The 72,089-nt window shown below is 41.7% G+C and overlaps 1 protein-coding gene and 8 non-coding genes across 9 annotated transcripts; all 9 read right to left on the bottom strand.

Moving 5' to 3' along the window:
* Positions 1 to 15,376: 15,376 nt before the first annotated feature.
* Positions 15,377 to 22,345, bottom strand: LOC130924391 (fibroblast growth factor 4-like). Its single transcript, XM_057850937.1, has 3 exons — positions 22,066 to 22,345; positions 17,295 to 17,398; positions 15,377 to 15,553 (listed from the first exon to the last, which is right to left on the bottom strand). The coding sequence occupies exons 1-3, from the start codon at positions 22,343 to 22,345 to the stop codon at positions 15,377 to 15,379; spliced, it is 561 nt and encodes a 186-aa protein (XP_057706920.1).
* Positions 22,346 to 26,330: 3,985 nt separating this feature from the next.
* On the bottom strand, positions 26,331 to 26,404 carry trnat-ugu (transfer RNA threonine (anticodon UGU)). The gene has a single exon. It is a non-coding gene; the product is annotated as a tRNA-Thr (tRNA).
* An 856-nt stretch (positions 26,405 to 27,260) lies between these two features.
* Positions 27,261 to 27,334, bottom strand: trnat-ugu (transfer RNA threonine (anticodon UGU)). Its single transcript has one exon. It is a non-coding gene; the product is annotated as a tRNA-Thr (tRNA).
* A 459-nt stretch (positions 27,335 to 27,793) lies between these two features.
* trnan-guu (transfer RNA asparagine (anticodon GUU)) lies at positions 27,794 to 27,867 on the bottom strand. Its single transcript has one exon. It is a non-coding gene; the product is annotated as a tRNA-Asn (tRNA).
* Positions 27,868 to 28,221: 354 nt separating this feature from the next.
* On the bottom strand, positions 28,222 to 28,295 carry trnat-ugu (transfer RNA threonine (anticodon UGU)). The gene has a single exon. It is a non-coding gene; the product is annotated as a tRNA-Thr (tRNA).
* An 857-nt stretch (positions 28,296 to 29,152) lies between these two features.
* On the bottom strand, positions 29,153 to 29,226 carry trnat-ugu (transfer RNA threonine (anticodon UGU)). Its single transcript has one exon. It is a non-coding gene; the product is annotated as a tRNA-Thr (tRNA).
* A 458-nt stretch (positions 29,227 to 29,684) lies between these two features.
* Positions 29,685 to 29,758, bottom strand: trnan-guu (transfer RNA asparagine (anticodon GUU)). Its single transcript has one exon. It is a non-coding gene; the product is annotated as a tRNA-Asn (tRNA).
* A 354-nt stretch (positions 29,759 to 30,112) lies between these two features.
* Positions 30,113 to 30,186, bottom strand: trnat-ugu (transfer RNA threonine (anticodon UGU)). The gene has a single exon. It is a non-coding gene; the product is annotated as a tRNA-Thr (tRNA).
* Positions 30,187 to 31,969: 1,783 nt separating this feature from the next.
* On the bottom strand, positions 31,970 to 32,043 carry trnat-ugu (transfer RNA threonine (anticodon UGU)). The gene has a single exon. It is a non-coding gene; the product is annotated as a tRNA-Thr (tRNA).
* Between the last annotated feature and the right edge of the window lie 40,046 nt (positions 32,044 to 72,089).

Consider the following 72,089-nt stretch of genomic DNA (forward strand, 5'->3'; position numbering starts at 1 on the left):
AGGAGGACGGAACGCGCACCTAGGGCATGCAGTGTTGCGAGGTCGGGACAGGGGCAAACCTGCCGGCGAACTCTAGCAGGTCAGCCCTCTGACCCACAGCAGACCACGGAACAGTTGCCTCGGAAACAAACTCAGCAGGGACGCACAACACCTGGCCGTAAACCAACTCAGCGGAAGATGCCTGCAGATCCTCTTTGGGAGCGCACCGGAGACCCAGCAGCACCCATGGAAGTTTATCTACCCAGTCCCCGTCGCTCAAACACGCGCGAAGGGAGGCTTTCATGGAGCGGTGAAAACGTTCGCACAGCCCATTTGCCTGCGGGTGATACGCAGTGGTGCGGTGCAGTTTGACACCCAAGCTGTCGGCGACGGCGCCCCACAACTCGGATGTAAACTGCACCTCCCGGTCTGACGAAAGATCAGAAGGCGTCCCGAAACGTGCGACCCACGTCCCAATAAACGCACGCGCTACATCCGCCGTGGACGTGGACAACAACGGAACAGCCTCGGGCCAACGTGTGGTCCTATCGTCCATGGTGAGCAGGTGTGTGAACCCATGCGACACGGGCAGCGGGCCCACTAAGTCCACATTGACATGGTCGAAACACCTCTCGGGAACGCAAAAGGTCTCAGGGGGCATTTTAATGTGACACTGGACCTTGGCGCGCTGACAAGCGACGCAAGAATCAGTCCACGCAAGCACGTCCTTCTTGAGCCCACGCCACACGAACTTTTGAGACTCCAGTCTCGCGGACGGTTTCCGACCAGGGTGGGAAAGGCTATGGACCGCGTCGAACACTTTCCGACGCCAGCGCGCGGGGACCAAAGGGCGAGCAACGCCGGAAGAAACGTCACACCACAGCGCAACGCCCAAGTCGCCCACCGGAACGCGCTGCACGGCAGGCCCGAATCCCCAGAACAGAGAGCGCGCACGCTGTCGTCCTGCTCCTGATCCCGCGCCATGGTGGCATAGTCCAAACCAAGCTGAACCGCGCCGGCGAGCGCCCTGGACAAACAGTCAGCAACCAAATTGGATTTACCCGAGATATGCCTGATGTCGGTGGTAAATTCTGAAATATATGAAAGTTAGCGCTGTTGCCGCTTGGACCACGGTTCCGCCGAGCGTGACATCGCAAACGTGAGAGGTTTGTGATCGGTGTACGCAGTGAAGTCGCGACCCTCCAACAGGAAGCGAAAATGACGCACGGCTACTCGGAGGGCCAGCAGCTCTCTGTCGAAGGCGCTATACTTGCGCTTACAAGGCACCAATTGGCGACTGAAAAAGGCGAGCGGTTGCCAGGCACTGTCAACCCACTGTTCAAAAACAGCCCCCACGGCGTAATCGGACGCATCGGCAGTGAGGGCAACCGGCGCGTCGGGCCGAGGATGCGCCAGCAACGTCGCCTGTCCGAGAGCAGCTTTGGAGACCTCGAACGCCGCCAACCTCTCAGCAGACCAAACAATGTCTTGCGTAGGAGTCGTGCCCTTGAGCACTTTGTATAGCGGGCGCATGACGTGCGCCGCGTGCCTAATGAAACGGTGGTAGTACGCCACCATTCCCAAAAATTCCCTAAACCCCCGCGCCGACCGAGGACGCGCAAAAGCGGTGACGGCCTCCACTTTGGAGGGCAGCGGAAACACGCCATCCTTGTCAACGAGACGGCCGAGAAACTGTACGGACGGGACACCAAAAACGCACTTTGCGGGATTCACAACAAGACCGTGAGCTTCTAGCCTACTGAACAAATCCCTCAGGTGTTGCATGTGTTCCCGAACGCCTTTGCTCGCAACAAGAATGTCGTCCAGGTAGACGAACACGGACGGCATATCGCGTAAAACGGAGTCCATTAACCGCTGGAAAGATTGCGCGGCGTTTTTTAACCCGAACGGCATCTGCAAAAACTCAAAAAGTCCGAACGGAGTGATCACAGCAGTTTTGGGTACATCCGCGGGGTGGACAGGCACCTGGTGATAGCCGCGCACCAGGTCCACCTTGGAAAACACCACACAACCGGCAAGGTGTGCCGAAAAATCTTGCACGTGCGGCACAGGGTACCGGTCGGGCGTGGTGATGTCATTAAGGCGACGATAATCCCCGCAAGGTCTCCACCCACCGTCACGCTTGGGAACAATGTGTAGCGGAGACGACCACGGGCTGCTAGAGCGCCTAACAATCCCCAGCCGCTCCATGTTCTCAAATTCAGTTCGGGCAACAGCCAATTCAGCTGGGTCGAGGCTGCGGGCACGGGCATGCACAGGAGCCCCGGAAGTCACAATGCAATGTTCAACACCATGTTTAGTGGAGACGGCGGAGAAGGTGGGACGAGTGAGGTTGGGATACTCACACAACAACCGACAAAACTCATAGTCCTCAGCGAGCGAGTTGGAAAAGCAGACACGTTCGCCCGCAACCTTGACCCAAGGAATAGAAAAGAATGTCCGAGCGTCCACCAGTCGACCATTCACGACGTCCACCAATTGGTTGTGTGCGCAGAGGAAGTCCGCTCCCAAAAGGGGAAAGGCGACGTCCGCAACGACGAACTCCCAGACGAACCGCTGAGTGCCAAAGCTTAAATCCAATGTCTTAAATCCGTACGTCTGTATAGGCGTGTCGTCAGCTGACCGCAGTGCAGGACCGGGCGAAGCGCCAGTCACTTCTCCGGGTAAAGCAGGCACTACGCTCCTTTGCGCGCCAGTGTCGCACAGAAATTTGCGACCGGAGAGAGAATCCACGACAAAAAGTAGCTGGGTGGAAGTGCCCGCCACCCCGGCCACTACAGGGGGCGGACTCCGCCGTTTTCCGTTGCCGTGTACGTGCACGGAGGTCGGCAAACCCTCGCTTTGGCTCCGAAACGGGCATGATAGAAGCACCAGCCCTCCCGCAGGTTGCGCTCCTGACGGCTCCTCCGCTGGTCGGCTGGCGTGCGCGTGACATGCGCAGGGGCGAGGTACTCGGAAGCGCCCTGCACCGGCGCCACGTGGTCGTGTACCGCATGAGGGGTCATGGTAAAATATGCCTCGGCTTCTTCCGCTAGAGCGCGCGGGTCCGAGACGTCGGAGTTGCCGAGGGCGGTGCGCACGTGTACGGGAAGTTGCCGCAGGAACAACTCTCTGAACAGCGAACCCGGCTCCTCGTCGCTGAGGAGGTTTAGCATGTGGTCCATGAGCTGAGTCGGCGAGCGCCCGCCGAGCCCGCTAATGTCCAACAGTCGGCGTGCACGCTCACGCTGGGACAGACCATGCACCCGCAGGAGGTGTTCCTTCAGCGCGCCGTACTTATTCCGAGCTGGCGGGGAGGTGATGAAGCGAACAACTTGGGACGCTGTCCTGCTGTTCAGCGCCGTAACGACATGCCAAAATTGTCGTTCATCGTCGTCGATGCCGTGCAGGCCAAACTGTGCCTCGGCCTGTGCAAACCATGCCTCGGGTGCCGACTCCCAGTATTCCGGCAGTTTAAGTGTGGCATTATCGGCCATTGAGTTCGCTGTGGTCCCGGAGACTGCAGGTCCACTGTCGGGGTCACCAGTGTGGCGCCAGGAAAAAGGAGTCGCAGGCGGAGTGATGGGATCACCAACTGGAAACATTTATTTCCCTGCTCAGCTCGAGCTTACAAGCTATAGTTCGCAGACACGTGCGTAGTGTAACCAAAAAGAAGAAGAGGTCCGCCAGGGGGGAAAGTCCGGGCGGAACGCTCAACACACTTAGAAAGTTCCTTTAGGTGAATTATGTCAGAACAAACACCATAGTTTTTTTTTTTTTTTTTTAGTTTCTGACATTTTACTTGATGGAATGAATGAGTCTAAACTTACATTCTGTAACTTCTAGGAATTGACACTATGGTGTATTTCTTAGGATATTCATATAATTTATCATAATGAGCTTTGAACGAACTTTTTTTAATCTTAAGGATATGGTCACGCATATATACAGTTCTGTTCCACCCAGTTGACCAATCGCTGGGATGGGATGTGTCACTTGGTCGTGTAATCGGTGTTTCCGCTTCCACCTCGGACCAGGCCGGGACGCGAACCCGCACGCCACGACGCTTCCACTCGGCAGGCAAGGACAGTAACCACTGCACCAATAAAGCTTGAGCCAATGTCACAGCCGTTAGCGTCAGTACATGAAGGAATCGGCAGGGAGGTTTCCACACTCCACAACGGACCTGCGTGTACCCGTTACACTCACTCCACGAAACCTTTGCTGCCGATCCGGGTCACGGCAACGTTGTAACCGGTGTGTCAGCGCCGCCCCGCGTTCCGCTTACAACTCTGACCAGGCCAGGACCCGAACCCGCACGCCACGTCGCTTCCACTTGGCCGGCAAGGACGGTAAACACTGCGCCAATAAAGCTCGAGCCAACAGCTGTGCCGTTGGCTCGAGCTTTATTGTACATGAAGGAATCGGCAGGGAGGTTTCCACACTCCACAACGGAGTGTGGAGTGTACCCGTTACACTGGTCGCACACACTGAGCTGGACAGCACCCATTGGCCAACAGCAGGTTTGCTCAAATCAAGATTACAACTGTGGAATAAAGTGAGGAAATTCTTGCTACTTGTGAGAGAATTTTATTCATGCTTAAAACACAACCATTATACATCATATTTTGTATGCTTTTGTTATGCTTGCATGAGAACATTGGAGCATTAATCTGTCGAGTGTACCTCCCCATAGCCTTCGCAATATGCCCAAAAATGGACTGTTATGTTCCTGTTTTCCAATATGCCCTGAATGAATACAATGAGCGAGTGTGGTTTATCAGACTAAGCTTATCTTCGTTCTAGCCGGGACTGGTGGTCAAGGTCTCAGCTCAAAGATGTTTTTGTATGGAAAAATACCCAGGTTTGTGAGATGATGAGTTTCGTTTCTTAGTAACTTTCGTTTCACGGTGGGCTTCGGCACTGCCCTTTCAACAGTATAAATGTCCAGCCTCTATTCTACTTCTTCGTACTTTCTGGGTGATCACAGCTCCTGGCCGGGTCACATCGGTTTGTACCCGAGAGCTCTTGTTCATAAAGCCTTCGAAGAAAAGCAACCCATGGTTGGGGTCGTATTAATTTCTCTAATCGAGCTAACACTTGTCTTGGAGTTCAAAGTTGAATTTCCCTGACAACACCCATCATTAGTTTTAGCCAGGACAAAGGAAGATTGGTAAAGGACCACACTTGTATAGGGGCACTGTGGCTTAGCTGGTCAAAGTGCCTGTCTTGTAAACAGGAGATCCTGGGTTCAACTCCTTTCCCCACACGCTGAATATTACATTAAAAGTAATTTTTTGATGGTTTTATGTTTTTACATCAAAGAGAAAGCATAAGGAAAAAAACACTACGAATCTTGAATATTTCCTAGGTTCCTAAAACAGGCAGATGTTCAAAATGGAACTGTGCAGTAATTTCTAAACCGTTGCATTAAGTAGCCAAAGAACTTGAATGCACGTGACCCGAAAGTACTAAATTCAGATTCAGATTCAGATTCAGAATATTTATTGTCATTGTTACAAAAAAGCACAACGAAACTTTGTTTGGAGCATCCATCCAGCTCATACAGCAAAGTTGGTAAAGTGCAAACCCATAAAATAAATACCCATCAGTACCAAGTGTAAACATTGACACAGTTTTGGACATATGTACAGCAAAGATTCAACAGCAGCATGAGGTCGTGGCAGTGCTAAAGTGCAGAGCAAAAATATACCAGTTGAAAACAGGCAAAAATCAGTGCAAAACCCAGATAAGTTAATCAAGTATAATCAAGTACAGCCTACTGGTTGTCAACCAACGGGTAAGTGTCAGGGAGGAGGAAATAGTGGATAGTGACATACTGCAACAATGCAAACCAGCTCAGAGTTACTGTTGTTGGTGGATGTGGATTATTGTCCGTAAGAGGGGGGCAGAGAGGGGAGAGGGGCAGAGTTCAGTAGCCTCACAGCCTGTGGGTACAGACTGTTGGACAGTCGTGATGTTCTGGCCTGTATGGACCTGTACCTTCTCCCTGAGGGCAGCAGGTGGAAAAGGTTGTGAGCAGGATGGTGCTGGTCTCGCAGGATGTTGTGCACTCTTCTCAAACAGCGAGTGGAGTAGATGGTGCTGATCTCAGGGAGAGTCATACCTATGATTCTCCCGGCAGCTTTCACCACGCGCTGGAGCGCCTGCTGGTCTGCCTTAGTGCAGCTGGAAAACCACACTAAAAATCCGTATGTCAGAACACTTCTGATGGCACAGTTGTAAAAGTTCACCATCAGTGGTCTGGGGATGTTAGTGCTCTTCAGCTTCCTCAGGTAATAGAGGCGTTGTTGTGCCTTGCCCACCGCTGTGGAGATGTGGTCCCCCCAGGACAGGTCCTCAGTCACTGTTACCCCCAGGAATTTGAAGCTCCTCACCTTCTCCACCACATCGTTGCCGATAGTAAGAGGCTGATGGATGATGTGACTCCCCTTACGGAAATCCACCACGATCTCCTTGGTTTTCTTTATGTTTAGAGCCAAGTTGTTTTTGTGACACCATGACTCCAGATGTTGCACCTCTCTTCTGTAGTCCGTTTCATCGTCGTTGGAGATGAGTCCGAGCACTGTGGTGTCGTCGGCAAACTTGACGATGAGGTTGGATGCAGAGGAGGCGGAGCAGTCATGAGTGTACAGGGTGTAAAGCAGAGGGCTCAGAACACACCCTTGAGGGGCCCTGGTGTTGATGGTGAGAGTGGAGGAGGTGTTTTTGCCCACTGTGACACTCTGTGTGCGATTAGTCAAAAAGTCCACAGTCCAATTGCACAGGGCGGTGTTGAGGCCCAGTTGGTGAAGTTTGGACCGGAGTGTGGTGGTGTGGTGTTAAAAGCAGAACTGTAGTCCACAAAGAGGAGCCGTGCATAGGTGTTTTTATGCTCCAGGTGCACTAGAAGTGTGTGCAGCACTGTGGCGATGGCGTCCTCAGTTGAACGGTTCCCTCTGTATGCAAATTGGTGTGGGTCAAGTGAAGGCGGTATTGCAGCTTTAATGTGCTTGATGACCAGTCTCTCCAGGCATTTGGCGGGGATGGGGGTGAGAGCCACAGGTCTGTAGTCATTGAGACATGTGACGTTGGACTGTTTTGGGAGAGGGACGATTGTGGCTGCTTTAAAGCAGGCAGGGACCAGAGAGCAGGACAGTGAGGTGTTGAAAATGTAGGTGAAGACATCTGTCAGCTCCGTGGCACAGTCCTTTAGCACCCGGCCCAGTACTCTATCTGGACCGGCCGCCTTCCTGGTGTTAATGTGGCGGACACATCTCACCTCATGCGCGCTCAGGACAGGAGTGGGGTCGGACGAGGGGAGGGGGGGCAGGACAGCGTCTTTATTGTCCCTGTCAAAACGGGCATAAAAAAGGTTTAAGTCCTCAGCGAGAGTGGGACTGTCAGCTGAGGGTGGTGGTGGTTTCCTATTGTAGTCCGTGATGGCCCTGATGCCCTCCCAGATCTGCCTCGGGTTTGTGGTGTTTTCAAACCTGGCCTCAATACGCCTCCGGTGGTGGTGCTTGGCAGTATTGATGCCCCTCCTGAGATTAGCTCGAGCAGCCCTGTATGCCTCCTGATCACCAGTGTAGAATGCAATGTCCCTTTCCCGTATAAGTTGTTTTACCTCATGTGTCATCCATGGTGGTGTATTAGGAAACACACGGAACTCTTTCCAGCCTGTGACATTGTCCACACAGAAGCAGATGTAGTCCAAAACAGTGGAGGTGTAATTGTCCAGTGATGTGCGATTATCTGTGTAGTGCTCTTTAAATACATCCCAGTCAGTGTGGTGGAAACAGTCCTGGAGCATATGAACAGCATCCTCCGGCCAGGTTCTCACTGTTTTTACTGTAATCCCAGCGCTCTTGATCTTTGGTGTATACAGTGGATGTAGCAGAAGAGAGAGGTGGTCTGACAGACCCAGGTGAGGATAGACCTGGGCTCTGTATGCATCCGCTACGTTAGTGTACACCTGGTCCAAAGTTCTATCCCCTCTGGTGGCACACTTCACATTTCAGTGGAATTTGTGAAGCACTGATTTTAAATCCGTGTGATTAAAGTCCCCAGCTGCAATGAAAACGCAGTCTGGATGTGCTGCCAGGCTGTTGTGGCAGCTGCTGCTCACTTGTGCTAGCGCTAGTAACCATTGACTACTATTATAATTCATAATTTTGGATTTATTGCACACCTGTCGTATTTTATTGCAATTTCCGTGATTTTCGTATCAAACCTTTCAACGACGGTCAAATCACATGCGAGATGGACATTGAGTGTATTTACACCCCTAACCCACCAGGTGGTGCAAGAGACCACAAAATGATTTTGCCTGCAAACTACATAATGTTTTCAAGGTGCAAACTCTCCTGACTTTAGGGATTGCAGCCACATGCATGCTCATGGGTGCTCACACATGCTCTCGTGCATGCACGCGAGCGCACCTGTATTGCTTTGCAGGAAAATTGAATTCCATAAGTTGTTACTGAAGTTTAGTGTCATTTGAAATCATGCAGTTGTGTGCGTGTCCACACATGCAAGTTGCTGGTGTTATTGTTTGAAATCTTGCTCTTTCATTGGTCGAGGCACCAGCCGCCGTGCTTCAAATAACTAGGATCGAAGGGTAACACCGTGGGAAAGGCAGCTCACCGCCCCCCAAACAAAGAAGGGGGGGGGGCACTTGTTTGAAAATTTCAAATGTTATTGGTCAGTTTTTGATTTTTAATTTAAAATCCTATTGGCTCCTGAACTTCTCAGTAAAGTATATAAAAGGGTCGACTGCCATGGGGATTTTTTTCCAACTGACTTCGCAAAGCAGGATGGAACGTACACTGACGGAGAACGAGGCGGGGAAACTGATTTTGGAGGATGTGGACGAATCTTTTTCTGAATTGTCGGATTTCTCCGACTCGGATGGGGATTTTGTTCCAACCGGCCAGCCTGGTAAGGACAGCGACGAAGGTGGGAATTCGGAGGAGGATGTGGATGACGACGAAAGTCAAAATGAGGAGCAGGAAGAAGCGCATGCTCAAGGGGACGACGACGGAGGATTATGGGGCTCCAAAAACAAAAACAAAAATTTGGTCTCCCACCCACGAGATGTCCCGGCATTTTGTCCCGTCGACACTTCCCTCTCCCGGGCCGATGAGGTATATGATCACTAGAATTAGCAGCCTAATCACAGCATTTGATTTAGTTTTTCCCGACGATATCATGGATCACATTTTGAAAAAAAATGACTAACCTGCAAGGGTGCAGGGCTATCACAGGCTGGGCCGAGCTAACCGCGCAGGAGCTGCGTGGTATTTAGGACTGCTCATTCGTGCGGGGATGTACCGGTCCAGAAACGAATCAACGCTCAGCCTGTGGGACAAAGACCTCGGCAGACCGATGTTTGTCCAAACCATGGCGCAGGCAGATTTGGCCAGATAAACCGTGCGCTAAGGTTTGATGACAAGCTGCTCCGGCAATGACGTCACCACAGTGACAAGCTCTCGCCCATTAGTGATGTCTGGATCAAGTGGAATGACATCCTCCCCAAGCTCTACAGCCCTGGAAGAGACATTTGCGTGGACGAGCAGCTGGTGTCATTCAGAGGCCGCTGCTCGTTCAAGCAGTTTATGCCGTCCAAGCCGGTGAAATATGGAATCAAGGTGTGGGCACTTTGTGACGTATGTGCCGAAAATAGCGAAAAATGTTCTTGTCCTGAGTACGAGGCACCGCACGCTACAGGTTCCAGAGGGAGTACTCAAGAAGCCACAAATTATCCTGGACTACAATAAATGCAAAGAAGCGGTTGATTAATTAGACTAGGTAAGAATAAGTACTTTTTTATGGTCAAAGTTTTCTATCAAAGCTAACGTCGTCTGATGTCATCTGATGTTTTTTTTGTCTTCTTTGCAGGTCTGTGGAGCTTACTCCTGTCGCCGGCGGGCGCTGAGGTGGCCCATGTGTCTGTTACGCCACATGGTGGACATTTCTGCCTACAACACTTTTGTGTTATTCAGAAATGTGGAGCCGGATTGGAGCCGCACAAAGCTGTTTCGGCGATGGCTGTTTTTACTGGAGGTGGCCAAGGCCCTGGTCACACCAGAAATCACACGCAGACAAAGGAGGAGATCGGACCAACGAGAAGAAAGCCTGGCTGAGCAGCCAGCTGTGGCCCCATTGCCAGGTCCAGCAACACCTGTGGCTCCAGCAAGGCCCCATCTGAAGCGGAAGCAGTGTGGGCTGTGCACTGAGAAATTGCAGGCTTCACACTTATGTGTGAAGTGTGGTGTTGCTAAATGCAACAAACATAAAAAGAGGGCATGTTTGAATTGTTAGTTGTTAGTAGTTTGTTATTATAGTAGTTAGTGGTTTGTTGTTCCTGTTGTTGTTGTTATTGTTAATAAATTGTTTTATTTGCATTAAAAAATGACTGAGTTATCACCCTTCAAAGTAGCAGTTACATATTATGTAAATTCAACACACAAAGGCTATTTTCAGTTATATAGTTATTGTAAAAAAAAAAAAAAAGTTCTATGCAGAAATTTTGTTGTTGTTATGACATATTGCCTTATTCAAAGTTCTAATTATATCATATGACATATTTGAAATTATTTTATTTTATATATGTACAGTGGGGCAAAGAAGTATTTTAGTCAACCACCAATTGTGCAAGTTCTCCTACTTGAAAAGATTAGAGAGGCCTGTAATTGTCAACATGGGGAAACCTCAACCATGAGAGACAGAATGTGGAAAAAAAACAAAATCACATTGCTTGATTTTTAAAGAATATTTCCAAATTAGAGTGGAAAATAAGTATTTGGTCTCCTACAAACAAGCAAGATTTCTGGCTGTCAAAGAGGTCTAACTTCCTCTAACGAGGCGCCACTCGTTACCTGTATTAATGGCACCTGTTTTAACTCATTGGTATAAAAGACCTGTCCACAAGCTCAGTCAGTGACACTCCAAACTCCACTATGGCCAAGACCAAAGAGCTGTCAAAGGACACCAAAGACAAAATTGTAGACCTGCACCAGGCTGGGAAGACTGTATCTGCAATAGGTAAAACGCTTGGTGTAAAGAAATCAACTGTGGGAGCAATTATTAGAAAATGGAAGACATACAAGACCACTGATAATCTCCCTCGATCTGGGGCTCCATGCAAGATCTCACCCCGTGGCGTCAAAATGATAACAAGAACGGTGAGCAAAAATCCCAGAACCACACGGGGGGACCTAGTGAATGACCTACAGAGAGCTGGGACCACAGTAACAAAGGCTACGATCAGTAACACAATGTGTCGCCAGGGACTCAAATCCTGCACTGCCAGACGTGTCCCCCTGCTGAAGAAAGTACACGTCCAGGCCCGTCTGCGGTTCGCTAGAGAGCATTTGGATGATCCAAAAGAGGACTGGGAGAATGTGTTATGGTCAGATGAAACCAAAATAGAACTTTTTGGTAGAAACACAGGTTCTCGTGTTTGGAGGAGAAAGAATACTGAATTGCATCCGAAGAACACCATACCCACTGTGAAGCATGGGGGTGGAAACATGCTTTGGGGCTGTTTTTCAGCAAAGGGACCAGGACGACTGATCAGTATAAAGGAAAGAATGAATGGGGCAATGTATCGATAGATTTTGAGTGAAAATCTCCTTCCATCAGCAAGGGCATTGAAGATGAGACGTGGCTGGGTCTTTCAGCATGACAATGATCCCAAACACACAGCCAGGGCCACAAAGGAGTGGCTTTGTAAGAAGTATTTCAAGGTCCTGGAGTGGCCTAGCCAGTCTTCAGATCTCAACCCCATAGAAAATCTGTGGAGGGAGTTGAAAGTCCGTGTTGCCCAACGACAGCCCCAAAACATCACTGCTCTAGAGGAGATCTGCATGGAGGAATGGGCAAAAAATACCAGCAAGAGTGTGTGAAAAACTTGTGAAGAGTTACAGAAAATGTTTGGCCTCCGTTATTGCCAACAAAGGGTACATAACAAAGTATTGAGATGAACTTTTGGTATTGACCAAATACTTATTTTCCACCATGATTTGCTAACAAATTCTTTTAAAAAATCAAACAATGTGATTTTCTGGGTTTTGTTCCACATTCTGTCTCTCATGGTTGAGGTTTACCCATGTTGACAATTACAGGCCTCTCTAATATTTTCAAGTGGGAGAACTTGCACAATTAGTGGTTGACTAAATACTTATTTGCCCCACTGTATATACAGTGCTGTACCACCCAGTTGACCAATCGCTGGGATGGGATGTGTCACTCAGTCACACACACTGAGCTGAAGAGCACCCATTGGCCAACAGCGGGTTTGCTCAAATTGAGATTACAACTGTGGAATAAAGTGAGAAAATTCTTGTAACCCAGCTTTACATTTAGCCAGGTCAAAGGAAGATCATTAAAGGACTAGGATGCTAGGACTAGGACACTGTGGCTTAGCTGGTCAAAGTGCCTGTCCAGTTGCTTTTTGGGGTCTTTCAGAACATTGCACCAAATTTGAGTGGAAAATCTTGGTTCTCTGAAGTAATTGTTTGTTCGACTTGAGGCAACTACAGTATCTGCCATTGACTGAAGACCGATGCACAGGTACACTCAACTTCCCTCTAAAATTAGGGGCAACTTGCTAGCTCCCGTGCCCTTACCCCCAACTGCTCTATGGGGTTTGTCTAGTTTCCGACATTTTACGTGATGTGAGTCTCACCTCACATTTTGTAACTTGTAGGAGTTTATAATGATCTTATATTATATTGAATGAAACCATTATACTTAATTTTTACTTTTGAAGTGTGATGGCGATGTTTCTTCATGCAACTCTGATTCAAATTTTAAATTTTAGCAAAACCAAGCGATCAGCTATTTATGGAACTATGGTGAACTAACCACGCTTACTAAATGCCTCCCTCACTTTGTGATTATAAAAATAGTAAGGTAAAACAAAACATTTTTGGCTTGACTTTGAATACACTGGTGTTTATTTAACAGTAAAACATTACAAGCATGAGTCAACAGATGATCATCACCGTGCGGGAATTAGATGAATACAGTCACAAAAATGAAATCAGCTACTAGCAAAACTTCATTTTCTTGTGGAGCGAAGTGCTCTTGAAACAAATAACACATTATCTACAGAATAATACATATAAATAGTAAAATAAGAATTAATGCATTTTAACAAAAGCTTATGACACAACAAATGCCATACTTATCCATTTTTATTTCAGAAGATTTGTATTTTATTTGATTATGCAAATGTACCAACTAACAAACCAAGATTGTCAGAGGCAGCATTAATCATATGAAGTATTTACTCAACTAATAAAGTATTAGGTAAATGAATACTTAAGTAATGAGTAACTGCTTACAGTGGCAGATATTGTAGTTTTTTATCAATGCAACTATTGTTATAATTTTATAATTATTATACAATACTCCAACCAAATAAATGACTATATGAGGCCAAAGAAAATACACAAAAATCATCGAATTCCGACTTAAAGAATCTACAGAAATGAAACATCAGCCATCCAAAGAGCGTGAATGCCCTCTAGTGGAGAAAGTATTTCCTGGCATGAAATTAAAACGATCATTCCTCCAGTTTTCAGTGGTGTATCGGTGACAGACAAAACCTGTGAGGGAGGTTGAAATCTGTACTTTTGATTAATGTTGACAGCAGCGCTCTATATATTATTGTGTATTTTTATTTTCTTTACAGTGCTTTAAAGACGCCATGTGATCATAGGACTTCTGACTGTAAGCTTGCGTGTGGTCATGTGACTGATTTGTTACGTCGGATTGGTATCATGGAGTCATGTGATTACTGTTGTGACATCTCATTGGTGAAACTGGTCCAGCCACTTTGAACGTCTTTGGAAAAATCAGTCAATAACTGTTCTTAATAACGGCATTGGAGTTTAACAGCGTTTCTAATGGTGTTTTTTTGTTCTTTTTTTTAATATTGAGTAATCTAATTAATTAGTTCTTTTCCCATCTTTACAAAACCATTACTGAAATTGTGAAGGGGCGCGTTACTACAATTTGGTTGAATGATGTGCGAGTTGTCTGATTTTGTCACACATCAGCTGGAAGCCTGGGGAGAGCAGAGAGGGAGGAGGGAAGGGGATGGTGACGCCATTGCAAATGCGATGATGAATGGCTCGATGGGCCGATCATGCCCTGCTTCACTGCACGCTCTGGCAAACGCAACAAGACAGCGATAATGGCGACAAGCTAGGGAATTTCAAAAGTTGCGTTTTCAAACTTGTATTATATTTAATATCGTTACTTTACGGAATATTTAAGAAAAGTGTTCTGCTTATTGTGCAATAGGCCTAACATACAGTTTTCAGGGATTTGGACTGGTTAATGGTCAGTTTACATTTGTGTTTTCTTAACAGACTGTAATATATTTGATCCAAATAAATACCAAATGTTTTAAAATACTTTATATTGTATTTTTATTCTTCAATCAGTTAATATAAACATCTTTGATGTAAAAGACGTTATAAAATGTATAATGCAATAAAATGTTGAAGATGAAAACAAACGTTTGATATTTTGCTGGATAAATAATTAGTCTTACGATGAGGTAAATGAGTTACTAACTCAATTACTTTTTGCGAGAAGTACCGTATTGGCCCGAATATAAGACGGTGTTTTTTGCATTAAAGTAAGAATGAAAACCTGGGGGACGTCTTATAACTGCGGCCTAAAAAAAAACTGCGGCCTAGGCATATACCCATTCACGACGCTGGATGGCGCCAGTCATCAATGAATCGAATGCTGAACTTCAGTTGCAGTTAGACTTCACTTTGATAATTAATGCAGTTATTGCAATTTTGTTTTATCACAATATTTTTTTCTTATTTATATTTCAAAAACCAGAAGCCATTCATTTATGAATTTGATTGCACTTTAGTTTACACATTTAAATGTTAAATGTTTAAATGTTCAGATATTAAGTTTTGAATGCGAAATTAAATGCCTTTTCTCTCAAATATATTGTTATAATCATTTGTTTCAGATGTATTGTAATTATTTTCTGTATAAAAATTAATTTGGTGTTCAAAAAGTCTTTTTTCAAACTTGAGTCTTGAAAAAGAGGGGGTCGTCTTATAATCGGGGTCGTCTTATATTCGGGCCAATACGGTAATTCGTAACTGTAACTAATTACCTTTTAAAGTAAGATGACCAACACTGATGTAGATTAAAATGGAAAAATGTAAGGACTCTGGAGTAGCCCAAAGTGGTGGAGTAAGAGTAGCGTTTCTTCTTCACAAATCTACTGAAGCATAAGTAAAAGGTCGTGGTATGGCGAGGTAAAACAAGTACATTTTTTCCCCAAAAAATAAATATATCAGCTTAAATGTAACATGTTACTACTCTCCTCAGAAGGTTGTCTTATTGTAATTCAAATCCTGGGAAGAAAGTGTGTCATGGTCATAGTCGGTGAGATCCGGTTACCTCTTTTGGCTTTGCCAGTCTTACTTAGGCCAATGTACATGCCAGGGTGGGCTGATGATTCATAGGCATTATAGTTGTTGTCCAGGAGGCTCTCCTTAAACTTGCATTCATCACTGTAGTGATCCTATATAGAAGAGAAAGTGTAAGTAACATGGGTGTCACCAGACATACAGTGGTATGAAAAAGTATCTGAACCTTTTGGAAATTCTCACATTTCTGCATCAATTCACCATCAAATGGGATCTGATCTTTGTCAAAATCGCACAGATGAAAATACAGTGTCTGCTTTAACTAAAACCACCCACCCAAACATTTATATGTTTTCATATTTTAATGAGGATAGCATGCAAACAATGACAAGGTAAAAATAAGTAAGTGAACCCTCTGCCTAGCTAACAGACCAGAGAAAACTGGAGATAAGATTGTTTTAGTTTAATAAGAAAATGTCTTTATTTGTGCTTGTGTGCGCAATTAGACACTCGAGGGCACCCATGCTCTTGGGACAGGACGTCTGACCACTTTACCAAATAAATACGTATTTTCGTGCAGCGGGAGGGTGTAAAAAAAATAAAATAAATGTACATTGTTAATTTTGTTGTGTGAGCTAAATATGAAGTTACGTTGTGAGAGCATTAAATATGTACACTTTGAAAATATATTTATATATATTTATATTTTTTGATGCTGAAAGCTACCCACACTAGCGCTGCGATCAGCTGGTCGACGTAATGGACACCCGTTTTAGTGTAATGGAAACAATTCATGCTGTGCTGAGAAAAACTACACCAAACAAGTTACCAGAGGCATGTTTTTACGTGCTATAAAGATACAAAATAAAAATTTTTATATATTCAGGTAGTCCCCAGGTTACGAATGAGTTCCGTTCTTATGCTGGTGACATAACCCGAATTTCCACGTAAATCGGAATTACTCTTTGAAGTACCCCCAAATACTCCTTAAATCTCAAAATAACTATTCAAAACATGTATTATACGTCATTGTACTGTCCTCGCCAAGACGTTGGAGCTAAATCCTAGCTAGACATGTTGTAACTTTCTCTCACTCAGCTACACGACTTCTTCGTGGGAGCAAAAGCACTCTTCCTTGTGTGTGCGCCTGTCCTCTTGTTCAAATACTTCGTGTGTACATGCGCTCTTACTCTCGTGCAGTTGTAGGACCTGCTCTACGCTTCCTCCGCCAAAATAAGAGCGTGGATCACAAAACAAAAATCGAAATTATAATCAAATATACATTTTGCCAAATGGCAGAACAATCATATCAATAAAATCAAGTACAAAATAAAATACGGTGAGGTACAATAAGGTAATGTTTACACGATTAAAATAAACAAACAAACGACTGGAGATAAAACGGCGGCCGAGACTCCAGCGTCGTACAGTTGAAATCAGGTAAACAGGATAGATACTTACTTTATTCAGTTAAAAAAAAAAGTGTTAAAATACATTGCTGGTAATTATTGTTTTCCCTTTGCTTATACTGTATCACTTAAATATGCACCCAATTAATTCAGGTTTCAGTCAAATAATGAAACAAAACGAAACATTTTTCACATACAAAAAAAGAACTAAAGGGTGACGGTTATGAGACTAGTTGGCCGCCTCTACCAATTAGGATTCCTTCATTTTATTTCTTTCTGGGAGTTGGCAACCTAGATTTACTCAGGAATAGCATGGATTAGCATAGTTTAGCAGTCTTCTCTTTTGACTACATACGCTCCATTTGTGATTATTAGAGTGAAGTGTGCAGTTTCACTTGTGCAAGTGATGGATTCTGTGAAGCAATGTAAAGTCAACAAATTATCCGCAATACATAGACAAAAAAAAAGATGGAGAGTAAATTCTTACTGATCCATGCAGTTGCCCTCTCTCAGTCATGCCAATGAAGAGATGGCTCATCACTCCAAACAAAGTCACCACTCCTCTCTCCACAGGAGAAATTTCCAGAACGCCTGCAGTAAATATGGAAAATTATTAAAAAAAAAATTCCCGTGCTACAATCATAATAGGTATCCGAATGTATGCGTGTAATATTCATGGAAGAGATTGCAGAAAAGCATAATTTGTAGATGGATTGGTTGTGAGAATAGTTTTATGCATTTACTGCTTGGATAATGACATTTTCAGTACATTAAAGAAAATCATTATACAATACAGCATGTGATGCTAATCTCATTAAACATCAATAATGAAATGTCAAATAGACAAATACTACTGAAATAACAGAAATATTTTTGGGAATATTCCAATGCCGTACTGCAAGCAAAACGTCACTTTTGCTCATTAATATTTATGACGTTAGCAATTGTGGCTAGGCGGGTCAACCTCCCATTAGTCCCCTAATTGTAAATGAATGGAAATAGTGTATGAAGGAGATGTTTACTGAGCTAAACCTTCCAATCCTGTTCAAAAATGATGTTCCTGGAGCCAAATTCACAGGTAAAGATGTGGCAGAACATAGAAATGTTCAGTTAAAGAGATAGCTTGAGTGTCGAGGGCTGAAAAAGACGGGAAAAAGAGCTGACCTGATCCAGAGTAAGCTTTTTTATAGACACCTTTTGCTTGTGTGCATTTCCTTACGCCACTGACATTGACATCCTCTTGTTTCAACAATCTATCCTCATTCATTCATTCATTTTCCATGCTGCTTTTCCTCACGAGGGTCGCGGAGGTGCTGGAGCCTATCCCAGCTAACTACGGGCAGTAGGCAGGGGACACCCTGAACTGGTTGCCAGCCAATCGCAGGGCACAAGGAGACATACAACTATAGACCCTACTCACGTGACGTCACAGCCACGCCCCCACACCATGTTGTCTGTATACTTGTCATGTTAATGCATTAGCGCTTCGTAAATTCCTCCTATTATGGCGTGTTTTTCTGCTAGTTAACATTAATAATCAAAATGGTGAAGTCGTGTGCGGCGGTCGGTTGCAAAAACAGAGAAGATAGACGGAGAGACTTGAAGTTTTACCGTATTCCGAGAGACCCGGAGAGGAGACTGAGAATGACTGCTGCAATTCGACGAGAAAACTGGGCTCCAAACGACTACCACGGATTATGTAGTAGTCATTTTATATCTGGTAAGATGCATTTAATATATATTTAGAGGGTTTTGGGCTGACAACCACAATTAAGATCATTGCTAGGCTAATCGCCGACAACATACACTCAGACGTTGTGAATGAACTACCTGAAAATATATAATTATAAGGGGATAATCAGACAGTTGTCATACAATTAATTTACAATTTCACTATTGAGGTCAAAAGCCAAAAAATAAATTCAACTAGGGACAATCTGGAGTAGTGCTATCGCACTTCATATTTATTACATATTATATATGTATGTAGTGAGAGTGCTATCGCGAAACCATATAAACATTAAAAGCCCTAGCTCCATTGACAAATGACATGAAATACATTAGACTTGACAGTGGATGTTAGCAAGAAGAAAAGATTTTGAATTGAAAATTTCGTAACTCACCTTCCCGAGCACACGATAGATTCCTGCCGAATTTTCGTGGACGAGGACCTGTTTCACCCAACCAGCAACGAAGTATTTATAAGCCTCCAAGCTCTTAGTTTTTCAAACTTTCGTGAGAATAGGCTGATTTTGTGTGGACAAGATAGTTGTAAATATCAGGGTAGCTAGCAGATGTCAGGCAAAGACGGCGAAGACAGCGGGTCGAAAAACATCGATTTAGGCATCAAATATGGATCTGGCGAACGGATAAACTGAAGCTTTTCCACATAACGCCTTTTATGCAACGCATCCAATGAGTTTACAGCGTCAGATAACACCGGGGCTTCCATGAATTGCTCTATAACTTGCACGACTAATTGAAAACAATGAGAATAAGTCTAAAAAATACAGACAATATGGCGGCCGGATACAGCGACACGTCATTTTGTGACGTAGGTGAGTAGGGTCTATACCACCAAATGCCCTGTCTTTCTTATAGGCCTATATTATATTCTCTGGTTGTCTTACGTGTCTGACCGTTCTTGGGGGCAATTTACATTTCTATTTTTGTGTAGTTATCGCAAATGCTACTCGTTGACAGCTAACGAACACATTTAATTTTTTCATTAATAACAATCTTTATTGTATAATTTATTTACTCTTCCCCTTTACTAAGATTGTTTTTTTTTCCCAACAGAAAAGGTAACAGTGGCAGTCAGATACCATTTTAATTTTTTTCAGGTCATTCATTATCAGACAGAAGCAGCACGGCAAGACGCCACACATAAGTAAAAATATCAAAATGGCTTACCTTTTCGTCCTCTGTGGGACAATGTCCCCCAACTAAATTTTTACTGCATATGAAATGTGAATGGCTTCACCTTGCTGGCGGTAAACTGGTCTTTTGGACGTCCGTGTGAGTTGATCCATTCTTCACATTTTTTCCTCTGACTTTGTGGTTTCGGGAAACATATGAAGAAAACATCCTTCATATGTCGTAATATCTAGAGTCGTTTCTACAACTTTCATAGCAGCAGTGTTTGATCGGCATATTATTTTTTGAAAGATTACAGGAGAAAACAAGCAGAAATAACATGGTTTTTATGCGAGGGCGTGTCGATAATGTCCCACTTCATTGTTGCGATGGCGATGTCACGGTCTAAAAATAGCATTCGTGCGGTACACTATTAATGGCCTTTCTGTGATTACCTCATTGACAAAATTATTCAACACCCCCAAGTCCACCACTCTTCAGAACAGAGGTGTTGTCAAACAGTTGATGAAAACATCTGTAGATGTGAACGGAACCCTAATGAGCAGCAAATAAGCAGATTTAAAAGGACTGTGACACATGGCTCTTCTTGGCAGTTAATGGCATCTTGAAGTCCAAGGAATGGTCAAAAAAGTTTAGAGAGGAGGTCTTTCACTTCATAAGCAAGGATATGGATATAAAAAGATTTAAAAAAGGACTAAAAATGTCAAGAGATGCAATTGAATAGTCCGCAAGTTTAAAGGTAAAGGCACAGTGAAACCTCTACCTGGGTGTGGTAGAAAGAGGTTACTGTCTGCAACTGCTGTGCGACACCTAAAGTGAAAGGTCGAGAAAAATTCCCAGGTGACAGCTGAGGAACTACGGCAGGACATGTCACAGGAAGGTATTCAGGTTTCATTCCTGAACATAAGACGTACACTGCGAAATGATGGCTTCCATGCAAGAACTCCCAGGCGCACCCCCTGCTGACTCCAAGGACATGAAGTATGCCAAAAACCATGTGCACAAACAGCAAAGGTTTTGAGATACTGTTCTCTGGAGTGATGAGACCAAACCGGAACTTTTTGGGCCAATGGATCAACGGTATGTGTGGAGGAGAAAGAATGATAGCTATAAAGAAAATAACACCCTATCTACTGTGAAGTATGGTGGGGGGTCAGTCATGCTCTGGGGTTGTTCTGCTTCTTCAGGTAAAAGGAATTTTCAGCATGTGCAAAGTATTATGAATTCAGTTCAATACCAGGAGATCTTGGATGCAAATGTCATGTAGTCATTGACAAAGCTGAGGCTTGGGTGATATTGGACGTTCCAACAGGACAATGATCCCAAGCATACCTAAACATTGACTCCATCTTGGTTGCAAAAGAAGTGCATGAATAATCTAGAGTGGCCATCGCAATCACCAGACTTAAATCCCACTGAAAATCTCTGCTGGTACTTGAAGAAGGCAGTTGTTAGTCCTGTTGAGAAACTAATTACTGTCTGTGTACTGTAAGTCTCACCTGTGGCATTGTGGGCAATTGCCCGTGCTGTGCAGAGTATAGCCTAAACAATTGTAAATTGTTGTCATAACATTTATACCATGGATATTATCTGAAATTGAGGCTTGTAAGTCCGACAGCATGGCAAGTGGGCATTTGCGTGTTGTTTTCAGCACCATTTTCTGCAAATGTTCCGGGACCTGTGCCCCTCTCGGCATTCCTGCGCTGTCATATGTACTTGTGTCAGCACCTTATGATTTAAAAAATTAAGCACTGCTAAGGAGTTAAAAAAAATGTGTCAATGAAGTAATCACTGAAAAGCCATAAGATTGAATATTCCAAGAAATATTTTTGTTATTTCAGTTGTATTTGTCTATTTGACATCTCATTATTTAATGTGATTATAAACACGAAAAATAAATGTCAAACTTCCAAAAACACTTATAACACTTACGTATATAACATAAGATACAACTATTATAAATGGCTTCACTAGTGACAGTGCCGAATAGATTGACTTGAAACATAAGGATTGTACTACAGTACATATATTAAAAATAAAAAGATCAGCACAAAAAAATCATGATGCATTGAAAGTACTTACTGTAACTGTTCTCATCATGTACACCTGTGATTTTCTGCTTTCTGCTTTTCTTGGTACTAGTGTGTATATATGTAAAGTATATAACATAAAATACAAGTATTATAGATGGCATGAAATTCCAGGGCTGAAAATGAGTCCCACTCCGGTCTAGCTGTATGATGCACTGTATTTACTATCTTAGGCTTCACTAGTGACAGTGCTAAATAGATTGACTTGAAACATAAGGATTGTACAGCAGTACATATATTAAAAATAAAAAGATCAGCACAAAACAATCATGATGCATTGTAAGTACTTACTGTAACTGTTCTCATCATGTACACCTGTGATCTTCCCATTTGGTAAAACCTGTAGGTGAAAGCCGATGCCCACATTGCAGTACAGCCTTCTAATTCTCTTGATACCCTTCAGATATTCTCCATCTCCAGCAGTGACCTCCCTCTTGTCCCAGGATTTGCATCTAGTCCCGATCAATACACTGTTTTTGTTTTGCGTCTTTCTGCTGATGACTGGAAGGGGAGCAATGGCACTGCATAGAAGCAGGCCATATAGTAGCAGAGAGACCTTGTAACTTAACATTGGTAACCTACACTTGTCAGTCCTGAAAACGGTAACACAACTGTTTTTCCTCATTGTCCAACTAGATTTTTTTAAATCATAGAATATATTCCAACTTAAGTCTAGCAGAGATCTACTTTGGAGTAACTTTCATTTACTACTTCTAAAGATATCATACAAAGAGGCGTGAATTTGCCCACATGCATCTTCTCCATGAATCAAACTGGTTAGTTTACCTTCCATCGACTTTTATATACCGTATGCTCTAATATGTGCTACATACAATATTACATCACATGCCACCTGCAGTCTACTCTGTCAGTGAGTCACAGTGCTGTAGATGGACTCTAACTGGGAAATGCGTAAACAAATACTGACAGAAAACAAAGCTGTACTATAGTACAATACATTAAACGGCCCTGAAGTCACAAAACAATCCAGGTTTGAACTGTCATCCTGCATAAGATTACAGGTGACGTCAGCGGATTCTTGAGTAGTTTATAAATAATCAGGAAATGACCCGATATCCACATGAAGTGACCTCGAAATGCCCCCAAATCAACAGGAAATTACCTGAAATCAACTGGAAATTACCCCGAAATGCACCCATATCGACAGAAAGTAACACCGAGATGCGCCTGAATCGACAGAAAGTGTTTTCAGTGTTTTAGGTTTAATGTGTTAGTAATACTGCATTTGATAGTTCCCATTCCGTACATTCTCCATAACTTAAATTTCTAATATTGATTGTCACTTCCTGATCGTGACAAGCTACCGGATAGCTACTTGCATGCATGCGCGAACAAATGCCACTCCCTCTTGAGCGTTGACAGCAGATATAGATATGTTTTCATCGTTTAATCTATCACATATATATATTTTTTTCCTTTTTTTTGGGGGGGTGATATTGGTCACTGAAGGTCACTGAAGGGTTTATTTGGGGTGAAGGAAAAGGAATACAGTGGTACCTCTACATACGATCGCTTCGACACACGAACTTTTCGACATCCGACGTAAAATTTGACTCGCCATTTGTTTCTACATCCGACGACATGCTCGAAATACGACGACAATGGCAGCACCGCAGACGAATGCACGGCGGATTTTCTTGTGTGACAAATCAACACAGGTTTCAGAAAAGGTTGGTACAGGTGGTGAAACAAGGAAAAAGTTGACGCTTACCTTCTAAATGAAGATGCAAATGACAGAAAAATATGAGCGTAGGGTGGGCATCCGTGAAATGGCTCAACAATACATCTCCACGGTCCTCCTCCGACCATCGTTCGCCAGTCTTTATAAGTTAAGCTGACAATTCTTATTGTGGTAACATCTCCAGAGAAATCGCCAGCTTCGCCACGTTTTCATCATTTCTTTCACAACTTATTCAACACAAAACGCCTGCTGTCTGCCGCAATTGACGATGTTCTCAAGAAAGCATTGAAAGCGAAAGTAAACTTTCACCCGCTCCCCTCCCTCTTTGTCACGTCAGCGCCGCGGTGCCTTCAGGTACAGAAAAAAACGTCCGCCTTATTAGAACCCATTTCGTTACACTATTACAGGAATTATTATTATTATTACATTATTAATCCGATTTTTATTTATTATTTATTTGTTTTGCTATATGTAATTGCCATTTGTAATAGTACCAGCAGTATTTTTTAAGGATTTAGTGCAGGTTTTTGGGCTGTGGAACGAATTAATGGAATTATAATGTATTCCTATGGGAAAATCCTGCTCGACATACGACCATTTCGACTTACAAACAAGCTCCTGGAACGGATTAACTTCGTATGTAGAGGTACCACTGTACAGTTAGGTATGTAAGGAAAGCACATAAGGAGGCATGGATGCTGCTCTTGTGCATTAGGTGGCGGTATGCACCTAAAAGTTGCCTGCAATCCGCCATTAATCAAAACAAGAAGAAATTTAATTTTTTTTTAAAAATGTGCCGCTATGCTCCTAATGTGATTTATGTGGTAAATTCAGACAAATAAAACATTATTATTTAACCCACATGCCAGACCACTCAAAAAATAATGAATTTATATCTCCGAATCTCTCGCGTTTATTGGCATCAAGCCAATGGCTGTAGTGACGTAGTGCAGTCATGTGAACAGCCGGTCGCAACTGGCTAGCCGTATTGTGCATGCGTGTTAAAATTTGCTGCCTGTGCAGCCCTTGATGGGTACTATGATATTTTTCGGACTATAAGTCGCAGTTTTTTTCATCGTTTGGCTGGTGGTGCGACTTATACTCAGGAGCGACTTACAGTATGTGTGAAATTATTAACACATTATGATATCATTTCACATGTTATTTTTGTGTTTTGGAGTGACACTGATGGTTTGGTAAACTTGTTAGCATGTTCTTTATGCTATAGTTATCTGAATAACTCTTAATAGCTATGGCCACTTTCGCGTTCTGCTTTTGGCAATGTGTGTTCAATTGTATTGTTGACTTTTTTATATTGAAATGCATTCTTTTAGTATGTGGTGCTTTCACGCCCAAGTGGGGGCGCACTCGCACTTGTTTACGCGAAGAAGAGCGCTCACACGCCAGAAGAAGACGGACAGCTACGCAGCGTCTCTGAGCGAGTGGGCGAGAGAGAGAGAAACTCGGCTGCGAACCTACGTTCATTGTTTATGCTTGTAAAATATCTCTACAGAGGCAACGCCTGTGTGTATCACCTTTTCTGTTGTTGTTGTGTGTTTTCCACCCGTAATCGGACACTTAGAGTCGAACGCATGCTAACCGTTTGTGTCAATGCTGTAATAGCACCTAATTATCATTTATTTACGTTGATGCGAACCTGTTTGGTATCGAGGACGAAATTGATTCAGCAAATTATGGAGTTTAGCTTGCTGTATAGCCAGGACCGAGCTGTAGCGTCCTGGTGAGGACAGTATATTCGTATTTCGTTGTTCATGCATCATGTAACATCATACTGTACGCTTATTCAGCATGTTGTTCTCTCTTGTATTTTTATATTAAATTGGCTTTCAAGATGACATGTCTGTTCTATGTGTTGGATTTTATCTAGTAAATTTCCCCCCAAGACTTATACTCCGGTGCAACTAATATATGTTTTTTTCCTCTTTGTTGGGCATTTTATGGCTGTTGCGACTAAAACTCAGGTGCAACTTATAGTCCGAAAAATACGGTAATTCACAGTGGTGGAATTACTTAAGTACATTTTTTTGTGTATCTGTACCCTACTTGAGAGCAAATATGGAGTGGTACTTTGCACTTTTACTTCACAACATTTTACAGCACATATCTATACTTTTTACTCCACTACTTTTCAAACTGTCGCTTGCGCTAAATGTTACTTTTGTTTGTTTTTTCCTCATTGTGAATTGATAGTTTCGTTTTCATGCTTCCGGTGCAATCAATAAGCCCTGTTAAACTATACCGTAACTTGGACCGGATCAGTACATAAGGCGAGCAAGCCCATCGTGAGCCTCCCATCGTCAAGATCCACCAACTTTAATATTACGTGGAATGTATATAGTTTAAATGCTGAATGTGATTGCAAAGCACAAGACCTTGAAGCCCTCATCAAGCTGAGAACACTGTTCTGAAAGTCTCTCGTCTTTGGGTAGATTCAAGGCATCAACCTCCTAGTTGGTCACAGCCGAGCGCACTGACCGATTGAGCCACAGAGACAGTGTTCTGTGAGAAATGTAATAATTAAAAGTAATTATAACAATATGTTAAGAACTAAAACATCTGGTAAAATGTCAAAAACTGAGAAAAACAGACAAATACCATAGAGCAGTTGGGTGTCAGGGCTGGACAACTTGCAAGTTGCCCCTAATTTCAGAGGAAAATTCGGTGTACCTGTGTATCAGTCTCCAGTCAATAGCAAATTGTTCCCTCAAGTCTCAGAGGAACTGCCTTAACACAAAGAGCTTTCTTAACAATGCTAAAAACAGTTGCTTCAAAGAACCAAGTGTTTCCTCTCAAATTTGATGCAATGTTCTGGAAGACCCCATAAAGTAACTACAGGCACTGCTGGGAGTTGAACCCAGGATCTCCTGTTTACAAGACAGGCACTTTGACCAGCTAAGCCACAGCGCCCTTACTTCATAGTCATTTACGGATCTTCCTTTGACCTGACTAAAAGTAATGCTAGGTAACAAGAATTCCCTCACTTTATTACATAGTTGTAATATCGATTTGAACAAATCCGCTGTTGGCCTATGAGTGTTCTCCAGCTCAGTGTGTGTGACTGAGTGACCCATCCCATCCCAGCGATTGGTCAACTTGGTGGAACAGCATTGTATTTTAAGGAAATCTGACCATTTCCTTAAAACGAAAAAAATTATGTTGCTCCGTTGGTCCCATGTATGAGCGTGTGTGATTACCCCTGTAATTGTCGCCCTTATGGTGTTTTAACCCATGCAGAGCCTCCCATCATAAAGATCCACCAACTTTGATATTAAATGGTATATACACAGTATATATACTGTAAACACTGAATGTTTCATCAGAACAAGAACAAGACCTTGAAACCAACATCAAGCTCAGAGTGCATTTCTAGAGACAATGTTCACGTTGAAATCCAATCATCAAAAGAAATGATAACAATATGCTAAGAGATAAAACATTGTCATCTTCAAATTCCTAAAAGTTACAAAATGCGAGGTGAGACTTCCATCTAGTAAAATGTCAGATACCAAAATAAAAAAACAGACAAATACCTAAGAGCTGTTGGGGGTCAGGGCTGGAGAACTTGCAGGTTGCCACTAATTTTAGAGGGAAATTGTTTGTACCTGTGTCTCCAGTCAATGGCAAATTGTTGCCCATAATGTTAGAGCAAGTTCCTTGACACAAAGAGGTTTTCTTGACGATGCTGAAAAGAGTTGCTTCAAAGAACCATGTGCTGCCACTCAAATTAGGTGCAATGTTCTGGAAGACCCCATAAAGCAACTGCAGGCACTACTGGGAGTTGAACCCAGGATCTCCTGTTTACAAGACAGGCACTTTGACCAGCTAAGCCACAGTGCCCTTTGCAACAGAGTTCTTAACTGATCTTCCTTTGACCTGGCTAAAAGGGTAACAAGAATTTCCTTACTTTATTCCAACGTTTGTAATCTCGATTTCAGCAAATCTGCTGTTGGGCTATGGGTACTCTCCAGCTCAGTGTGTGTGACTGAGTGACACATCCCATCCCAGCGATTGGTCAACTGGGTGGAACAGCATTGTATCTATGTGTGACCATTTCCTTAAAATTAAAAAAAAAAAACAAGCAATGTCGCTCTGTTGGCACAAGTATGAGCGTGCGTGCGTGATTTCTCCTGTCATTGTCCCACATAAGGTCTTTTAGCCCATTCATAGCCCCCTATCGTCAAGATCCACCAACTTTAAAATGAAGAGATATCTATACAGTTCAAACAAAGAATGTGATTACAAGGCACTAGACCTTGAAACCAACATCAAGCTCAGACCACAGCTCTTAAAGACACACGTCCCTGGGTGGATTTGAACCACCAGCCTCTCGGTTAACAGCCGAGCGCGCTGACCAATTGCGCCACAGAGACACTGTTACATGAGAAATGTAATCATTAAAAGAAATTCTAACAATATGCTAAGAGAAGTTACAAAATGCGAGGTGAGACTCCCATTCAGTAAAATGTTGGATACCAAAAAACAGACAAATACCTAAGAGCCGTTGGGGGTCGGAGCTGGAGAACTTGCAGGTTGCCACTAATTTTAGAGGGAAATTGTGTGTACCTGTGTCTCCCGTCAATGGCAAATTGTTGCCCATTATGTTAGAGCAAGTTCCTTGACACAAAGAGGTTTTCTTGACGATGCTGAAAAGAGTTGCTTCAAAGAACCATGTGTTGCCACTCAAATTTGGTGCAATGTTCTGGAAGACCCCATAAAGCAACTGCAGGCACTGCTGGGAGTTGAACCCAGGATCTCCTGTTTACAAGACAGGCACTTTGACCAGCTAAGCCACAGTGCCCTTTGCATCAGATTTCTTAACTGATCTTCCTTTGACCTGGCTAAAAGTAATGCTAGGTAACAAGAATTCCCTCACTTTATTACATAGTTGTAATATCGATTTGAACAAATCCGCTGTTGGCCTATGAGTGTTCTCCAGCTCAGTGTGTGTGACTGAGTGACCCATCCCATCCCAGCGACTGGTCAACTTGGTGGAACAGCATTGTATTTTAAGGAAATCTGACCATTTCCTTAAAACGAAAAAAATTATGTTGCTCCGTTGGTCCCATGTATGAGCGTGTGTGATTACCCCTGTAATTGTCACCCTTATGGTGTTTTAACCCATGCAGAGCCTCCCATCATAAAGATCCACCAACTTTGATATTAAATGGTATATACACAGTATATATACTGTAAACACTGAATGTTTCATCAGAACAAGAACAAGACCTTGAAACCAACATCAAGCTCAGAGTGCATTTCTAGAGACAATGTTCACGTTGAAATCCAATCATCAAAAGAAATGATAACAATATGCTAAGAGATAAAACATTGTCATCTTCAAATTCTTAAAAGTTACAAAATGCGAGGTGAGACTTCCATCTAGTAAAATGTCAGATACCAAAATAAAAAAACAGACAAATACCTAAGAACTGTTGGGGGTCAGGGCTGGAGAACTTGCAGGTTGCCACTAATTTTAGAGGGAAATTGTGTGTACCTGTGTCTCCAGTCAATGGCAAATTGTTGCCCATAATGTTAGAGCAAGTTCCTTGACACAAAGAGGTTTTCTTGACGATGCTGAAAAGAGATGCTTCAAAGAACCATGTGTTGCCACTCAAATTAGGTGCAATGTTCTGGAAGACCCCATAAAGCAACTGCAGGCACTGCTGGGAGTTGAACCCAGGATCTCCTGTTTACAAGACAGGCACTTTGACCAGCTAAGCCACAGTGCCCTTTGCATCAGAGTTCTTAACTGATCTTCCTTTGACCTGGCTAAAAGGGTAACAAGAATTTCCTTACTTTATTCCAACGTTTGTAATCTCGATTTCAGCAAATCCGCTGTTGGACTATGGGTACTCTCCAGCTCAGTGTGTGTGACTGAGTGACACATCCCATCCCAGCGATTGGTCAACTGGGTGGAACAGCATTGTATCTATGTGTGACCATTTCCTTAAAATTAAAAAAAAAAACAAGCAATGTCGCTCTGTTGGCACAAGTATGAGCGTGCGTGCGTGAGTTCTCCTGTCATTGTCCCACATAAGGTCTTTTAGCCCATTCATAGCCCCCTATCGTCAAGATCCACCAACTTTAAAATGAAGAGATATCTATACAGTTCAAACAAAGAATGTGATTGCAAGGCACTAGACCTTGAAACCAACATCAAGCTCAGACCGCAGCTCTTAAAGACACACGTCCCTGGGTGGATTTGAACCACCAGCCTCTCGGTTAACAGCCGAGCGCGCTGACCAATTGCGCCACAGAGACACTGTTACATGAGAAATGTAATCATTAAAAGAAATTCTAACAATATGCTAAGAGAAGTTACAAAATGCGAGGTGAGACTCCCATTCAGTAAAATGTTGGATACCAAAAAACAGACAAATACCTAAGAGCCGTTGGGGGTCGGAGCTTGAGAACTTGCAGGTTGCCACTAATTTTAGAGGGAAATTGTGTGTACCAGTGTCTCCAGTCAATGGCAAATTGTTGCCCAAAATGTTAGAGCAAGTTCCTTGACACAAAGAGGTTTTCTTGACGATGCTGAAAAGAGTTGCTTCAAAGAACCATGTGTTTCCACTCAAATTTGGTGCAATGTTCTGGAAGACCCCATAAAGCAACTGCAGGCACTGCTGGGAGTTGAACCCAGGATCTCCTGTTTACAAGACAGGCACTTTGACCAGCTAAGCCACAGTGCCCTTTGCATCAGATTTCTTAACTGATCTTCCTTTGACCTGGCTAAAAGTAATGCTAGGTAACAAGAATTCCCTCACTTTATTACATAGTTGTAATATCGATTTGAACAAATCCGCTGTTGGCCTATGAGTGTTCTCCAGCTCAGTGTGTGTGACTGAGTGACCCATCCCATCCCAGCGATTGGTCAACTTGGTGGAACAGCATTGTATTTTAAGGAAATCTGACCATTTCCTTAAAACGAAAAAAACGATGTTGCTCCGTTGGTCCCATGTATGAGCGTGTGTGATTACCCCTGTAATTGTCGCCCTTATGGTGTTTTAACCCATGCAGAGCCTCCCATCATAAAGATCCACCAACTTTGATATTAAATGGTATATACACAGTATATATACTGTAAACACTGAATGTTTCATCAGAACAAGAACAAGACCTTGAAACCAACATCAAGCTCAGAGTGCATTTCTAGAGACAATGTTCACGTTGAAATCCAATCATTAAAAGAAATGATAACAATATGCTAAGAGATAAAACATTGTCATCTTCAAATTCTTAAAAGTTACAAAATGCGAGGTGAGACTTCCATCTAGTAAAATGTCAGATACCAAAATAAAAAAACAGACAAATACCTAAGAACTGTTGGGGGTCAGGGCTGGAGAACTTGCAGGTTGCCACTAATTTTAGAGGGAAATTGTGTGTACCTGTGTCTCCAGTCAATGGCAAATTGTTGCCCAAAATGTTAGAGCAAGTTCCTTGACACAAAGAGGTTTTCTTGACGATGCTGAAAAGAGTTGCTTCAAAGAACCATGTGTTTCCACTCAAATTAGGTGCAATGTTCTGGAAGACCCCATAAATGAACTGCAGGCACTGCTGAGAGTTGAACCCAGGATCTCCTGTTTACAAGACAGGCACTTTGACCAGCTAACCCACAGGGCCCTTTGCATCTGAGTCCTTTACTGATCTTCCTTTGACCTAGCTAAAAGGATAACAAGAATTTCCTTACTTTATTCCAACGTTTGTAATCTGGATTTGAGCAAATTCGCTGTTGGACTATGGGTACTCTGCAGCTCAGTGTGTGTGACTGAGTGACACATCCCATCCCAGCGATTGGTCAACTGGGTGGAACAGCATTGTATCTATGTGTGACCATTTCCTTAAAATCTAAAGAAAAAAAACAAACAATGTTGCTCTTTTGGCACAAGTATGAGCGTGAGTGCATGATTTCTCCTGTCATTGTCCCACTTAAGGTCTTTTAGCCCATTCATAGCTCCCTATCGTCAAGATCCACCAACTTTAAAATTAAGAGGTATCTATACAGTTCAAACAATGAATGTGATTACAAAGCACTATACCTTGAAACCAACATCAAGCTCAGACCGCAGTTCTTAAAGACACACGTCCCTGGGTGGATTCGAACCATCAGCCTCTCGGTTAACAGCTGAGCAATATGCTAAGAGATAAAACATTGTCAGCTTCAAATTCGTAGAAGTTACAAAATGCGAGGTAAGACTCCCATCTAGTAAAATGTCGGATACCAAAAAAACCAGACAAATACCTTCGAGCCGTTGGGGGTCAGGGCTGGAGAACTTGCAGGTTGCCACTAATTTTAGAGGGAAATTGTGTGTACCTGTGTCTCCAGTCAATGGCAAATTGTTGCCCAAAGTGTAAGAGCAAGTTCCTTAACACAAAGAGGTTTTCTTGATGATGCTGAAAACAGTTGCTCCAAAGAACCAAGTGTTTCCTCTCAAATTTGGTGCAATGTTTTGGAAGACCCCATAAAGCAACTGCAGGCACTGCTGGGAGTTGAACCCAGGATCTCCTGTTTACAAGACAGGCACTTTGACCAACTAAGCCACAGTGCCCTTTGCATCTGAGTTTTTTACTGATCTTCGTTTGACCTGGCTAAAAGGGGAACAAGAATTTCCTTACTTTATTCCAACGTTTGTAATCTGGATTTGAGCAAATCTGCTGTTGGGCTATGGGTACTCTCCAGCTCAGTGTGTGTGACTGAGAGACACATCCCATCCCAGCGATTGGTCAACTGAGTGGAACAGCATTGTATCTATGTGTGACCATTTCCTTAACATCTTTAAAAAAAAACAAAAAAAAAACAATGTCGCTCTGTTGGCACAAGTATGAGCGTGCGTGCATAATTTCTCCTGTCGTTGTCCCACTTAAGGTCTTTTAGCCCATTCATAGCCCCCCATCGTCAAGATCCACCAACTTTAAAATTCAGAGGTATCTATACAGTTCAACAAAATAAATGTGATTATAAAGCACAAGACCTTGAAGCCATTTAGAACACAGTTCTTATTGAGACACGTCCCTGGGTGGAACCACCAGCCTCTCGGTTAACAGCCGAGCACGCTGACCTATTGCGTCACATAGTCACTGTTTGATGTGAAATGTAATCATTAAAAAAAATCATAACAATATGCTAAAACAATGAAACATTTCAGTTTTAAATTCCTAGAAGTTACAAAATGTGAGGTGAGACTCACATCTTGTAAAATGTTGGATACCGAAAAAAAAAAAAAAACCCAGACAAATACCTTAGAGCCGTTGGGGTCAGGGCTGGAGAACTTGCAAGTTACCCGTCATTTTAGAAGGAAGTTGGGTACTTTTCCCAGGCTCCGGTCTCCAGTCACTTCTCTGTTTTCAACATTTCAGCGACAACAGCTTTGAAAGCCTAGGAGAATACAAACTTAGTTTTTCAAAGACGCAAGTCTGGCCTTTCTAATTCTCAAATTTGATGCGATTTGGTTTATTAAAGGGTTAATCTTACTGCTTGTTCGTTTAAGTGCTAGCTGTTTTTGTTGTTGCTCGTCCATCATAAGTAGATAGGTCGTCTATTCATGTGCAGTAAATGCAATATTTATTAAATCTAAATGTCCTCAGCACCAAATAGGTCCTTGGCTAGTTATGTTGGCCTGTCACAGGGTGAATATAAAACCTACTAGCCTATGAAGGGCTACACTGCTGGCCAAAAGTATTTCCACCCCTGTTAATCTGTCAGATAATGCTTAATTTCTCCCAGAAAATGATTGCAATTGCAAATGCTTTAGTAGTAATATCTTCATTTAGTTACGTCAAACATCCGGGCAAATATGTTGCTTTGGTTACCAAATTGGTCAGGAACGGCCCTGATGTAACTGAGCGCGAGAAGCAGTGTCAGGAAAATTCTCGCCTCCCACCCATTCGGGATTAAATCATCAGGTCAGACATCCACTCGAGTATCTCCGTTCTTCCATGCGCGAGATTTTTCCTGACAGGCAGCAACATGGGTACAAGCAAGATTAGGCAGGTGAAAAAGATATTGACCAATCAAAACCAACAGTAACAGCAACATGCCTTCAGATGGGTGCTGCACACTCTTGTACAGTAGGTGGGGGTATTTACCTTTTAGTTGCTTGCAATCCGCCATTAAGCTCTCCTTAATCATTTTGCCAGATTTTACATAATTTAGTTTTGGAGTTTTTTTGCTAGCTTGTTTTTTCCATTCTGCACAGTTTTAAACAAAATTGAGGAGTCAATTAATTTTTCGGATCTTTCTTTGAATATTGGCCCAGATGTCTGTATATACAGTATATACTAGTATATATATGGCAGAAAACACTCAGGTGACTTGAAGTTGCGCTCTGAGACCCCCAATTTGGCCAACTTTCAGAATTGTCCGATTTGCTTGTGTGATACATCATTGGAAAGCTTAAAATCTCAATTTTCTGGGGGGGAAACAATTTTGAACAGGAGGGTATTTAAAATAAAAATAAAAATAAAAAATTAAATAGCGAAACACTATCTGGGGGTTAGAGCATGAAAGAGCAGAATTAAAGACGCCATGACTTTAACGAGATATTATCGCTTACTTACCTTGTCTCGATCCAAAAACTCCATGTAGCATGTATCACTGAGTGTCAAGACACAGCTGTGAATGGCCACAGCTGGATTTTTGGGGGATTTTATGGGTGAAACATGGTCATATAACAAGGGTCGCGATGCAAAAATCGCAGACATCAAGGAGTGGTCGAGATTTTCTTTTTCATATATTTACCCTTTTAAACGTTTTTTTTACCCCAATTTTTCTTTGTTTGGATTGATTATTTATCATCTAACATATTGGTGGAAATGCGACAGTAACAAAAAAAAAAAAAAAATACAATCAAGCGATAGTTATGTGGTAGATATCCATTACTTATTTACAGAAATCTTTTTTTCAGTGTGACGTAATTTGTTTAAAAGTTTAAAATATGGAAGTGAATAATTTTCTAAAGTCTTTTTTTTTTTAAAACCGAAATATTAGACATCAATTAATGATTTTAAGCTAAAAATGACATTTTTAATCATGAATATTATTAATTACCTTTGTTTTATGGCTGGGTTGAAACAAAAGCGGATGCGCAACGCCTGTAAACGAAGGTTTCCAGGGTAAAATGGACAAATTAAAAATAGTTTGGGGGCTTAATGCGCCATGAATCAGCTATTGCAGCATATAGACATAATGTTCTATCAAACACAACAGTTCTTTTGGCTTAAAATACAGCAGTTTATTTTAGAGGGGTGCAAGAGCAGAAACTGCTTTTTCTGTCTTGTCTGTGTTTTCCGCCATATTTATAATACATATACACACACACACACACACGTATATTTGTACTTTTACTAAAGAATTTTTTTTGTTTCTTTATCTGTACTTTTACTTTAAAAACAAAAAAACAATGTGAGTACTTCATCCACCACTGCTAATTCATAATCCAGGGTGGTCCCTCTCTAATGGCCATTTAAAGCCATTTTCATACGTGGCATCCTTCTTCATTCCTTACTCGTTTAAATCTCACGCCTACCGGGAAGTCCTGACTGGCACTTCCGCTTTCTGAGCATATAACGCCTTGATCTTGAATTAAATGATGATTCAATTTACGCCACAAAACTTTACCAAAGATGCATTGTTTTGCCTTGAGGGTGTTGATGGAGAAGTACTGCAAAGGTCAGAAGGAGTTGCATTGTGTCATTGTAGATCAAGAGGGATCTGATGACACACACACACAAAGAGAAATGATAAGGATGGAGCAGCTTGGCAAGAGACCTCATGTAAGGTCTATAAGTTTCGTATGGCAAGACATGAAGGCAGTTGGTGCAAGCTGAAAGTAAAAGAAGAAAGAGAACAGTTCAGTTGAATCTCTTCTGCTTGACAGAGCGGATATTCATATAATCCTTTTTTCCATTCATTATATGTGTCCCACATTAGTTTGCAATGCCCTGCTGTGTTCACATGGATTTCCTCTTAGTCACCACAGCTTAGGGATGCTGTGTCATACCACATGTGGAGCTGTTCTGAGCATGTGAAGTGTGTAAATCTAATGGTCCTTTCCTGCTTTTTATGAATGAATTAAAAAATGCAGTTTATTGAAGGGGCCCACAGTTTATACTTAGTAATGTCTTGATCCCGATAATACTCAAGTAAAAGTAGTCATCCAAAAAATGTTCTCAAATACATAAGTTAAAAAAAAGTATTTGTTGAAAAGAATACTCAAGAAATGTGCAACATTGTGAGGAACTGCTTACAGTGTTTGATTTTAAAGAAAAAGGTGTGGCGCCAGAACCGGAGTGGCGTCGTCACCAGGGAAACCAGGAATGGAAGCACCGGGGAAACCAGGGGCCGGAACTGGAGCTGCGTCACCGTCGGGAAAACCAGGAGCCATAACGACATTGTTGCCGGGTGGCGCCCGGCAGACGATTGACGGCGAGGAGCCAAGACGGGAGCTTGACGGCGAGGAGCCGGGATGGGAGCTTGACGGCAAGGAGCTGGGATGGGAGCTTGACACCGTCATTGGAGGCTCGGGCAGCCGGTTACGCCTGGACGGGAGACTCGGGAAGCCGGGACGCCTGGACGAGAGCCTCAGGCAGCCTGGATGTCTGGACTGGACCATGCCGTTGGCTTGGACGAGCACGCTAAGGATCCTGGACGGTGGTCTCTGGCAGACTGGTTTGCACGTTGCATGGGAAAATTGGAGGCGCCCCCAGTCGCCAACTGGAAACCCAGGTAAGGGTCCAGGGGGAACGGCTGAGAACGTGAGGAGGGAGACGAGACAAAAACTGACAGCGTGAAAAAAAGGGCACGTAAACAATATCAGGGTCTGAGTCCTTGTCGGAGAGAAGGTTAACTAAATCAAGTCCATCTTTACAATCGGAAAAGTCGGAGTCCAAAAACAGGGGAAGCAGACGGCCGACCCGATGTTTCTCGCTGGGTCCAATAATGGTTGCGTCGTTCTGTCATGACGTGGAAGCAAAGGTGGACCCAAACGCAAACATGGGGAGGTGAGGCAGGGTGGTGGAGAACTCAAAAATGGTTTAATGATAGTTAGCAAAAAACAAAGTTCAAACAAAAGCCCTGGGTAGTGTGTCATGAGGTGCGCCGAGCCTTCGAAGCGTGTCGATTAATAAATGGACTTTTCCGCGAAGCCTGTAACGAGGCTCGCTTCATTTTGGGGAGGTTCCGAAAAGGATGACATCCGAAGCCTCGCTGCCCACCTGTACCACGTGATTGCTTCAGGGAGTGCTTTAGATTTGCTTTGGATTTGCAGAGTGAAAACTTTAAGTGAGTTGAGAGAAGGGTACAGTAGTTGATACTAGGATGGAGCCAGCAAGAAAGAGGACTTCCCCTCTGTGGAAAACTTGTCTTTTCAGATTCAGAGATTTATTTGTCATTGACACCAGCTCTCACAAGATGACAACAGATGTAACGAAATTCCGTTCGATGAATGAGCATCGGGCGCTGCAGACTTTGTTCCGCGCCGCCACTTTCGTTCTTTTCTTCAGAAATTACAGAGCAAGTTACAAGTCACATGATCTGTTCAAAAAATATTATGTCCCAGTATAAAAAAAAAATATATATTTTTTGTTCATTTATGTTGTTTTATTGCTTTACAACTTTTATAGACAATATTTTAATGGAAAATTCTTAATTTTAAAATCATATAGACCCCAATCACCAACGTCACACAATCATGTGATCGCTGTATTGTGCTGCCATATTGTCAGTCCTTGTGTATCCGTATTGTCATTGATCGTAGTTTCTAAAGGTGGATTCACTTGCAAATTATGGAAGCCCCGGTGCTTTCAGACGCTGTAAACTCATTGGATGAGTTACATAAAAGCCGTTATTTGGAAAAGCTTCGGTCGATCCAGTTGCCAGATCCATATTTGATGCCCAAACCGATGTTTCCTCCCATCCGGTCCCGTCCCGTGCATCAGAGCTCGTCCTGAGAACACAATCATACTCCAGTTTATGTCACGATGAGGAGTCGGGTACCCAAAATCAGCACCGGCCCGAATATAAACCGACATTTGGTCAGCTGAGCATCACCGTTGTCACGATTGTAAAATGAAACTTGATCGACAACGGGCCGGTATGTGCCGAAAAATAGCTGCCCCGCGTGAAATGTCCTCCCTGACGGGAGCGCTTATGTATAACTCTTTATTGACGTGAAAACATCAAATGTTTTCATGGACGCCTTACAGTAATGGATTTACGACTGTAAGATTAGTTTTAAATAATTAAATTACACAAAATATTAGTACTGTATTTTAGTAACAAATCGTGGACTGGGCCACATAACCATCTTTGAACATAAATGTATTAGTCTACAGGTTTTCATGACCATATCCCAATGACAATCACACAGGTATGACATTTATTAGTTCAAGCAGATTAAAATAATACATATTCACGGTACAAGAAAGTCGTTTCTGTGTGGGCGCTCCTGTCAGGGGGGACATTTCATGCAGGGCGGCTATTTTTTGGCACAACACCTGTTGTTGCGCTCACCTTCTTGCTGCGCAACCGTGGCGACGAGCTTCATAGTCTCCGTCTGATGATGTCTGCTATCATGTTGGCATCATATTGATGTATTCGCCGCTGTCTAATGGCTGTCGACACAAACGCATCATGGACCAAGATAAAACAAACCGTGCTGCTTTCGAGATTTGCCCTTTTAACAATGGGCACACAGCAACTACTAAAATGACCGTTTATCTTCTCTGTTACTGCAACCAACTGCCACACATGCCTTCACCATTTTGATCAATCAATGTTAACGATTGTCAGGAAGGTTTTTGGGTTCGTTTACTAGGCGGTGATTCCTTAGATAAGCAGAAAAACACGCAGTAATAGGAGGAATGCACGTAGCGGTAATATATAAACACGATAAGCTGACGGACAATATGGCGGCACTAGTCAGGGGGGCCGAGTTGTGACGCCACGTGATTGGGGTCTATACTGAATAGGAAAGTCAATTACATGCAATGACAATTTTCGGCCACCGGGGGGAGGCCTTGCCCCCCTGAAAAATCCACATATGTCACACAGGTTAGGAGTTTGATATCATTGCTGAAGATGTATGCCAAATTTACCTTCTGTGACTGGAAAACAATTTTAAAAAATGTTGAACAAAAAATATATATACATATGTGATAATCTATTTACATAGAGCATATGGTCAGGCAAAATTTTGCCAAATAATTCCTTCCCAATGGAGACACACACAAAATTCAACGATTAACTAATGTGGTTGGGAGACAACCGACTGTGATGGTACACTTAGCCAGTAGGGGTACCATGGACATATGAAGCTCAGAGAAATGAACCTTTTCTCAAGACAATTGGCTTAAGTTGTTCAATGCCTCATGAGGCACTCATAGTTAGCAAAACAACAAAGTACAAACAGGGCCGGCCCAGCCTATACGCAGACTATGCAGCTGCTTAGGGCCCCTGACCACTAGGGGGCCCCAAATCTGGCAATTGTTTATTATTATATATATGTTTATTTATTAATTTATATTCTATTTTGTTTACTACTGTTTGCGTTATTTGACTATAGTGAGTTTTGATACTTAATTTCAAGTTTAAAAAATAAAAGTTCTTCCTTAACTTCTTTTCCTCTTTTAGAAAAAGGTTTGGTGCTATCTACTGTAAGTACTGACAATCATTTGGGGTGAGAAGTTTGAAGTATGCAGTGCAACAAAATTTGATTAATATAAAAAATATGGACGTATGGGTTGGATTGCATGTATGGGTTTCACAGTACACTGTGACGAAATGGTGTGCCAAAAATATGGGCCCCTTTTTCTTAGGGCCCCCAAATGGCCTGGGCCGGCCCTGAGTACAAACAAAAGCCCTGGGGATCTAAAAAACAAAGATAAACAAAAAACAGGTATCAAAACTCACTTGGCAGATGAATAGGAACACAAGGGCTTGGATATTGAAAAAGACACACGAAGAACAGACATGGGCATCTTAAATAAAAACATGAGGTAACGAGAAAATGAGGCACAGGTGGGTCATAGACATTATTGACGGGTCAGCTTGGCCACGCACTGCAAATTCCTTCAAGCAGGGGGCCGCCCACATCAAGAGGAGCTCTTCCTAGTGATGGTGAAATGAAGCCTCATGAGGCATTGCACCACTTGAGCCAATTGGTTCGAGAAAGGGTTAATTTATCGGAGCTTAATGTGTCAACGGAACCACCTACTGGCTAGGTGTATAATCACAGTCATTTGTCTCCCAACCACATGAGTGATTCGTTAATTTTGTGTGTGTGTCTGCTGGGAGGGTATTATTTAGCAAAATATTGTCTCACCAAATCCTCGATGTACATAGATTATCACATAAGTATATATATATATTTTTTTCTTCAACTTTCTTTTCATTGTTTTCCTGTCACAGAAGTTAAATGTGGCATACATCTTCAGCAATGGAATCAAACTCATAACCTGAGTGACCATAATGTATGGGAGGCAGTACCCTCAGAATCAAAAAGAAAAAAACAAAAAGGACCTATACATATGAAACAAAAACGCACACGTAGACATAAACAGTACCTCAGAGTCATATGGCGATGTCTCCTGTAGGTCAGCAGTGCCAAGCAGCTCCCCAAAAATCAACGTACAACAAATTATACAAATAAACGTATGAACCTTTGGGTCTAGTAAGAGGGTGGCCACATACAGTCACAGTCATACGTCACTAATGAAGTAAAACTTACAATATGTATATTTTATAATGAAGTGGGTGTATGTGTGAAAATGATTCCATAAATGGCATTATCATAATGCGGCAGGTTGTGCAAAGGTTTTTTTTTTTCTGAAAATGACGCATGCATATGTAGCCGGTGTTGCATGGATCCACCCTACACGACACAATTCACACCATTTGCCCAGGGCAGGACTCGAACCCACGCGTACAACACATCCAGCATAGCAGGCAGATGCTCTGACCTTGCCTGGCACGGCCAGACTGTTCTCCCTGTATTCTTCAAACACTGAGAGAAAGGTCTGGGAACCAGCCCATTAACGGCCTCTCGAGCAGGTACAAAATCAATCAACAAATCAGATTCGTTTATTTGCGTGACGTGTTCTTACCGAGAAGCGTCACTCTTGCGCGTCGGAAGTCGTCTCCACAACAACACAGATGGTGAACAGGAGAGCCGAGAATATGTTCCAATCCACGGTAAAATCAGTTTTAAATTACCAAAAACACATCGACACGAGTCATTGACAACAGTCTGTCTCGCGCTAGCCATGGTGAATAAACTCCGCTCTCCTCGTATGTTTAGTTCCGCGCGCAAGTCCCTCGTCCTGCCCTCGTCGTTTTACTAACGTCACGTCTGCCCGTCGCTGATTGGTCCACTCCGCTGTCTGTTTGCTGTGGCTTGCTCCGCCCTGGAAATTGTATCCACTGAATGGTAGCCAGACACAATAGCTGGAACAGCGGTGAGTCTGGTGTACCACGCAAGCTCTGACCACCAAGCCAGAAGCCAACGGACTTGCTTGTCCCCTACACGTCATCAGGGAGAGAAAAGTAAATGTGTTTGTGTAACACGAAAAAGGGTACTAATTATGCCTGTGTAATTTGGACATTGATGTAGCTAGAGGATGGTGGGGATTTTCATTCGGTTTTATTAAAAAAAAAAAAAAAAAATCTACAGAGAGGAAGGCCTCTTTTTTTGCTGGTTCCATCCAAGTATGAACTATTGTCCCCTTCTCTCAACTCAAACTTTTCACTCTCCAAACCACCTCCAAACTAGCCAATGTGTCACCTGATCGCAACTCTCCTTCAAACACCCACATTTTGAATGCAGCCAGAGGGTGTTGATAGACTGTAGCGAGCTGTCAAACCGCGCAACAAATCTAAAAAACTCCGTGAAGCAATCATGTGATACAGCTGGGCAGTGAGGCTTCGGACATCATCATTTTTGGAACCTCCCCTAAATGAAGCGAGCCTCGGTACACGCTTCGCAGAAAAGTCCCTTCATTACTCGACACATGCTTCGAAGGCTCGGCGCACCTCATGAAATCACTACTATTCACAAACATACATACTGTATGCAACAAACTAAAGGTGGATTTCGGTTCAAAAAGTACGAAACCTGTACCACATACAAACAGGAAGGATTATCTCAGGAGTGATTTGGTCGAGGATTTAAGGTAATTATATTTTTCGTACCATGCATGCATTTTGAAACATTGTGAAAAAAATGGAGAAATCAGCTGCTAATGCATTGGCATCGTAGTCCGCAATATTTAAGTAAAATAAATGTTACCAACACTTTTTTTTTTGCTTTTAACCAAGAATCGAGACTGTTTTACATCCACATCTAAAGACTTGAGTCAGCGGCCCTGCTAGCGTCCCAGCTAGCCGCCTTGGGCCCAGCTCCAGCCCTTCCCCACCTCGCCCCACATCTTTCTCCTTCATCTCATACTGTTGCTCTCGTGGCCCCACTCCCCGACACCGCCTCCCCTCTCGAGGAGCTGGAGGTTAATATCGCAGGAGGCGCCACGATAGGACAACATTGTGGAACTGCCTTTCACCTTCCAGGTGTCCCGCAAGGGCGCCAACCTTTTCTGTGCTCTAGGCTTTTCCATTACAGACAACTTGGGTGCCACCATTCTAACCGTCACCCTGGTTGCACCGCTGGCCCTCGCTGTTCACTGGACTGGGCTGCCTTACTGCCTTCAACCACCAGCCGCTCCTGAACCCAGAGGTGACCCCAGTCATCCAGCCTCTCCGCCATCTGCCCCTCGCTCTACGTGATGATGTTTCGGCCGAACTGCAGAAACTTCTGGACGCTGGCATCATCGAACGGGTGGATCTCCAACCTGGTGGTGGCACGGAAGAAGACAGGTGGCTTGTGCGCCTGCATCGACCTCAGGCAGGTGAACAAGGCCGTAATCCTTGATAAATATCCTCTACCCTCTACAGAAGAGCTCTCGGCCAAGTTTCATGGCTCCACAGTCTTCTCCAAGCTTGACCTCCGCCAGGGTAACCTGCGGGTTCCGCTGCATCCAGAGAGCCGCAACCTCACCGCTTTTGTGTCGCACATTGGCGTTTTCAGGTACACCCGCATGCCTTTTGGTCTTAGCTCCGCCCCCAGCTGCTTCCCAAAAATCATGACCACCATCTTCGCCGGCATCCCTGGCGTTGCCGTGTACCTGGATGACATAGTGGTGCACGGTGCGACAGCAGCCTCTCACGACGACCGCCTCTCTAGGGTGCTTAAGGTGCTCACTCGCCACAACCTCACGCTGAACGGGGAGAAATGCATCTTCTCCGCGCCAGTCAGCGAGTTTGTGGGGTTTCGCCTGAACGCCGACGGCCTCAGCCCGCTCCACTCAAAAGTGGGGGCCATCCTGCGCCTGTCCCACAAGCTGCTGTCCTTCTGGTCCTCACCCCAACAGATAATAGCACAGTTGGGCCCAGCTACGTTCCGCCTAGCTGACGGCTCCAGCCGCCTTAGCGCGTCAACCCGCCATCAGCACAAGAACTGGCCGCCGCGGCTGATCCACCCCACACTGCGGGGACTGGGATTTCCCTCCAGTAGCCCCGGGAATTCCACCCGACCTGAGGCGCCGCGTGACGCCCTCGGAACGAGGCCCCGCCCTGTTCGGGCTCGGTGGAAGCCCCCGTATCTCAGAGACTATGTTCTTCATTCAGGTTTAGGTTAGCGCATAGCCTGTTATGTGGCAGAATAAACCACTTGGCAATGCGGGTAAACAGGTAGTCTACCCTGTTTACCCAGATAGGTTGGCCACGTTCTGGCCTTTAAGTCGTGTTCTATTAATATGTTTGAATGTGTTTTGCAATGTGATAACGGGGGGGGGGGGGGGGGGGGTGTTTGCCGAAAAGTGTTGCATTAGGATAATGGCGACTAACAATAAACAGCAGTGAGCACAGAGTCATTTTCCTAGCGTTTTATTGAACATAACAGTGGTGGCTGTCACGCAGTGATGGGTCCAGTGAAACTAATGCGCCGGCGCGCGCGCCAAGCTCACGGAGCAACCCCTGCGTCGGTGCGCGTATCGCTACAAGAAAATCACGTGACCGATGCATGAACTCATTGAACTGTGTCGACACAGTCATGACGCGTTAAACTGGTTCAAAAGGAAGAGCGTCTGTCAACGCGATGGAGCTGCTGAAACAATCCACATCTCACGGTTACTTCCTCATTGTCTGCATGCTGTGGAAATGGACGTAACACAGGGAAAACGCACTTGTTATCTTCCATTAAAAATACAATTAATTTTAAGGTAACTCTCAGTTTATTAGTGTGACGGTTACACGCGGGTCCGTCATTTGCGGTGCGAGGAAGTATCTCTTTTAATGCCTTCAAGAGTGCCTGCTGGCCTTTAACCTGCTAGCATAGTGGTCAGAGCACTCGCTTGTCATCCTCGATGCGTCGTGCGTGCAGGTACGAGTCCTGGTCTTAATGTAATTTATTTATTGTCCACTTCAATTTCTTTTCTGATGGGCTATGGTAGCACTTAGATGACGAAGTGGGGAGTCAAGGAGGCAATGCAACTGTAGATGAAATTGCCAAAGTGCAAGGACGAATGGCTGAGCCGAACATGGCACGCAATGCAGATTTTCTTCAATATTGGAGGAGCCAATGGGCATCTTATCCAAACCTCTTTCACCTGGCTAAGAAATTCTTGTGCATGCTGGCATCGTTGGTTCCATGTGAGTGTGTGTTGTCCACAGCAGGTGAAATTGCTTGTTTAAAAAAAAAATACAAAAAATAAAAAGGAACCAACTAAATTCTAAACATTGAAAAAACTATGTTTTTGAATAAAATTTTATCAGAACAAAAAGTCCACAAGCATCCTCATTCACCCATTCATTATTACTTACACTTTCACATTATAATATATGTTCACATAATTTAAGGATACGGAATAATGCAATATGAATGCAACGACTTAAATGATTTGATTTTACTATGTCGTCAATTCAGTGACAGTCTGTCAAGTGGGTTGCCTGTAGGGATTTTTTTTATGCCCAGCAGGTGTCAGTATTCAATGACACAGTATCCACACGGTGTCAACACAGTGTGTCGCTGTGTCGACACGCTTCTTGAGGTCTCACGGACCCATTACTACTGTCACGGACTGGGAGGTGGCATCCAATCGTCCCCCTTGCAGTCCTGGGGGCTGGTATCAAACTTCTTCGCGTGGCGTGTGTCATACATCTGCCTGTGCTCCTTCCTCGTGCTGACCCCGTCCGCAGAACGGGCGGTCTCCTTGTGCTCTCCCGATGCCACATTTATGGCCGCTCATTTTTCCTCTCCACCTGACCAGGTGCCAATCAAGGCAATTGGGAGCACCTGGAGAGGAAGAGTGCAGACACGCTAGTCCTGCCACACCCCTCAGTCCCAGCTGTCCGTTACAATTCCACTCGGTCAGCTTTGACGGCCTCGCCAACAATGCAGGCCCCCTATTCATTGGCCCCGTGTCCCGTCGATTACATTATGAAGTCTATGGGTGGGTGACACAACAGGCAGCGGGTTGGTCAACACACTAGGCGCAGGCCACAACAGGTGAAATTAATGGGTAATCACATAGACAGGACACACTAGAGCACAGAACCAAACTCAAACCATGACAATATGCCTCAGATATAGATCGGTCCTTGGATATAGGTGATTTTTTTCATTATTTTTTTCCCCAAATCACTTTGATGTAACCCTGCACCCCATGCAATAATCTGTTTGGTATTCTTCATGTCCCGTCCCCAGCAAAAAGTGTACCTGCAGGTTACGCGGTCATATCGTTCTTACCAATGTTGTGACCAAACCTTCGCCCTTGGTTACAGTATATTCATCTGAAAGTTAAATGTATTTTTTAAAAAAATACATTTAACACATTTCATCCAGTAGATGGTGTTATTGTATAACAGAAAATGCATCTGTACTTCCTACACAAAGATTAAAAAAATACAGTCTGAATTCTAAGCAATTCAAGCAAATACTGTGCATACTCTTCACATGCATGGGAAATGTTTTACAGTGAGAACCGTCCAGCAATGAATGTGAATATTAGTATTGATGATATTGTGACATATGGAGAATGAATATAGCCTTAGTTTTAAATTTGATGTGAGTCAGCAAGAGTTTTTTTTTTTTTTTTAAATTAAATTTTTATTTTTTTATGGAGCTCCGCAGTGGAGTATTGACAGCATGGCTTGACCTAACGTAAGCCTTAGGTAACAGGAAAAAAATGTTCTGAGCTATTTATAGAAGAAGCACTTAGCAGTGTCTAAGCTGCATGAAGAGAAATCCTGCGCTCAAATGACATTCATCTTCGCAGTGGAGCAGAGGTGGCGATAGTGCTCACACCCTCTAAAGTCGTACAAAATTGATTTTTTGATGGTCTGATTTTATGATATGATTTTAACACATAACGCAAAAATATTTTTGATTGTCTGACAAACAGTTCAGCTCATAATTTTCAAAGAAAGGAAAAAATATTGAATAATAAATGTCAAAGTGTATTTCTTTAGTTCAGATTACTATGAATATGTTCAAAAGGGACTAAGAGGAAGTTAAAGGTACGATGAAATACCACAGCAAATAAGTTTGTTTTTATTTTGCTATTTTGCACTGAGCAACTTGTTATGCCACCTTATATAATGCTAACAGTGCTCGCTGGTATACTCAAGCAGCTTACCAATGTGATTGGGGTCTAATAAACATTCAGTGACATCCAGTGTTGTTTTTGCCAGCCATTTTAATTGTAGTCTTAGTCTTTTAGACGAAAATACTTATTAGTCTTAGTCATATTTTAGTCATTTCAAATGTGTAAATGTTAGTCTAGTTTTAGTCTAGTTTTGGTTGACGAAAACTCAAAAGTTTTTAGACTAGTATTGGTTGACGGATACACAAAGTTTTAGTAATAAATAAATAAATAAATAAATAAAGGTTTCCAACAATTTTGATTGAACATTGAGAGTCAAGTGAGCACTTATTTTCACAACATTAGCTTTCTTTTGGTGAGATTTACTCAATTAATGCAGTAAAATAATATTCCTGCTGTGCAGGGAGGTACAAGTCATATGTAGCTTACAATTTATAAGGAATTTAAGAAAACATAAATAACATGTTTGGAAATTAAAACAGTCCAAGCCCTGAAAACTGTAAAATAACAGAAAACTAATAACTGACTCCTGGCCCACTCAGAACAAGTCCAAACTGAATTGCACTATGTAACCCTTCTCCCCATCAGAAAAAAAAAAACAGCATGCACGTAACGTGAAGGGGCGTTACTTAAAATGCAAAACAATATAATACACAGACCAGTAATGGACTAGCTAAAGTTAAAAAAATGAATATATATGGGACTCGAATATAGTCAACACCGTTATTCCTATTACAAGCACAGTTCATGTGCTAATGCTAAGTTGAAAAGTTCGCTCAAACCCCCCCACTCTTCAACATAACTGACATAACAACAGAGCTCTTACAACAAATCTTTGTCCATAACAGTATTGTCCTGGCTGGTTTAATAATTTTACTTGTGGATTTTTTCCCACATTGTTTAGCACATATCAAACACTAGCTCAATTTAGCAGGTATAGGAAACTCACCAGGATAGGTTTGGACCGAGAAACTTTCCTCTCCTTGGCTCAGTACGCACTGGACTCGTCTCCAACACCTTCTAGCTTAAAATAAAATGTGAATGACTAACTTTAAATTTTCAGGGAGTGTTAATTTTCTTAGACAACTTATATGGAAGCTTCTGGAAGTTTTTTTTTACGTCTAACTTTGCTGCTCCCTCTAGGTATTTTCTCCACCAAGTGTGTGGCCACAGCTGTCATACTTGTCTCCCACGGGGACAGTGCATTGCAGTTATTACAGTTAAAATGTGACCATGAATCTTCACGCTTGCAGCCGCCATTATTGTTAATAGGTCCTTGTGCACGCCCCCTACTCCATCCCTTCTCCCCGGGGGGCGTGCGCAGACCACCTAAATGACGGCACGGAAGCAGGCTGACAGCAGAAAAAAAAACAAAAACAAACTACTGTATGTGCACAACTATCAAATGTCATGCATTGTGAACATATATCGGGTACGATGGCACATTTTCATGTCATTGTCGTCTCGTCAGACGTAAATTGGCAATCTTTTCATCATTTTACATTCATCCAGGACGCGTTTTCGGCTCGTCATCATGACGTCATCGTCATGAAAAAAATGTTCGTTAACGAAATGTTTTTGTTGCTGTCATCGTTAACGAAAACAACACTGGTGACATCTTAATTGATTTGGCTTCCTGCTGTCCGTTGGAAACACTTTTAGACACGGACTGGTCTTTCCTCGTCTCCCACTGTATTAAATGTCAAAGCCAAAAGCCAACGCTACATTCGCTTCGTCATATTTCCTCATCTTAGCTCTTCATATCTCCAGTGGTCTTTGCTGTGTGCTCCTGTTTTGTTAAAAAAATACTGCACACACTTTGAAAATGAGAGTGGCACTGCCACCCACTGAATGGATGTGCAATTACACTTTATACTAGTAAAGCAAAAAAGTATATTTTCTGAGGTCACATGTGCCCCCCTCTGGCATCGCTCTGCGCCCACCTGGGGGAGCCCGCCTCACTATTTGAGAAGTACTGCCACAAGGGCACTCAGATTCCTATTCTCCTTGTCTAAGCAGTTGAACAGAAGTTTTTTTTTTTTTAATGAAAAAAAAAAGATTCTCATTTGTCCTAAAAAAAAAAAATCCTTAAACTGCTTTGTTATAAAGCTGCAGTGTTCAGATGGAGAGAAAAAAGTAGCAGTTTATAGTCCAAAAACTTTGCTAATTTGTCTAAAAATGAAGTAGCTCACATATGAGGATTTTTTGTCCTCTCTATTGATTCAGAATTAGCAGATGTATTCAGTCACATTGATTACACGGTGCTTCAGAGCTCATGCATTTCTTGCACTGTCGGTCTAGATTGACCATTTTCTCTAATTCCCTTATTTTTCTGACAACGACCGAGTTAAGAGTTCTACCGCCCCTTTTCTAACAACACATCTCACGCACCTTTTGTATTAGTAATGTTAAAAACCGAGCAGACCCTAGAGCCCCATCTCAAATGTCAGTTTCAAACATCTCTCTTTGTGTTCTCGGGATGTGACCCTCAACCCCCCCCCCCCCCCCCCCCCCCCTTTAATCTGAGTTCAATCGACCCATTTCATGTAATTCAGGGCCGTGGCACTGCGCAGGTTTGATAAATAATCCATCAAATGGCTCAGGGACTTTCCTCACACGGAAATAGAAAATTCTGAAGGAAGGTGGACTTTGGCTTTCACAAGCGTGCCTTGGTATTCTTTCACACATTAAAATACAGATTTCAAACTCAAGGCCAAAGGGGCTGCCACCACAGAAAAGATTACTTCATTATACTGGCTAAAATCTGTACCAAAATTAAGCTTCTCTCAAACACGCCACACATTATATTTTTCCATTCATCAACAGCTTACGATTCACAATAATTTGACTTGGTTTAACCCTCTGATGCATGAATTATGAAATCCTTGGTCAAGATTTTTTTCTGATGTTTTGTTCTTCTTCGGGCATGATAAAAATGTTCAATTTCTTATTTTTCAAAAATAAGATTTATTCATGACGTTAGAGACATGTCCAATCCAGTGGATTCCATGCACCTGCACACTCAACATAAAACAATGTAAATTTACTATCAAAAATGAATTGTGTTCTATTGTGAATATACATAACCCTTCATTAACATTTCAACATTTTTTGGGAAATTTCAACACTATTGGCACAATGCATAGGCCTGAATTAGAAAACCAATGAAACTTCTAGTTGTGACTCCTACACCTAAGTACGAATGTCTCTGTTGTTGCCTGGTAGCCTCTCATCATCACTGAAGCTGGATGGAATTTCCTGGACTATTCTGCTTTGCTGCTTTTGAGGAATACATAATAAGATAAAATGCGTATACAGTGGTATGAAAAAGTATCTGAACCTGTTGAAATTTCTCACATTTCTGCATAAAATCACCATCAAACTTGAGCTTAACTTTGTCAAAATCACACAGATGAAAATACAGTATCTGCTTTGACTAAAACCACTCAAACCCACTTATAGGTTTTCATATTTTAAAGATGATAGCATGTAAACAGTGCCAAAAGGGGGGGATAGGTAAGTGAACCCGCTGCTTAAGGAGACTTAATGTGCAATTGAGACAAATTTTTACCAAACATTTTAAGTCAGGTGTGAGCCCAATCACTGATGAGTGGTTTAAAGCTGCCCTGCCCACTATAAAACACACACCTGGTAAGAAATTTCTTGATGAGAAGCATTGTCTGATGCGCATCATGGGTCGGTCAAAAGAGGTGTCTGAAGACCTGCGATCAAGAATTGTTGATTTGTATAAAGCTGGGAAAGGATACAAAAGCATCTCTAAAAGTCTGGATATTCATCAATTGACTGTCAGATAAGTTGTCTACAAATGGAGAGAGTTTGGCACTGTTGCTTCCCTCCCAAGCATTGGCTGTCCACCAAAGATGATGCCAAGAGTTCAGCGCAGAATACTCAGAGAGGTCAAAAAGAACCCTAGAGTGTCTGGTAAAGACTTACAGAACTCATACACAGTTCAGTATCTCAACTATATGTAAAATTATGGCCAAGAATGGTGTTCATGCGAGGACTCCACGGAGGAAGGCACTGCTGTCTAAAGAAACATTGTTGCTCGTTTAATGTTCACAAAAAGGCATTTGGACACTCCACAGGAGTTTTGGAAAATATTTTGTGGACTGATGAAACTAAAGTTGTGTGGAGGAAAAAAATGGAACATCTCACCAACATCAACAACTCATCCCCACCATGAAGCATGGTGAAGGGAGCATCATGATTTGGGGCTGTTTTGCTTCCTCGGGCCCTGGACAACTTGCAATCATTAATAGAAGAATGAATTGAAAAGTTTATCAGGATTATTTTGCAGGAAAATCTGAGGCCGTCTGTCAGACAGTTAAAACTAAAACGAGGATGGAACAAGACAATGATCCAAAACCCAAAGGTAAATATATTTCAGAATGGTTTCATAACAACAAAATACACGTTCTGGAGTGTCCAGATTTGAACCCCATTGAGATGCTGTGGCATGAATGGAGAGAGCGATTCATGCCAGAGATCCCAGGAATCTGACTGAACTGCAGCAGTTTTGTCCTACAAGAATGGGCCAAGATTAGTCCTGATCGATATACCAGACTGATCTGCAGCTACAGGAAGCGTCTGGTTGAAGCTATTGCTGCCAAAGGGGAGGCCATAAAATATTAAATGTGATGGTTCACTTACTTATTTTTCTCCCTTCTGTAATTATTTACATACTACCCTAATTAAAATATGAAAACCTATAAATGTCTGAATGGTTTTAGTTAAAGCACAGTTTTTTTCATTTCTGATTTTGACAAAGATCAGATCACATTTGATGGTGATTTTATGCAGAAATGTGAGAAATTCCAAAAGGTCCAGATACTTTTTCATACCTGTGTATTATTATGATATGTATTTAATAATTCATTTGTTGTGCCATGCGTAATTGCTATTAGTAATAGTACCTGCAGTATTTATTAAGATTTTAGTGTAGGCTTTTGAGCTGTGGAACCAATTAATCAAATAATAATGTATTTTATGGGAAAATCTTGCTTGACATATGACCACTTCGACTTACAAACAAGGCCCTGGAACGAATTAAATTCGTATGTACAGGTACCACTGTATAGTAAAAATAAAGTGCAACAAAATGATACCTTGTTTTGTCAGCATTTTAACACAATTATGCCTGAACCGACTTGTCTTCCACACATTAGTCAAGAAATACTTGTCTTCTTATAAACAGGTACTTGTGAGAGGAATGAAGTATTCTTTCACAAGCTTCCTTCAATGCTTCTACTGTATAACTTTCAAGAGCTTTCAAGAACAAATTATGCTAAACAGTGGAACGTTTCTTTTGTTTTGTTAAATATGAGGTAATTACCGTCGTTGCAATAGAAAAATAAGATTCCTTTCACAAGCCCCTTTTACTCACTTTTTTATTTTCTAGCAGCTGCGCCTTTCCTCGTGAGTGATGCCAATAATGCCGAACATCCTCTCGCTTGGCAAAAGAGGAAGGTGAATAGCACAGTTATTTCCTGGCCATGGCTGACAATCACTTGAAGCTTAACTGTTACTCTTCCACCATTCCAGTTAGATCTCTTTTTATTCTTTCCATCAAAGTCCCTCTCTAGTGCTGTTCCAGCTCTTCAAGGACGTCTGGTGCCTTGTTTTGACTTGAAGTGAACACGGTGTCATACAGACTGTCCAGTAAACTTGGATTCTGACTCATGTCCACCCTTGTTTTTTAAAGGTCTTCTTTTGGTACAAGGTAGACTGCTAGTCAAAGCGGATTTTGGTGAGCCTGCACCTGAGGCAGACATTTGTGGTGTTTATCCATAAATATGTGAACAGCAGTGTTGGGCGTAAAGGCCAAATTATACCGTATCCGCCAAGATATAACGGTGGCATTAAGAAGAAATAAACGGCGAGTCAAATTTTACGTTGGATGTCGAAAAGATCGTGTGTCGAAGCGATCACATGTCGAGGTACCACTGTATATTATAGTTAGATTATTATTTTTTCCATGACTGATGGGTGATTATCTACCTCCCCTGAATATACCGTACATCACTGGTAAACAAATCAGGCATGAAAATGGGTCAGGGGTAAAAAAGGTGAGAAGGGTGTGGAGGAAATATGTTCCGGTACACTGTACAAGTAGGTCGGTGCCAAATTACTAATTTTCTCCCGATTAGTCGACTAATCTAATAATGTCCCACCCCTTTTTTTCTTTTTTACTACTTTAGCAATGAAATTTTTGATGACACTTATTAATTCAAAAAACCATTTTGGAAGACTTAAATCCTTTATTAAAGTACAAATAAACATGTAAATAACAACAATAAATAGCAAATAAGGAATGAGCTCAAATGCTCATAGCGTTTACTAGTGCAAAAGAATCAAATGTAAACTGATTTAGAACACTGACTTCGCCTTTCCAACATGATTCAAACCAACTCTTAAAAAAAATATCAAGCATTAATATTATATTATACTACTATATATAATAGTAGTATAATAATGACTCATTGCCAATCAGATTTTTCATAAAGGGTGTCATTTTAAAGCTAGTCTTGGTGAAGAATCTGAATTCTGAAGTATGTGGGATTAACTCCAGAGATCATTATTTATATGACGAACATGACGTGCTTTTATTTTGAAATGTTCAGTGGAAGTATGTGCGCTAAACCACTAACAGGAAGCTTTACAGTCCGCAAAAAAAATCTTTTTGTCATTGCATGTGGTGTCAGTAATCATTTATTTTCATTTACAAATGCCGTTAAGCAGCGATTTTTTATGATTGATATGTCACCTTTTAACCACAAGTTTGCGTTTTGCCAATGTTTTATAGCAGGCTAAAATAGGTTGTCTTTTTTTTCCCTATAAGCCTCAATGTAGCAATGCTAACTTTTACAGTGTTTAATATAAATGTGTTTCCTTATTTTGTATGTCTGAACTTGAATTCTATGGCGTGTTGATGACCAATAAACATCTGTGAAAAGAACTGGAGTCTCAAATGCCATCAACACGCACACACGTGACTATAAAATGCAGCCGTGAAAATTACCGCCCTCATTTTTATTTACCGTGCGATAAATGGATTCGTTGCGTATCGCGACAGGCTTAGCAACTTCAATAAAACATGTTGTTAGTTAGTTAGATGGACACACAATCTGCCAGCTTGTCCTGTCATCTTCCAAAATTACAACTGGGTGACGGCGCTTTAAGTGTTCATTTAAGACCGACGTGCAGCCACGTTTGGCATTGCTTCGTTGAAATAAGTCAATGTTTTGGCCACTGTGGTGCACTTTTATGGCTTTGTGCAGCTTTCCCCGCTTGCATACCCAAGTGTCCAACATTAAAAAAATCTCCCGAACCCTCCCCCCTTAAAAATTTGCTCCTCGGATCTACACAATTCACGTAGGTCCCCCTTTTTGACTTCAAAACGGCGAATTTCGCCAAAAGGTGGGAGATTTTCATGCCTGGCAAATGGTCGACACTTTAACAGGTGTCAGTGTGTTGGCTGAGAATCCTTCGTGTTGAGTGCTGTAACATCTGAGCTAATCTCCTGTGCTGGCAGCCACCGACCAACTGATGTGGGGGGCGGTGATCTGGGAAAATCTGACAGTGACCATTTTCCTAGAGAATTGCATTGCTACATCAACTGAGCACATTATCCAAAAAGGCAGCGCAATTAATTTTTCAAGGCAGCCATTTCAGAGAGACTGAAAGAGTTTTCATTACTTTATGTTGTTACATTAAACTAACTTACTGTATTGTATGTACACAAATTAAATCACTATTTAAGCAACAGTCACAAAAACATGTCTGTAGTTTCATCAAAAATGCAATTTTCTGTAAACAGTTGTACAACATCACATTTGACCTTGAATATGTTTTTTCATCCATGCTTCTCTGCCTGACTTCGCTTCCTCCTCCTAATGGAATTGTCAGGGTTTTAATTTCTCTGCTTCCCAGTCACATGAGGACAGTTCAATCCCATGCTCACTAAGAGTCTTCAATAGTTGCTTCTTCTTTCCAGATTCTGCTGATTGACTGACTTTTTTTGCTTCCAAAGGCAGTCTACTAAAAAGGGAAGCTACGTATGGTTGCCAATCGTCCCATATTCGGAAACAAAAGTATGTTTCCCTTATTGACCTTTCAAGGGATGCACTTTGTCCCTTATTACGATCAATCTTGAAAATAGTGTCTTATTTGTAGAATGACTGAAAACTGGGGTAACACTTTATAATAACTATCCGTTTTACTAGTTAATAGATCATTGGTAAACTGTTGATAAATGATTTATTGTTGATTTGTGAAGTATTTGTTAAACGCTTGTTAAGCATTTACAGGGTGTTCTTAACCTGAAACACAGTTTGTGTAGAAACGTTTCAAGTTTTTGTGTATAACGTTTAGGGCTGCAGCTATCGAATATTTTAGTAATCGAGTAATCGACTGAAAATTCTATCGATTAATCGAGTAATCAGATAAAACAAATATATTTTTAGGTGAAGAGCAATTATAAATATACATGAGAAAACAAGACATTTCATCTAATCTTGAACCATTTTCAGTCAATCAATGTCTTTATTTTCGATGTATATTGTTGAGAACAGCCAACAATTGCATCTCAGATGTAACTAGAATAAAAAAAAAAAAGACTAATTCACTGCTTTCACTCAAAAAACTTTTAGATCTTATTAAAAAAAAAATATATATATATATATATATATATATATATATATATATATATTACCTAAAAATGCCGTTACGCTTGATAACACACATCACTTAAAAGTTAAAAAAGGATTTTTCCCCGCGTGTTTCAATTGAATTTCTCTTTGTGTCAAGCCATTTTTAAGTTCTAGTTAACTTTTAAGTTAGTTTAAACTGTAAGTCCTGATAGGATTTTGAGTTTTTGCAGTGTTCAACATAAATGTATGATACAGGCTGTATTGGAGCACATTAGGGACCAGTGCTACTTGGTGTTTTATCCAGCAATGACTACTGAGCTAAAATTGATGGTTAGCATGATTAAGTTTTTATTTTACACCCTCATCACTCCACAATGCTATGTTATGTTAAAGCCTGTATGTAAGACACGTTAGCCACGCATCGACAGTGGTCATAATTAATTGAAACCTAGCCCTCCGCAGGGCTAACGTTACGTGAGCTAGTAGCGACAGTAACGTTAATCTTATTTATTAGCGCTTAACGCTCTTTATTAGCGCTTAGCGCCCTACTGCTTTAAGATGGCGGCTGTTTACTAACGCTGCCCAGACGCGGCTGAGTCTGTCATTTTGCATCTAGTTCAACATACATGTGATCTCTATGAGACGCATCAGACGCTACCTGTACCAACGTAGCATCGTGCGGGCTAGTATTTAGCAACGTCGGCGTCGTTTGTGGCGGCTGTCGGCTGCAGTAAGTTTTTTTTTTTCCCTTCTTCCTCTCTGCACGTGACAGCGCGTTGTCCTGCATTAAAAGTAATCCGAGCAAAACGTGATGCTTAGAGCTGTCAAAATAAACGATTACTCGAGGTGAATAAAATTACTCGGATCAGTTTTTAAACTCGAGTTACTCGAGTTGCTCGAGTACTCGTTTCAGCTCTAATAACGTTGGCATTTCTATCTTTTCAGGTTAAGAAATGCCGTTCACTTCAAAAGAAAAGGCATTTTGATAAGGCATTTTCCAGGCAGCGCTCATGTTGCACATTTATGAAAATCTGCCATAGAACCAACAAATATTTGTACTTTTCCTTGTATATTTAACCAATAAAACTTATGACCTTTAACATAAAGTGTATATAGCTTTATGAAGATCCATCAACTAGCATGGACATTTAGAATGGGGTCAACCATATTGGAACACCCTGTAAATGCTTAACCAACTGTTAACAAATACTTCACAAATCAACAATAAATCATTTATCAACAGTTTACAAATGATCTATTAACTAGTAAAATGGATAGTTATTATAAAGTGTTACCAAAACTGGTACAGTGCTTTACAAGAATATGCAGGGAAACGCATTCCCCCTCCTATCCTGCTTTTTAACCAATGAGCCAATGATATGAAATCCCATTTATCTTATTTGTCGAGGTACTGTCGTTAACGGAAGACAACATAAGAGGGTGGTAGATAAGAACTTTTAGTGAAGCGAAAGAAAAAGCATGATCAAAATGAGGATCATTTGTTTTCTTGTTCGTCTCTGTGTACTACGTTTTCACTATATTATGTATATGGCGGAAAACACGGACAAGGCTGAAAAAGCAGTTTCAGCTCTCGCACCCTTTATAATATGAACTGCTGTGTTTTAAGCCAAAAGAACAGTTGTGTCTGATAGAACAACATGTCTATATGCTGCCATAGCTGATTCACGGCACATTAAGTCCCCGAACTATTTTTAATTTGTCTGTTTTACCCTGGAAACCCCCGTTTACAGATGTCGCGCAACAGCTTTTCTTTCAACCCAGCCATAAAAAGAAGGTAAGTAATTACATTTATTATTCAAAATGTCATTTTTAGCTTAGAATCATTAATTGCTGTCTAATTTTTCGTTTAAAAAAAAAAAACTAAAAAAATTATTTACTCGCATGTTTTAAAGTTTTAAACAAATTACGTCACAATGAAAAAATTGGCTTCTGTAAAAAAGATATCTACCCCTACCACGGATATCTACCTCATAACTATCACTTAAATGTATTTTTTTTTCGTTACTGTCGCATTTCCCCCAATATTTTAGATGATAAGTAATCGATCCAAACAAAGAAAAATTGAGAAAAAAAAAAAAACGTTTAAAAGGGAACTATATGAAAATGAAAATCTCGATTACTCCTTGACGTCTCCAATTTCCGCATTGCGACCCTTGTTATATGACCATTTTTCACTCATAAAATTTCGAAGAAATCCAGCTGTGGCCATTCACATCTGTGTCTTGACACTCGATGATACATGCTATATGGAGTTTTTGGATCGAAACAAGGTTAGGGCACGATAATATCTCGTTAAAATCATGGCGTCTTTAATTCTGCTCTCACGTGCTCTCACCTCCAAGCTTTCCAATGATGTATCACGTGCAAATCGGCACATGCAAAAATTTGGCCAAATTGGGGTCTTAGAGCGGAACTTTAAGTCACCTAAGTGTTTTCCGCCATATATATTTTATGTATTATGATTTTATTGCTGAGGGGACTTTGAACGCACCCATATCGTATTTAAAAAAAAAAAAAAAAAAAAAAAACTAAGAGTTTGCACTTTTTAAAAAAAATATAAAAGTACAGGTACGGTAGTCCCAGGTTACGAACGATGGCGATGTAACCGGAATTTCCACGTGAGTCAGAATTAACCCTTTAAGTAGCCTTCTCTCAAAATAACGATCCAAAAAGTCCAAAAGTATTGTATTTTGTTCAATAGTGGAGGATACACTGCCCTTAGGTGGCAGCGTTGGGTCTGGCTGGACTGTCATCTACAGTGGTATGAAAAAGTATCTGAACCTTTTGGAATTTCTCACATTTCTGCATGAAATCACCATCAATTGTGATCTGATCTTTGTCAAAATCACACAGATGTAAAATCAGTGTCTGTTTTAACTAAAACCACCGAAACATTTATAGTTTTTCATATTTTAATGAGGATAACATGCAAACAATGTCAGAAGGGGGAAAAATAAGTAAATGAACCTTTTATTTATTCTACTCTATTTTATCTATTTTTATTTTTTATTTTCCCTTCAGGCATGATCCAAACAACCATATAGCATTTATATGTGTTTACAATTAATTCAACCCGAAAAGAAAAGGGCTGACAGGAGAAGCCGAAGCTTATTAAAACCCGTCCCCAGTATACCATATCGGACGCAGAAAATACTGAATATCAATTTTTGGCATTCAGATTTCGTCGTGATTACAAGTTAAAATTTTTTTTTTTTTTTTTATAATAACCATCCCCTCTGATTGTTCATTTTCCCAGAGGTTCTGTAACTCATTGTAGCAATCAATTGAAATCTCACCGCCATCGGACAAACCAACCTGCCTAAGGAGACTTAAAGAGCAATTGAAACCAATTTTTTTACCCAACAATTTAAGTCAGGTGTGTGTCCAATCACTGAGAAGTGGTTTTAAGTTGCCCTGCCAACTATAAAACACACACCTGGTAAGAAATGTCTTTATGAGAAGCATTGTCTGATGTGCATCATAGCTCATCCACACATCGGCCATATGTAAAACTATGGCCAAGAATGTTGCTCATGGGAGGACTCCACGGAGGAAGCCACTGCTGTCTAAAAAAACATTGTTGCTCGTTTTATATTCGCAAAAAGGCACTTGGACACTCCACAGAAGTTAGGGCAAAATATTTTGTGGACTGATGAAACCAAAGTTTAATTGTTTGGGAGTAAAACACAATGTCATGTGTGGAGGAAATATGGAACAGCGCACCAACATCAACACGTTCAGAGATTTGTCACTGACACCAGCTCTCACAAGAAATTCTGTTCGATGAGAGAGCATCGGGCCGCTGCAGACTTTCCGCAATGCCAACTTCTCTCTCTTCCTCAGAAATTACAGAGCAAGATACAAGTAGACACACATACAGTGGGGCAAATAAGTATTTAGTCAACCACCAATTGTGCAATTTCTCCTACTTGAAAAGATTAGAGAGGCCTGTAATTGTCAACATGGGTAAACCTCAACCATGAGAGACAGAAAGTGGGAAAAAACAGAAAATCACATTATTTGATTTTTAAAGAATTTCCAAATTAGTGTGGAAAATAAGTATTTGGTCACCGACAAACAAGCAAAATTTCTGGCTGTCAAAGAGGTCTAACTTCTTTTAACGATGTCTAACGAGGCTCCACTCGTTACCTGTATTAATGGCATCTGTTTTAACTCATATAAAAGACACCTGTCCACAACCCCAGTCAGTCACACTCCAAACTCCACTATGGCCAAGACCAAAGAGCTGTCGAAGGACACCAGAGACAAAATTGTAGACCTGCTCCAGGCTGGGAAGACTGAATCTGCAATAGGTAAAACGCTTGGTGTAAAGAAATCAACTGTTGGAGCAATTATTAGAAAATCGAAGACATACAAGACCACTGATAATCTGCCTCGATTTGGGGCTCTATGCAAAATCTCACCCCGTGGCGTCAAACTGATAACAAGAACGGTGAGCAAAAATTCCAGAACCACACGGGGGGACCTAGTGAATGTCCTACAGAGAGCTGGGACCACAGTAACAAAGGCTACTATCAGTAACACAATGCGCTGCCAGGGACTCAAATCCTGCACTGCCAGACGTATCCCCCTGCTGAAGCCAGTACATGTCCAGGCCCGTCTGCGGTTCGCTAGAGAGCATTTGGATGATCCAGAAGAAGACTGGGAGAATGTGTTATGGTCAGATGAAACCAAAATAAAACTTTTTGGTAGAAACACAGGTTCTCATGTTTGGAGATGAAAGAATACTGAATTGCATCCAAAGAACACCATACCCACTGTGAAGCATGGGGGTGGAGACATCATGCTTTGGGGCTGTTTTTCTGCAAAGGGACCAGGACGACTGATCTGTGTAAAGGAAAGAATGAATGGGGCCATGTATCGAGAGATTTTGAGTGGAAATCTCCTTCCATCAGCAAGGGCATTGAAGATGAGACGTGGCTGGGCTTTCAGCATGACAATGATCCCAAACACACAGCCAAGGCCAACAAAGGAGTGGCTTCGTAATAATCATTTCAAGGTCCTGGAGTAGCCTAGCCAGTCTCCAGATCTCAACTCCATAGAAAGTCTGTGGAGGGAGTTGAAAGTCCGTGTTGCCCAACGACAGCCCCAAAACATCACTGCTCTAGAGTAGATCTACATGGAGGAATAGGTCAAAATACCAGCAACAGTGTGTGAAAAGCTTGTGAAGAGTTACAGAAAACGTTTGGCCTCCGTTATTGCCAACAAAGGGTACATAACAAAGTATTGAGGTGAACTTTTGGTATTGACCAAATACTTATTTTCCACCATGATTTGCAAATAAATTCTTTAAAAATCCAACAATAATATTTTCTGTTTTTTCCTACATTCTGTCTCTCATGGTTGAGGTTTACCCATGTTGACAATTACAAGCTTTTCCAATATTTTCAAGTGGGAGAACTTGCACAATTAGTGGTTGACTAAATGCTTATTTGTCCCACTGTATATCATACAACAGGGGTGCTCAAGTCCAGTCCTCGAGACCCCCTATCCAGCTTTTTTTTTTTTTTTTTTTAATTTCTCCCTCCTGCAACACACCTGACTCAAATAATCAGGCTCATTATCAGGCTCCTGCAGAGCTTGCTGATGAGCTGATCATTTGAGTCAGGTGTGTTCAAAGAGGGAAACATGGAAAACAAGCTGGATAGAGGCTCTCGAGGACGGGACTTGGGCACCTCTGTCATACAACATAGCAGGGGTATGATGCACAGGTCATCTGCAGGGATTTTTTGTACGAAAAGAAAACTACCAGTCATGGCTGGAGGAAGGGGGCAGTGATAGCAAAAAAAAGGTGGTGGCGGACTGTGGGGGGGTGGGGGTTGTGTGTTAGTGTTAGTATGCACAAGTGTATAAGTAGTATCAGTAGTGTATCAGACAGTTGAAGCTAAAAAGAGGATGGATGCTGCAACAAGACAATGATCCAAACCACAGAAGTAAATCAACTTCAGAATGGTTTCAGAAGAACAAAATACACATTCTGGAGTGGCCAAGTCAAAGTCCAGACTTGAACCCCATTGAGATGCTTTGGCATGACCTGAAGACAGCGATTCATGCCGATTCGTGATTTGTGCCGAGTTGAATTGAAGGCTTGGATGGCCAGCGGCGTCAGATCGTTTACAAAAGTGGCCTTATGCGAAGAGCAACTTTTGCAAAAATGTGACAGCGTGGAGCAGCGTGAAAAAAATCCACCATCACCAACGGGTTTCCAAAAGCCGGTCTGCTGCGTGACGAACAGGACGACACACGCTCAGGAGTGAGCTTGAAGAGTCAGCTAAGTGCCGTGTTGCTGGCGCTGTTTGGAAAGAAAATTTAAGGTATTGTAACGATGACAAAGAGTAACCCTCTAAGTTAGGGTGCAATTCTTTATTTTGGGAACTCGACGAACAACACACGATTGCTGCCTCTAGCAGCCGACGCACACGCACAGACACACCCGCAACAACAGCACGTCTCTTGCTCTTCCGCACCTCCCTTACCTGTAAGTCACGCGCTATATCATAACCTGATTCATTAAAGTATGGTATTAAAACTTAGAAAACTGTCAATTTCTTTATAAATACTTCAGTTTACTATGTGGGCACACGCGGCTTATAGGCAGGAGAGACTTATGTGTGTACAAAATGCTTTTTCCTTTAAAAATGTACTGGGTGAGGCTTGTAATCAGGGGCGCTCAATAGTCCGGAAATTACGGTACTTATTTCTACCCTTCTGTCATTGTTTGCATACCATCCTCTTTAAAATATAAAAACCTATAAATGTTTGGGTGGTTTTAGTTAAAGCAGACACAGTTTTTTCATCTGTGTGATTTTGACAAAGATCAGATCACATTTGATTGTGATTTTATGCAGAAAAGATAGAAATTCCAAAAGGTTCAGATACTTTTTCATAAAACTGTAGTATGATTGAGGAGCAGACTCGTCTGACATGCATAAACAATTTTACAAATAAATTATTGAAAAATCAGACAATGTGATGTCGGATTTTTTTTATTTCATTTTTTTTTTAGAATATGTCCTTGTATGTGGAAATGCATCGATGATTGAAATTTCAGACATCTACCTATTTTCTAAGTGGGTGAGCTAGCAAAATCACGAGGGGTGCATAAGAGGTTCTGCTTCTCAATGTATATGTTCGTGTCCATTTGTAAATAAGTTTAGAGCTACAGTTTGTGGTTATTATTGAAAATACGTTAGCATTCATAGCATTTAAGCTAGCGGACTTTCCATAGGGTAATTTAATCTACTAAATTTACATACTGATTAGGCTAGATGGACGTTCGAACGCCAATTGTTTGTGTCATGTGTTTTATTGTTAAATGTGTGTCATTTTGCACATAAGAGTACATATGTGTGTTACAGTAAAAAGCATTTAAAAAAGCACAATTGCATTCTTTGCTGTCTGTCAAACTAAACAACTTTACGTTTTGTGAGGACAGAACACGTCATATTATTAAAGTAAAGTAAAAGTAAGGTATGTGAGGTACAATAAGGCATTGTTAATTCAACTACCCCCCCCCCCCCCCCAAAGAAAAAAAAATGTGACTGGAGACAAATGGCGGACGAGACACGGCATCATGAAGTCAAAATCACGCACGTCGTAACCCCGGGTCTTCTTGTATTTAATAAAAAAAAAACAAAAAAAACAAAAAACAAAACGGCCATAAAGACGCCCCCCCCCCCCCCCCCCCCACACACACACACATAAAGGCTCAGGACCTTATGCGTTAAAGGGAACCACAGATAGAAAGACATAGTTCTTAAAAGATAAATGTTCGTACGAGTTAATAATTTCATATTAAAACCTCTCTTTATATATTTGTTATAATAAAATTTGTGAAAAAAAATTGTTTAACTAGTAGGTCGCCATTGTTTTGACGTCGCAAGGCATTGACGTCACATGGGTACGCTGTCGGACTTCCACAGTGTCACTCTTTACCACTCTCCTGCTCCGTCACTAGAGCAGGAGAGTGCTGTCACGAGCGGACTTCACACATGAAAGCTACTCGTCTCATCCCGTCTTTCCTGTTAATTTTGCTTTAACTGCTCGTTTTGTGAAATATCGACTGGGCTGTCCTACTCATTAATATTCCGCTTGGGTTCAAATTGGAAGGGTAGAAAGGACAACATGTTTATGTGGTTAAAGAGTAACACTGTGGAAGTCCGGAAGCGTACCCATGTGATGTTACCGCCCTGCGATGGCAACCTACTTGTTAAATAATTTTACAAATTTTATCAAAACGAAAACATTTAGCGGGGGTTTTAATGTCAAATTAGTATAACTCGAACTAAAATTCATGTTCATTCATGTTCCGTGGTGCCCTTCGGGGATGGCGTGGCTCAGTGGTGGAGTAGTTGTCCCCCAACCCAGAGGTTGTGGGTTCTCCACCCTGATGAACTCACCTAAGTATCCTTGAGCAAGATGCTGAACCCTGCATTGCTCCTGGTGCTGTGTCACTAGTAGGTAGATGGCAATATAGTGTAAAGCGCTTTGGGTACCTTGAGAGGTAGAAAAGCGCTATACAAGTATAACACCATTTACCATCGAATTATACAATTTTAAATTTAGCAGCACAGATTTAATTCTGGTATAATTTGTAATAAAAATACATTGCTGATAATATTTTTTTCCCATGTGCTTACATAACTTAAAAATGTACCTAATTAATTCAGTTTTCAGTAAAATTATTATAATATTATACTTACAACAACAACAACAAAAGACTTTTCACATACAAAAAAATAATTCAAGGGTGACGGTTATCGGGCTGGCCGGCTCTACCAATGAGGTGTCCCTTATTTTTTTTCTAGGGCGTTGGTAACGATGGCTACACGACATGTTGAAATGTTTACACAAAATTGCATAAAAACAACAACAACAAAACTTTATTTTATGTATTATACCAGTGTTAACTGAATATCAATGTTGTCAGCTCATATTGCAAACTGTGGATGTAATAAGATGTATAGGCCAGGGTTCCCCAACGACCGGTCCGTGGCGCATTTGGTATCAGGCGGCACAGAAATGATAAATAATTTATTAACGACTGCATTCTGGCCAACTGACTTTGGCCTGTGCCGCTTAACACACCAATATCCCTGTCTACTCTAGATATACAACTACAGGATAGGAGGTCGTCATAGAAATGCATTGATTGGACTGTTAGCAGTACATCTTGTTTTGCATATCTATTTGCGCTTGGCCTCGATAATAACGTATGACGTAGGGCTGGCACATCACATTTGTTCACGGAAATAATTAGCCCCCACACTAGAATGACTGAAAAACAGACGTCTTTGGACAGATTTTTTTACGGGAAAAGGGAACCTGACGGGCCTGAAGATAAGCCTACAACCTCGAAGAAAACAAAATCTGTGCTACTTCCCAATCACTACAGACCCACGAACTACGAAGGAGTGGATTCGTGAGCCATATGTGAATAAACCGAGTGATTCTAGCATGTCTGTGCAACAGGAATATCAGCTTGTAGAGATCGCAAATCACGGCGACCTTAAACGTACATTTGAGACAACAACTCTACCAAGGTTCTGGATTAAAGTCATTTCGGAATATCCTGACATCGCTAGGAGCTTCTCTCACTCTCCCATCTCGGGACCATCACGTTACAACGAAACAAGCTCAGGCCTCCCACTAATTCAGCGGGTGAGTTGTATTTTGCCTGCACTTAACACGACGGGGCTAAAAAACATGTTATTTTATATATGCTGTATTTTTCTGCCGCACATTGCCGGTGTTCTGACAAATTTGGCATGCGCGTAACGTTGAAAATGACGGCGAATGCAGCGATTCCAAAGTACACACTACAAACTTTCTTTAAAGAAAGGAATATTAACTTACGTTTGCCATGTTAACTGCACACAACTGCTCACAGCTCTCTCACTTAACGACTTCGCCGTGTTGTTAAGCTTTAATTTACACCGTTTTTGTGTTGCACATGTATGTTTATGATTTAAATAGTTTTTTAGCACCGCTGGATAACATTGAGAGTCCAACTGAATATAAAAGAGGGCTTTTTTTCACCTCCACAAAAGCTTTGGGAGCAAAATTTTATAAGGGTGCAAAATATGACAGACCACTGGTCCGTGGAAAAAAAGACCCAAATCACACCGGTCCGTGGTGCAAAAAATGTTGAGGACCCCTGGTATAGGCTATGTATATATATATATATATATATATATATATATATATATATATATATATATATATATATATATATATATATATATATATATATATATATATATATATATATATATATATATATATACTGGACTGTCTCAGAAAATTAGAATACACAATATTCTAATTTTCTGAGACAGTCCTGTACATTAATCCACCATTTAAAGCACGGGTGTCCAAACTTTTTGCAAAGGGGACCAGATTTGGCGTGGTAAAAATGTGGGGGGCCGACCTTGGCTGACGTCCTTTACATAGAACAATATACAGGACTGTCTCAGAAAATTAGAATATTGTGTATTCTAATTTCCTGAGACAGTCCAGTATATATATATATATATATATATTTATTTATTTATTTTAAATGGATGGCTGGATGCTCCATTTCAAGTTATGGTTTGTAGTCTGCTGCATTTCATTCTGAACACAACCTGTTAAAGGTATTGTGATTTGTTTCACACAGTCTGTATCTTAAGAAATATATATAGGAAAAAATACAGTTTGGTAGAAAAGTCCGTTAACAACAGTTGATTCACAATCCTGTGCTATTTTTCACCTAAAGGGGGCAGTGCTGCTCTATGGGAAAATACTAACAGGTTAGTCGCATTGAACTGCAACATGAACCCTAATGATCCCATTGGAGAAAGTAAAAGCTGATAAAGAACGAAATTGTCTCATTTGAAGTAAAACAGATAAGTAGAGCGGTTAGAAACATGACATGTACTACATGATGAAGGGAAATTAGGAGCTGATGTTGTCTTTTAAAAAGTATTGTGTATTCCACATCTAATAAGGGACTTTCAGATGAAAGGCATCTTGTGTTTGGATAACAAGAATTCTGTTCTTCACATCTTCACTCCTGGCACACGGCAAATATATGACATACTTAAAGGCTTGCTTTCAAGACACTGAAGCAAAAGGAAAGAACGAGGATGTGCTTATTCCAATGACCAGATGGAGGAGGTGAAACAGTGGCATGTATTGCCAGATGGTTAGGTGTATAAACAGATAGATTGCAACAAAAGAATGGGGCTTGAGGAAAGGAATGCTTGGTTGGTTCTCAGCTATCTCAGTTACTGAGTCGTTAACCTTTCTGTGCCATTGCCGAATAATAATAATACAAAACCATACAATAGGCTCATAATTCAGATTCACACTTGAAATTTCTAGACTCGAGGTCTTTTTAAAGAGCCAAACGAAGGGTAACCAGTTTCATATACACTTCTTAAAGTGCGTACGACAGGATAAAAAAAGTCTTAAATAGCATTATTATGTGAATTACAATCATATTTTGAGACGATTCGGCTATATACAACGACGAGAAATTAGTCTTTTAATTCACCGTTTTGCCACGCCTACCATTATAGGGCTCTAGCGTCCCCAACAGGAGGATGACGTCGGCAGGGTCATGGTTTCATTTGATTTAGAATTCAGCTCATTGAGGGGGTATTATTCAGAACGAGGAAAATGCGACAAAGAGAGCCCCAAAATGTCAATGTTTCAGTCCCTCTACTCCAATGTTTTTACAGGATATTCTTTTCATCGAAGTATTTTTCCGCAATTGCGAAATAAATTGTATGGTCAAGACAAATAACAGTCTTGTGCTAAATGGAATATGAAATAAAATTATTTAATATTTATATTAATTAGTGATGTCCCGATCGATCGATCGGCATCCCGATCGATCGGATCAGGTCCGATCACGTCATTTTCAAAGTATCGGTATCGGCAAAAAAATATGGGCCATGCCCTTTTTAATATATATATTTTTTAATTAAATTGTTTTCTAATTGTATTTAACATTACAGACATAATATGTTACACTCATCCAGAGTCTTTAGTTTAGGCATAAGGTAGGGTTATCAAAAATATCCCAATATCCGTGGCAAGTAATTTATTAAAAAATGTGTCACGTTAAAATAATTAACGCAATTAATGTATACGCTGCACAACCCTCTCACTCATTGTCGCGCTCATTCTGTAATGACGCAGTTTTACCTATATAGAGAGATAATAGGCAGCACTAAATGAGAAGAGTGAATTTTGGCAGCCTTTGGAACCTTTCTTCGATTGGCTAAAGCCTTGCAATCCGTCTCCCTATGATTAGAAATATCATGGGAAGTGATGTGGGGAAGCAAGGTGGCAATTGATCTTTTATCTTAACACCTTAAGTTATTTCCCAAAGCAGAGAAGATATACAGTGCCTTGCAAAAGGCCCCCTTGAACCTTGCAACCTTTCGCCACATTTCAGGCTTCAAACATAAAGATATGAAATTTAATTTTTTTGTCAAGAATCAACAACAAGTGGGACACAATCGTGAAGTGGAACAACATTTATTGGATAATTTAACTTTTTTAACAAATAAAAAACTGAAAAATGGGGCGTGCAATATTATTCGGCCCCTTTACTTTCAGTGCAGCAAACTCACTCCAGAAGTTCAGTGAGGATCTCTGCCGGAAGTCACTCATTTTCATGGCGCGGGATTCAAAAATGGAATATATAAAACGATTGTATCCACACACAGCCAAGCGGTCCATTTCATTCAGGAACATAAAACACAGCGTAAAATATGAAATAAACATGCTTTTTGGTGTCATACGGACTTTAAATGACACATTTACTCAAATTTCTTTCAATTATACATTACTATTAAATACCGAGTGGAGTTAATTCTCATTTGCTTTGAAATGAGCGTTTTATTTTAAATATCCATTCAATTTGGGGGGAAAAAAAGTAACAATTCTTGATGGATTCGATTGCAATTACAGACAAGTGTAGCTGTCACCCTGTTCACAGCTCTTGTATGACTCAGAGAGTATATAGTTAGCAACATTATGGTGTGGCATTGCATTGCTGCTGTATTTTAAATAACATACTGTTGTTTCAGAGGTTTGTGGTACAACTTGCTACGTTGGTCTTCAGCAGTTGCTTAGCAATCATTTCGGGGAGGGGGGAGGCAAATCATTCAGGACTAAGCAAATTTTTATAGGCATATGATCGTCTACTTGTATTTAACGGCCATAGTGCCCTCCTCCCCTCCAAAAATATAATAAAGGTGCCCTACTCTGGTTGAAGTAAAACACAATAATTGTAAATCATAAATATCCATATATTGTCTAAAGTAAACATTGAATAATGCAAATTCCGTTAAAACGGGAAGCAATTACAGCCTCTGAAATGTGCATAGTTTCTGATATCTGTAGTGCTATTTGGAAGCAGACAAATTGTCTCTGTGTTTTAGGCAAAATGACAAATGAACCCCTTCGAAGCATAAGTGGGTCAAAAATGACAAAAGTGAGGTTGTTTTATTGAAATATTTTAATGAATCGCAATGAAAAATTGTTATACATTCATATTCCAGGTATTCCTCATAAAAACGTTTTTTGATATAATGCCATTCATTAAATTTGAAGACATTGTATTTTTTGTATTACTCCCCCAAGCTTACATAAGTGGGTCAAAAATAACCCATATGCATTTTCTATTCTCGTAATCGGACATCCGGGCATTAGTGACTTCACCAGCCACAACAAAGCGTCGACATATTGAAATGGGGGCAAAACACGAGTCACAAGCAGTTGCTCTGTCATGCATTGTAGTACAAACGCTTTGAACCTTTGTCTCACAGTGGGGCAAATAAGTATTTAGTCAACCACAAATTGTGCAAGTTCTCCCACTTGAAAATATTAGAGAGGCCTGTAATTGTCAACATGAGTAAACCTCAACCATGAGAGACAGAATGTGGAAAGAAAAACAGATAATATTACCCACATTATTTGATTTTTAAAGAATTTATTTGCAAATCATGGTGGAAAATAAGTATTTGCTCAATACCAAAAGTTCATCTCAATACTTTGTTATGTACCCTTTGTTGGCATTAACGGAGGCCAAACATTTTCTGTAACTCTTCACAAGCTTTTCACACACTGTTGCTGGTATTTTGGCCCATGACTCCATGCAGATCTCCTCTAGAGTAGTGATGTTTTGGGGCTGTCGTTGGGCAACACGGACTTTCAACTTCCTCCACAGATTTTCTATGGGGTTGAGATCTGGAGACTGGCTAGGCCACTCCAGGACCTTGAAATGCTTCTTACGAAGCCACTCCTTTGTTGCCCTGGCTGTGTGTTTTGATCATTGTCATGCTGAAAGACCCAGCCACATCTCATCTTCAATGCCCTTGCTGATGGAAGGAGATTTTCACTCAAAATCTCTCGATACATGGCCCCATTTTTCTTTCCTTTACGCAGATCAGTCGTCCTGGTCCCTTTGCAGAAAAAAGGCCCCAAAGCATGATGTTTCCACACCCATGCTTCACAGTGGGTATGGTGTTCTTTGGATGCAATTCAGTATTCTTTCTCCTCCAAACACGAGAACCTGTGTTTCTACCAAAAAGTTCTATTTTGGTTTCATCTGACCATAACACATTCTCCTAGTCTTCTTCTGAATCATCCAAATGCTCTGCAGACGGGCCTGGACATGTACTGGCTTCAGCAGGGGGACACGTCTGGCAGTGCAGGATTTGAGTCCCCGGCGGCGCATTGTGTTACTGATAGTAGCCTTTGTTACTGTGGTCCCAGCTCTCTGTAGGTCATTCACTAGGTCCCCGCGTGCGGTTCTGGGATTTTTGCTCACCGTTCTTGTTATCATTTTGAAGCCACAGGGTGAGATCTTGCATGGAGCCCCAGATCGAGGGAGATTATCAGTGGTCTTTTATGTCTTCCATTTTCTAATAATTGCTCCCACAGTTGATTTCTTTACACCAAGCGGTTTACCTATTGCAGATTCAGTCTTCCCAGTCTGGTGCAGGTCTACAATTTTGTCTCTGGTGTCCTTCGACAGCTCTTTGGTCTTGCCCATCGTGGAGTTTGGAGTGTGACTGACTGAGATTGTGGACAGGTGTCTTTTATACTGATAATGAGTTAAAACAGGTGCCATTAATACAGGTAACGAGTGGAGCCTCGTTAGACCTCGTTAGAAGAAGTTAGACCTTTTTGACAGCCAGAAATCTTGCTTGCTTTTAGGTGACCAAATACTTATTTTCCACTCTAATTTGGAAATAAATTCTTTATAAATCTAACAATGTGATTTTCTGTTTTTTTCCCACATTCTGTCTCTCATGGTTGAGGTTTACCCATGTTGACAATTACAGGCATCTCTAATCTTTTCAAGTAGAAGAACTTCCACAATTGGTGGTTGACTAAATACTTATTTGCCCCACTGTTTTTGCGGCCTTTTTTTCCGTGGTGCGGTTGAGTTCGGAGCCGCATTTGAAGTTCTTCATTCTTCCTCGTGAGGAGAAGGGGACAAGCAAATGGCTGAAAGCAATCAATCGAGGAACAGTAAAACGGTTCTCGCCAGTGGGAACCTAAATCCAGGCACATTTACATTTGCAGCCAACATTTTATTACTGGTGAGTAAACTTGAATCGAGTTTTTTTTTTTTTTTTCCTCAATTAGCTTAGGATTCAATAGACTAGGCAGTGGTTATTATTACCATAACCGACAACTCGCCATGCATTATTTTTCTTTTGCCGCGAACTGCTCTGATTGGTCAGTCGGTATATTATTGGCCTGTTGTGAATTGGTTATTTTGCCGTGACGTCTTCACGGCTAAATAACGCTTGGAGGCGAACGACTGGTTACGGCAGAAATAATCACTCCGTATATATTACCAGTTTTCTTAGTTCCCCACAGTTCATATTCCACGTAATTGATAAAGGTCAACTTACTGGGTGACTTTATGAGGTAGTTGTAGATGTTTCCGAACTCCACTCCAGGCAATTCCTTTGGATTGTTTATCCAGCTATCAGCTGTGACTTTGTATGGGCAGATTTGCAGGCCAATACACGCTAATTTTAAGTTGTATCGGCTCCTCGCGTCTGTCGGCAGTGACTCGTGATAATAATAAGTCATGTTTAAGGCCCTTTTATGAAAAAAAGACGCAAAACACAGCTGAAATATATGAATTTCAGACGTTTGTCTACGGATGTTTACCTGTGCGTGCCCCCATATCAAAAGGGTGACACGTTGCAATGCGATATGACGTCATCGTGACATCACGCTGACTGCGAGAATGGAATGCAATGGGAACCTTTGATTCTTATTTTGCTGTCAGGAATAAATTAACTGTGGATCGCACAGACTACGTATATGGAGTATCACCCCTCAGGAAGATTATTTTACACAGCAAGAGCAGATACATCTATTGAACGTCTTATTTTCATGCAGTAATTTGTGTGTGTCTTTCATGATTGTCGTTATTATTATTTATCAACAAATTAGCCTACTGAATAACTAGTTGGCTAAAATTACTGGATCTTGAAGGGAACAGTATATTTTCTCGTATTTACTGTTTGACTGTTAGTATTACTCTAACAGACTTAATATAATCAATCAGCTAATAGTATCTTTTCTCATATTTACTGTTTGTATGACTCAAACACACCAAACACAAAATAAATAGCATTTATATCATAGTTTAAGAAAATCAAGCAAAATATATTTGATATTTTGAACAGTTGGACTTAAAATAATTAGAATTATCAGCGCCAAGACAACGGGCAGAACAGATACAGGACGCCTTCTAAGGATGCAAAAATACTCGGTTTTATATTGAACCGTTCGATACGCCCTCTACGATTCAATACGCAAAAAACATTTGATCCAAAGGAAAAGCTCCCGAAATGTATTTTCCGAATTTTTAAAAAAATGTCCGCCGCAGCTTTGCCTTGAAAAAACAAACTCTGCTGCTCGCAGCCCCCCTTCTCCACTCCTCCCCCCAGACTGCATGATAGGTGGGAGCTGTGGTGCACAAAGATTGTTGCTCGTGAGGAATACGCTTGCCGGCTTTAATATAGTTCCGATCTTTTGTTTGGCAGCATTTTGGGTGAGCTGATATGCTTTCCCCACTCGGAGTTATTAAACAGAGACTGTCTTTACGTATACGTACAACAAAATCCGCTAATATATTTTTGCTGATTTGGCTGCTATGGATAACCTCGCTTTGACAATAGACAAATTAAGACAGTGGGTCACAGAGAGCG

The sequence above is a fragment of the Corythoichthys intestinalis genome, chromosome 11 (genome assembly GCF_030265065.1).
Source record: "Corythoichthys intestinalis isolate RoL2023-P3 chromosome 11, ASM3026506v1, whole genome shotgun sequence".
Taxonomy (NCBI): domain Eukaryota; kingdom Metazoa; phylum Chordata; class Actinopteri; order Syngnathiformes; family Syngnathidae; genus Corythoichthys; species Corythoichthys intestinalis.

Excerpts from the sequence above, each read along its gene's own strand:
- LOC130924391 (XM_057850937.1), bottom strand. The coding sequence starts at position 22,345 with ATGTTAAGTTACAAGGTCTCTCTGCTACTATATGGCCTGCTTCTATGC. Across the intron at positions 17,399-22,065 it reads ACATGATGAGAACAGTTACA|GCGTTCTGGAAATTTCTCCT; the intron begins GTAAGTACTTAC and ends TATTTACTGCAG. Across the intron at positions 15,554-17,294 it reads GAGGGCAACTGCATGGATCA|GATCACTACAGTGATGAATG; the intron begins GTAAGAATTTAC and ends TCTTCTATATAG.